The 72,089-nt window shown below is 43.3% G+C and overlaps 1 protein-coding gene and 1 pseudogene across 1 annotated transcript; both read right to left on the reverse strand.

Moving 5' to 3' along the window:
* Positions 1–4,337: 4,337 nt before the first annotated feature.
* On the reverse strand, positions 4,338–29,760 carry LOC139019711 (ankyrin repeat domain-containing protein 7-like). Its single transcript, XM_070428771.1, has 3 exons — positions 29,492–29,760; positions 4,677–4,791; positions 4,338–4,517 (listed from the first exon to the last, which is right to left on the reverse strand). The coding sequence occupies exons 1-3, from the start codon at positions 29,758–29,760 to the stop codon at positions 4,338–4,340; spliced, it is 564 nt and encodes a 187-aa protein (XP_070284872.1).
* Positions 29,761–37,321: 7,561 nt separating this feature from the next.
* Positions 37,322–39,018, reverse strand: LOC139019756 (glutamate dehydrogenase 1, mitochondrial-like; annotated as a pseudogene).
* Positions 39,019–72,089: the final 33,071 nt, after the last annotated feature.

Below are 72,089 nucleotides of genomic sequence, written 5' to 3' on the forward strand. Positions count from 1 at the left end.
AGATTGCAAAATGCAGTGGTGCCACATCTGGGTAGCACATTGGCATCTTTGTCAGTGTGAAACACTTTTGCACTTTATTATAATATATTGAGTCCCGAGTTGGGGTATTTATATACAGTATTTATTATGATTATCTTTTGATCAATGCCAAGAGAGCTTCTTGTTCTAAGGAAATTGCAGTGTCCTGACAATTTCCCAACAAACAGGACGAAACATCTTGTTCTAATGCATCAACATATCTCATTCTGTTCTGACTTCTGAGGAATGAAGTTGATGATAGTGAGGCCTTTTTGGCATAATATGTAAAGTATCCTATGATTCTCAACAGGTATTGCCCTTCTGACTTCTGTGCTACTGGTAGGTGTCTAAAAAAAAACACCTCAAAGGTCCCAGGCAGTGCTGTTCATTGATTGAGGGTAGACCTTTGAATCAGGAGGTCAAGGTTCCATTAGCAATTAAAGCACATGCCCCCTTAATGGGCTAGATCCCTAGTGTGGGGAATGTAGGAAGCAGATCATCAATGATTACCTCTCATCTTTGATGTTTCTCTCTCTCTCTCCCTCGCCCTTTCTCTCTGAAATCAATAAAAGTATTATTTAAAAAAAAATTTCATTGGGATAGTTGCACACCAGGTGTTGTAGTTCTTATTGTTTGCCATTTGTTTGTGGTACCAGGAAAGTATTGTTGAGTTCCCACTTTTAACTACTTTTTTAGTGAGACAAATCACTCTGTAAAAACAGGTTTTCAGCTCTAGCCAGTTTGGCTCAGTGAAAGAGCATCAGCCTGTGAACTGAAGGGTCCTGGGTTCGATTCTGTTCAAGGCCACATGCCTGAGTTGACTGCTTAGTCCAAGGTGGGAGGCATGCAGGAGGCAGCTGATCAATGATTCTCTCTCATCATTGATGTTTCTACCTCTCTCTCCCTATCTCTTCCTCTCTCAAATAAATAAAAATATTTTTTTTAAAAATTAAAATAAACTACAGGTTTTCATTCATTAAATGTAATCCATTGCCTGTAAAAACTAAACAAAATGTCCATTTTGTATAACAAGTCCAATCTTTTACAATGTGAAAATAGAGAAAACATACAACATCCTAACTTAAAATCTTTTTTCTTTTTTACATAAAGATATCATATAGGATTTGAGGGATCAATACTAAATAAATGAACTTCTTTTCAAACAATATTGACCCAGATTTTAAAATTGCCTACAATTAATTTTTTAAATAATACTGAATACAATAAACATTCACATGCAACTTACACATTGTTTGTTTTTATTGCACCTTCGTTATCAAAATTTCCTTACTCTTAATTCATCTATGGTAGGAGCACCAAGAGTAATTCACTATCAGAAGTCTTACCAAGATTGTCACTGTCAGAAGATTTCATAGGTCTTATTTCTTCTTTTTTTTCAGGAGTTGATTGTTGGTTGCTGTGAATAAAAAAATGGTGCTAAATGATATTCCCATTGAAATACAAATATAAAAATATTTCCCAAATATTGTAAATTCTTAGCCTATTTCAGAGAATATCAGAGTTAATAGTAAAACATTAATTATACAACACACTTCAAATTTGTAAGTTCTACAAACTTCTTATGAACATGTAATTTTTAAAGAAATGTAGCATAAAAGAGTCCTGATGTAAAGGCAATCTAGTTCAGTGAACTAATTAGAGTTAGCTTGCAATAATGGCAAGTCTCTTTAACACAGACTTCCCAGCTCTATAAACATGGCTATTTGTTCTCAAACAAGTCACTTTTCTGTGACTCAAGGTCCTCCTCTACAAAATAAAAATCTAACTGCCTTACTTTAGAAGGTTGCTAGGAGATTGAAATGAAAAAACACGTTAAAAGGAGATGCTCAGGAAACAGTAAGGCAAAGGAAAAATCTGTTATTGAACTTGAGTTGTTGAAACTGTTGGAATCCCAAAGAAACACTAACATGGGTTTTTCATAGCTTCTACAATTCAAATGTCACCGTTTTCAGAAAATGCTATTAATTTTGGTTGTTACCTGTCCTTTCTTTGTGGTTTGTAATTCGGGATGTCTCAGTTACTGTATAACTTGCAACTAAACCTATGTACAAATATATTATCTCATGAACTCAGATAGCAAAATGCTCCCTAAGTTTTGTTTTGAGTCATGTGAATTGTAGAAAACTAATTGAAGTTAGGACTTGGCCTGGACTACTAGTATCAATTCTCTTCCTCCTCAAAGTGTGAATCAGCATATCTTTATGATATGAAAATGATGCTTTTCTCCCTGTCCACTCCCAATTGGCTTGGAAGGTAGAATCCTACTTGTCACACATGGACACTGATGGGTGATGCACCCATAGCATTGGTAAGGACCAATAACCTACTTTTGAATCAGAGCTTTCTGCTGATTGGATTCCATGTGAGACACAATTTAAAATATTTTGAGACCTGAGGAAATTCAACTCACTTGGGAATGTCTCATAGTTATGGCAAAGAGATCACTTGAGGGGCCAACCCCAATTTTGGAGTCTCAGGCAAGCTGGTGCCTACTACACTGGGAAAGGCAATATGGGACCTTCCACTTTCTAAACAAAAATGCTCTATAGGATTTAAAGGGAACCGGGGAACAGAACTGGTAACAAAGGAGGAAGGAATGTCTGGTCTTTTCCTGCAGCATTATTTGAACCTCTCTAACAGCTTCGAATGGTTCCAACTAACACTTGTTTCTTCTATCCTAAGGCCTTCCTTGTTTCACTGTCCCCAGCTTTAACAAATGCGCTCTCTGAATAAAAAACAAAAGAATGAACAATTGTACCCTTCCATTGGATGATCTTTCGAACCTCTAGTTAGTAAAAATTCCACCATTTTCTCCTTGTTTTCAGATTTGGCAAGTGAAAGTGGTGTGAAGTCATCCTGTAGAGCAGAAGAAACTATTTATAATTCATAGAATGACATGTATCCAAACTGAATATTCGAATTTAAATAGATCCTCTGAACTTAAACATATACAATAGAAAGCAAATAAACAGCATCCATCCCCTTTTGCCCTGACTCATGTTCTCACTGGTTACCAGGGGTGGGAAAACTTTTTGACTCGAGGGCCACAATTGGTTCTTAAACTGGACCGGAGGGCCAGAACAAAAGCATGGATGGAGTGTTTGTGTGAACTAATATAAATTCAAAGTAAACAGCATTACATAAAATGGTACCATCTTTTTTTTGTTTGTTTGTTTTATTCATTTCTAATGGGCCGGATCCGGCCCGCTGGCCGTAGTTTGCCCACGGCTGGGTTAGACCATTGGACAGCACATTTAAGGGTCTAGGTTTAATTCCCATTCAAGAGCACATACCCAGATAGCAGGTTTGATCCCAGACCGTGGCCTGGGCCTATGGGGAGGCACCCACACATAGGTGTTCCTCTCTGTCTCTCTCTCTTTCTCTCTCTCTCTTTGTCTCTCTCTTTCTCTCCTTCTCTCCCTTCAATTTTCTCAAAAAACAATGGGAAAAAATATGCGTTGATGTCGATGAAAAAAAAATAGTAGCAGCCCTTTTCTTCTCACCTCTGAACAGTCACTGACTGCTTCTTCCCTTTAAAATGTCCTCCACTCCCTCTTCAGCAGATTAACTGTAACATCATTCCCCAAAACTCACCTCAAAGATTTACAGTGTGAGTTCCAAGATTCTATGTTCCTGTCTTACTATCTATCCTGGTACACTGTCGTCATTATGTTGCCTGTGCACTGGGACCTCTCCTCACTTGCACTCACCCAGCTCCCCTTGCTGGGTATTAGGTCTCCTCTCCCCACCCATCCCCAGCAGCTGCCATTTCCTTAGCCCCAGTCAGCATGGCAACCAGTCCCCACCATCACGTCACTCCCCCGGCCTTCAGTCCTTAGTGGGATCTGAGCCTATCTCCCACTCCCAGGCACTAACAGGAAGTTCTTCCTTCTGGGTGGAAGGGTAGCTGGGAGGGAGAGCTTCGCCCCTTCCATGGACACTACATTTCTCCAGCCCTCCCTGCATGGGCTTTCGAGTTGTTTCCATGGTGACAGGGCCTGATCTATTGTATTCAGTGTATGTATGTGAGAAAGAAAATGCTTGTTCCCAGCTGGGGTGGCTCAGCAGTTGAGTGTTGACTCTTGAACCAGGAGGCACATGTGGGGCTTGTGAGCTGGATCCCCCAATGGGGGTGTGCAGGAGGCAGCCAATGGATGACTCTCTGTCATCATTGATATTTCTATCTAACCCTCCCTTGCTTTCTCCTTAAAGTCAGTAAAACACAGTTTTTTTAAAAAAGGCTTGCAACTGAAATAAAAACATGTATTTCAAACATTTTGTAAATAAAGTTACTTGATCTATACCTTGTTTCTCACTTCCAGATTTGCCATACAGGAAACTAGCTTTTCCGCTATAGTTGTGTTTTGACTAAGGACAGCATAGTGAAGAGCAGTGTTGCCGTGGATGTCCACTACATTTGGATCGGCACCGTGCTCTAGTAGAATAGCAGCACATTCTTCTTGCTCATATTCAATAGCCTGTCAGTATTATGGCAAAAAATAGATAAGTGTTAGGAATGCAAAGTAACATTCCACAACTTTCACCAATGGCTTCTAGTTAAATGAGATAAACACATTGTTATTCTAAGTAATTAAATTCAAACCCATCTCATGTTGACCTGGTTGGCTAATACATACGTGAATTAGAGCTGTTTTATTGTCAGTATCACAGAGATTCAATAGACGACGTCTGCTTGCTAGCTGACTCACCACTCGTTTATGGCCCTTGTAACAGGCCACCTTCAGAGCATGCCTATGAAAGGGAGAGGATCCTTAGGAACTTAGAGTGCACTAGATGAAAGCATACACTTGTCCATGTTCTTGTAAACATTCTCCCTATGCCTTCAAAACAAATATTTAATTTTCTTCAGGAGGCAGTACAGTGTTTATTAGTTCTTGTTACTCACCACATTAGTGAAGGAGAAGCCTATTTGAATGGAGAGAGGATGACCTGGGGACTCAGCTCAACTTGGTTCTGATCCTATTTTAACTGTCACATATCAGATATCACTTGGCCTCTCTGTGCCTCAATTTTCTCATCAACAGAATGGGGATAAAAATAATAGGTATCTCACGGGACACCAGAATCTATGCAAAGTGTTTAGTACAGTTCTTAGCCCAGAAAAAAATAACTCAATAATTGTTAGATAATATCAGTATCTTCATTATTATTATTACTCCCAATTTACAAAAACAACATTTCAATGAAGTAAAATGATATCATCATACCTACTTTGAGAACTTATAAGCATCAGAAAGAACATAGTATTTCAATGCTTCTAAAATGCTTATTTACAAAGAATTTAACATCTCTGACATTGGAGTCCAATTTTTAATTCAGAATGCCTTACAACCATTATGGGCAGCATTTAAAAAATTAATTAATACAAAAAATACTGACAATCTGACATCCATGGTACGCTACATTAAGTTAAATATTGCTAACTATAACATTCCTCTTGCAGTTTTGTCAAATGTTTGGCATTGAAATACATATTAATTATTTATAGCTTTATGGGGGTAAAGAGGGCACAAAAGGAAATCAAGAAAATTTTAAAGGTAATTCTTACTTTGATTTTCAAGAAAATTTAAATCAAAGGAAGGTCAGAATTCAAATATTTAAGATGGCTCAATTTGTTCAATATTTAGATTTTTAGATTGTAGGGAAAACGGACGTTCCCAATGAGCAATATTAGTATTCATTACTATTATACGTCATCAAAAGGCCAGTTAAAGGTTATCTTTTACAGTTTCCTACTTTCAGAAATACTTTGGTTTGGAAGCAGATAGAAAAAAGCTTCAACATGATGATGCCCTAATATTTCAATTATGAAATTCTCCTTTTGCTCATATTGGGCAACATGAAATTGTAAGGATGAAAGGGCCTGAGATTTGGAGGGAAAAGGCCCAGAGAAGAATATGTCTGCTACATAATAATAGGTATTCAGGTTATATTTCATGTAAACAGGGATTGAGAGAATGCATACACATAGTGGAAGAGTTCAATATTTTTAAATAAATCTTTATAGATTAAAAAAACACTTCAGCATTAATAATAATCTTTTACATCTTCTCTCTTTATTAAAAAAGTTCATGGTTGAGAGTATTACAGATGTCCTACATTTTTCCCTCATCGTCACCCTCCACCTGGTTCCTGCCCTAACCCTGGCCTTCAACACCCTATTGTCTGTGTCCATAGGTAAAATCTTAGGTTAATCTCTTCCTGCCCCTCTGTTCCCCTTGCCTCTGTGATACAAAAGTCTATTCCATGTTTCCATGACTCTGGTACTATTTTATTCATTGTTTTGTTGTTGCTGTTGTTGTTCATTAGATTTCTTCTTCATTTATTTTGATTTTTGGATTCAATTGTCGACTTATAATAATAAAAGCATAATATGCTAATTAGGCAAAATGTCCTTCTGGACATCCTTCTGGAAAACCTTCCAGATGAAGACGGGCTGTAGCCACAGGATCCAGGCAGACTCCAAGGCTGCAAGGGAGGGATCCAGGAAGCTGCCATGGCTGAGAAGGCCTACTCTTGCACAAATTTCGTGCATTGGACCTCTAGTAGATATATATTTATAGACATATTATATTTTATATTTTTCAACTTTTCTTCTTCTTCTTCTTCTTCTTACCCACTCCCCATATTTGTATTATGAAACTCAGACGCAGAAAAATAAAGAAGGAAGACTATTACACTCATCAACCTGAATTTATAAATGAATTCCACCATTTACTATAACCCAATAGGTCATATTAAACTCTTTGAATTTCTAACACTCCATGCAATCAACCACTTAGCCAGAACATTAAACACTGGTTGAAGAGCTCAAGGGAATTGTGTTTAATTAATTTCTAGGCTTTCTTAAATTCCTGAACTTCTATGTGCCCTTGATTCTGTATAGAAAAAAGGAGAACACCATAGCTGGCAGAATTGGAAAAAAAATTACACAAAGAAAGAAACACCGAAAAAAGTAGAGAATAAAAATTTTTAAAGTCAATAAGTCATGAAAGAGGAAAGAAAGAGTATAGCAACAAAGAAAAAAAACCCTCACACAAGTAGGCAAAGGTAGTAGCCTGAAAAGAAAACCAGACTGGGAAGACAATAAATAGAGAAATTAATTAGAGATATCCTCTAAGTACCTGCTGAATTTAATTAAGATAACAGGGTAAATACATAGACATTCTTTACTTTCAGATAAATAATTCATTCCAAGAAGAATAAATATCATTTTAACATAACCAGGCCTTGATTAGGTAAATGCTTTGGTTGTCTGACCATAGCTAACTGATATGGGCCTTAAAACTTCAGTGGGAAGAAGAAGATTCTATTGACTGCTACCACTACAATTGTCAAGAATAATAAGTTAAGAGCTTGGACTAACTAGGACTCTTAGAAAAACTCTAAATCAGAATTAACACACAATCAGGTTTACTTTCTGAGTTGATCTGATTCGCATCTGTATCTCACGCCAATGCTACAAAGGAATTCATCAGAGATGTTGAGGGACAATGGAATAGATTTGGAAGTTAAACAGGTGGCCACTCGCTAACTATAGAATCAGGTGTCAATTTCTCCACCTCCCTGAACCACAGTTGTCTCATTACTAAAAAGTTGCCTAATGAATACAATAGCACAGCTACTTTGAAAGTTATTGTGATGAATATTTAACACACGATAGTTACATAAAATAGGGTCTCTAGCGGATAGTAGACTACTCTAGAACATTTAGTTTCCTTTCTCTGCATTCCTGTAGGTTATATATTGTTTTTAAAAATCCACAAAATCCTACCTGAATAAAGCCTCTTGTTCAGCTAACTCACGTGCTATTAAGGAAAAAAGTAAAATACATTGTAAAACAATAATATATAAATATAGGACATTAAAAGTACCTGAGTAATGCTTTGTTAGAAAGTATTCCTTTGGGACCACACACCACATACAGAGGATAAATGTTAATCATATTATTGGTAGGCCATTAATACATTAAGAACACTTAATTTCTCTCTTTAAAAATATCAAATGCAAGATAGAAAGAAAAGGATCTGATATTTACAATGAACATAATCCCAAACAAACCGCATTCGGCTGACAGAAAATGGTATGGATAGTAGAAGCGGAATCATAAACTAAAAGTATCAAACTTATATAGCATGAATTTTCTGGACTCCTTTCACTAAGAAGGTTTAGAAGAGAGTGTACTTATTTTTTCCAAAACACAATTTAACTTCTCCAGTTCTTCAGTGAAGACTCACTAGTTTAGGATGAAACACACTATCACAAAAAAGCTTGGTCTTTGCTAGGCACTACACTATCCAGCCTAGCAAAACATAGGAAACGGATACTTTATGGCAAATTTGTAATTGCAAAAATAAGTAGAAAAGACTTTGTGATTCCAGTTGTATAAAGTAGAATCCCTTGAGACTGTCTCCTTCCAATGCTAGCTTGTATCTGTTCCTACCTCATAGAGCAGGGGGGTCCAGACAGGGAGGGCGCTAGTAGTGCATAAGGTCATTTTTCTCAACCCTGCCCAGCAGGTGGCAAAAGCCTGTAGAAATCAAGCTTGTTCTGCTTGTATGGCTTATGTCATCAGAGCCTATGCTGATGAACAACAACAAGACACAAAGGAGAAAGAACGTCTTGGAAAGCTACAGCCAATTTCCTTGACATTTTAATGTTTTAAACATGCAAAAAGATACCCACTGTATGATTCCAACTATACAACACTCAGGAAAGGCAAAACTACGGAGACAGTAAGAAGATCGGTGGGTTCCAGGCCAAGAGAGACGGGAGAGGATAAATAAGCAGAGCACAGAGGCTCTTTAGGCGATGAAATGATTCTATATGATAATCTTAATGGTGGATTCATGCCATCATACATTTGTCAAAATCCCTAGAATGTACACCAAGAGTGAATCTTTATGTAAAATATGGACTTTGGTTGATAATGAGGGGTCAAAGCAGGTTCATCCAAAGTACCTCTATTGCAGGATGACAAAAATGAGCAGGGCTGTGTGTAGGGGATGTGGGGCTTGTGAGAAGTCTCCACACTTTCCCCTCCTTTATGCTGTGCACCTAAACCCGCTCTAAAACTGTCTTATTAAATTTTTACAGCATCTGAGGAACATGCTATTAACATTTGTCAACATATTTATGCTACCTTCAAGACACAGTCAACTTGTAAATTAATATAAAGATCCAAGTATCTGAATACGGCGATTATCCTCAGATTTGATTTAGCCATTTGAAAAGACATAAATAAAGCCAATAATTTTAACCGTATAGTAGAGAAAGAAAATAACTGATAAATATGATTGAATATCTTGCTTTAAAATTACAACCAGGGATTAAGTGCAACATAAACCAAAACTGAATCATCCATGTAATTGAAAGACACGTTTTATTATAATTTAAAATCAGAAATCATTATGATAATTTTATCTAAAAATTATTTTGAAACATTAATTGGTTAAAAAAAGCATATAATTGCCTAATATTGCCCTAGTAATTTATGTACAAATACCTGTTAAATACTCAAAAAGAGTCAGAAAAATAACCAGAAATGCAAGCAATTATGGATGATGCAACAGAAACCAGTACCATGTTATATTATTATATTACCGGCTCTAAAAAAAAAAAAAGTACGTCAATGCCAAAAATTCAGTGAGGGCCATACATTGTGCTGAAACATGTCATGCAGCAGGCCTAGGACTGTTATCCTTTGAAAGTCCTGCTGAAATGGCTGCCCTTTATTTGGTGTCTGAAAACTTGAATCTGGGGAGGGGGTTCCCATCTTTCCCTATCTGATAACAGTGGCCCCCAGTGCCCAAAGAGTGGCACAAGCAATGAGGTTCATGCAGAACACTTGCTTTCCTTCTGGGAATCTAGAATTTTGGTACATGCTATAGGGAAGATGGTTATGTGAGTAGCGTGCCATGAAAACCTTGCCACTGAGTCTAAGAAGACTTGTAGATAACATATCTCATGTGTGTGGTCAAAATTTGACGCTGGAATAATTCAGCACATCCTGGTAACTCTACAGAGAGAGGACCCTTGGAAACTTGTTCCTGGTCTCCCTCACACTTTGTCACACAAACCTTTCACTTGGCTGATTTTGCTTTTGTCCTTTCACTGCAATAAATCTCAGGTAGGAGCATAACTATATGCTGAGTCCCGTGAATCATTCTAGTGCAAAGCAAACTTAGGTGAGGGTTTAGGAACTTCTATCTCAATTTCATTATGTGAATTTTTTATAATTTGGTTGATACATGATTACAGTCAGAACTTGATTTCATAGAATACCTTTCTTTGATTTTCTTTTGCTCCAAGCTTGTTTTAGAGATTTCTGTAGATCAGTAACTATTGAAATAAAGGCATGAAAGGGATAAATAAAACATAAATGTCAGAAAACAATGTTAAACAAGCAGCAATCCTATTTACTCAGAATAGAAGATACAGAATCCAAATGATTGACAACATATTCCGTAACATAGAAGTTCCTCTAAAAAAAATTGCCCCCATACTGACAATTTTCTCCAAAGAAGCAGGCTTTAATCCTTTTTGCAATAGTAGTTATGAGTCAATCAAATAACTGGGATAGCTACAGAAAAACAATAATTATCACATGTCGTGTAATAGTGTTTTAGTGCTTGCAGAGTTCTTTCTATTTCCTCCTAATCCTTTTCTTGATTTCCTATAAAACTGAAAGCATGGCTTGCCCACTAAAGGCAGTTGTTGGGAGGACAAGTCAAAAAGTCAAAGAAATATTACTAAGAACTTAGGGATATCCATGGATATTCCACCAAACTCAACATGTATGGGTACATACTGTTTTTTCCAGTTGAACTGTTGCTCTTTCCTGCTCATCTCACAAAGTCCTATTCTTCATGTCCAATCTAAATGCCAGTGCACTGCCTGGAAACCTACAAATCACCTTGTATTTCTCTCTCCCGACCAACATTTTACATTGATCCATCATAAAATTATATGAACTCGACCTCTTCTCTGTCTCTGCTTTACTTTGCTACTGTCAACTGCCCTAGTCAAACAAAGGCTCTTAACAGAGATGGCTCTCACAGGGGAAAATTCCCACCAGCTATTCTTGTTTCCTCTTGAATTAATAAGATTTTTGGAGCAGAAAAATGAGAAAGGCATACACCTAGAAAACAATATTTTTAGACACAATAAATTGAGCTTTCTGACTTATGGATAGATGATACTTCATAATAGACTAATGCTAGCCCAAGGAGGCAAAATCTTCCTTTGTTTCCCAGTCTCTTTATGTGCTTTCCTATCATCTGTCACTTATATGGTGGGGGGGCGGGTAGGCCTCAGCAAATGAAGGACCACAGGCCAAATGCAAGCTGCCATTAGGTTTAGTAAATAAATGGCTCACTGGAACACAGTCCTGCCTGTTCAATTAAAGATTGTCTAGGATGGCTCTCATAGTACAATGGCAGACTTGAGTAGATATGACAGACCACCTGGCCTAAAATCAAGCCCTGTACAGGCAAATCTTGCTGATACCTACTTCATATCACAACCAGAGGGCCTTAATCAAATCCAATCTTGTTACACTTCTGCTCAAAACTCCAGTGAATCCCTGCAGTGAATATGCTGGCTCCCTACCTCAGTCTCCACACTTGCTGGAGAACCACAACTCTATTTGGACAGTCACTGTCGTGATACATAACGATTGTGGTATCTCCCTAGCTCCAAAAAGAGAAAAAATTATACTGAGCTCATCACAGTAACTGGTTTAGGAACAATCGTGTGATGTAACCCAATCTTATAATATGTTAGATAGGGGAGGTCAATTGCAAGGCAATCTGTTTTCTTCCGATTTAAAAGAAACATATAGGCCAAGCCAGTGTGATTCAGTGGATTGAGAGTCGTCCCATGCACCAGGAGATGGCTGGCAGGATTCCCATTTAGGGAACATGCCCAGGTTTTAGGCTGGATGCCCAGTATGGGTGGTCTGGAGGCAGCCGAGCAATATGATTGTTTCCTTGCTATTTCCATCTCTCTCTCTCTTTCCCCTCTTCTCTCACTAAATATCAATAAAAACAAATTTTTTTAAAAAATTAAAGGAAGCACATATCTCAACATCACTAATCAGGAAATGCAAGTGAAAGCCATAATGAAGTGCCAGCTCACTCCTCTCAGAACGGCTGTCATTAAAATATAAATAAATAACGAGTGTTGGCGAGGATATAAAGAAAAAGGAAACCTTTCTGTACTATTCATATGATTGTAAAGCGGTACAGTCATTGTAGAATGCAGCATGGAAATTCCTCAAAAAAGTTGGAAATGGAACTGGGTAGTCCACTGGCATCTTTGTCACTGTAAGACACTTTTGTACTTTTATTATAATTTATTGAGTCCCGAGTTGGGGTATTTGTATATTTATTATGATTATCTTTTGATCAATGGCAATATTGCTTCCTGTTCTAAAAAATTGCACTGTCCTGACTATTCCACAACAAACAGGAGGAAACATCTTGTGCTAATGCATCAACATATCTCTTTCTGTTCTGACTTCTGAGGAATGAAGTTGATTGTAGTGAGGCCTTTTTGGCATAATATGTAAAGTATACTATGATTCTCAACAGGTATTGCCTTTATGACTTCTGTGCTATTGGTAGGTATCTTAAAAAACAGCCTCAGTATTCACAGACTGTGGGGCTCATTGGTTGAGACTTGACCTATGAAGCAGGAGGTCAAGGTTCCATTAGTGATCAAGGCACATGCCCCCTTTGTGGACTAGATCTCCAGTGTGGGGCATGCAGGAGGCAGATAGTCAATGATTATCTCTCATCTTTGATGTTTCTCTGTCTTTCTCACTGTTCCTCTCTGAAATCAATATAAATGTATTTAAGAAAAACAGCAACACAATTTCACTGGGATAATTGCACACTAAGTGGTGTAGTTCTTATTGTTTGCCATTTGTTTGTGGTACCAGGAAAGTATTGGTGAGTTCTCACTTTTAGCTACTTTTTTAGTGAGACAAATCACTCTGTAAAACAGGTTTTCAGCCCTAGCAAGTTTGGCTCAGTGGATAGAGTGTCAGCCTGCTGACTGAAGGTTCCTGGGTTTGATTCTGGCCAAGGGCACATTCCTGGGTCCAGGCTCAATCCCTGGAGGTGGGCATGCAGGAGGCAGCTAATCAATGATTCTCTCTCATCGTTGATTTTTCTATCTCTTTCTCCTTCTCCCTTCCTCTCTCAAATAAGTTAAAATATGTTTAAAAAAAGATTTTTATAATAACCAAGTTCTCATTTACAAAATGTAATCCATGGCCTGTAAACACTAAACAAAAGGTCCATTTTGTATAACAAGTCCTATAGTTTACATGTGAAAATAGAGAAAACATACAACCGCCTAACTTAAAATCTTTATTTACATAAAGATATCATATAGAATTTTAGGGATCAATAATAAATAAATGAACTTCTTTTCAACCAATATTGATCCAGATTTTAAAATTATCTACAATTAATTTTTTAAATAATACTGAATACTAATCTATTAACAAAGAGATTAAGAAAACATTCACGTGCAACTTACACATTGTTTGTTTTTTCTTGCTCCTTAATTATCAAAATTTCCTTACTCTTAATTCATCTATGGTAGGAGCACCAAGAGTAATTCACTATCAGAAGTCTTACCAAGATTGTTACTTCCAAAAGATTTCAAAAGTCTTCTTTTTTCTTTTTTTTCAGAAGTTGCTTGTTGGTTGCTGTGAATAAAAAATGGTGATAAATGATATTACCATCTTAATACACATACAAAAAATATTTTCCAACTATTATAAATTCTCAGCATATGTCAGATAATATCAGAGTTAATATTAAAACATTAGTTGTATTACACACTTCAAATTTGTAAGTTCCACAAACTTCTGATAAAGCATGTAATCTTTGAGGAAAAGTAGCATAAAAGAGTCATGATTTGCAGGCAATCTAGCTCCGTGAATTAGACTTAGCTTCACTTAATGGCAAGTCTTCTGAACTCAGACTTCCTAGTTTTATAAACAGGGCTATTTGTTCTCAAACAAGTCTCTTTTTCTGTGGCTTGAGGTCCTCCTCTACAAAATAAGAATCTATCGGCCTTACTTTAGAAGGTTGCTAGGAGATTGGAATGAAAGAACACATCAAAAAGAGATGCTCAGAGAAACAGTACGGCAAAGGAAAAATCTTTTATTCAACTTTATTTGTTGAAACTGTGTTGGAATCCCAAAGAAAGCCTCATGTGGGTTTTTGATAGTTTCTAACATTGAAATGTCACAGTTTTCTGAAAATGCTATTAATTTTGGTAATTACCTGTCCTTTCTTTGTGGTTTGTAATTCAGAGGATGTCAGTTACTTTAGAACTTGCAACTAAATTTATATGCAAATATATTATCTCATGAAGTCAGATAGCACAATGTTACCTTAGTTTTGTTTTGAATAATGTGAATTATAGAAAACTAATAGAAGTTAGGACCTGGCCTAGACTACTACTGTCCCTTCTCTACCTCCTCAAACTGTGAACCAGCAGATCTTCATGAGAATGATGCTTATTCTCCCTGTCCACTCCCAATTGGCTTGGAAGATAGAATTCAACTTGTCACACATGGACACTGATGGGTCATGCACCCATAGTAATTGTTAGGGCCGATAATTTATTTTTCAATCAGAGCTTTCTGTTGATTGGCTTTCATGTGAGACACAATTTAAATATTTTCAGACCTGAGGAAATTCAACCCTCTTGGGAATGTCTCATAGTTATGGCAAAGAGATCACTTGAGGGGCCAACCTCAATTTTGGTATCTCAGGCAAGCTGGTGCCTACTACACTGGGAAAGGCAATATGGGACCTTCCACTATCTAAACAAAGATGCTCTATAGGGTTTAAGGCAAACCGGGGGAACAGAAATGGAAACAAAGGAGGAAGGAATGTCTGGTCTTTTCCTGCAGCATTATTTGAACCTCTCTGACAGCTTCGAATGGTTCCAAGTAACACTTGTTTCTTCTATCCTAAGGCCTTCCTTGTTTCCCTGTCCCCAGCTTTAACAAATGTACTCTCTGAATAAAAAACAAAAGAATGAACAATTGTACCCTTCAATTGGATGATCTTTTGAACCTCTAGTTAGTAAAATTTCCACCATTTTCTCCTTGTTTTCAGATTTGGCAAGTGAAAGTGGTGTGAAGTCATCCTGTAGAGCAGAAGAAACTATTTATAATTCATAGAATTACATGAATCCAAACTGAATATTTGAATTTAAATAGATCCTCTGAACTTAAACATATACAATAGAAAGTAAATAAACAGCATCCCCTTTTGCCCTGGCTCATGTTCTCACTGGTTAGACCATTGGACTGCACATTGAAGGGTCTAGGTTTAATTCCCATTCAAGAGCACATACCCAGATAGCAGGTTTGATTCCCAACCCTGGCCTGAGCCTATGGGGAGGCACCCACACATAGGTTTTCCTCTCTCTCTCTCTCTTTCTCTCTCTCTTTCTCTCTCTCATTCTCTCCTTCTCTCCCTTTAATTCTCTCAAAAAGCAATGGAAAAAAATGTGTTGATGTCGATGAAAAAAAAAAAAAAATAGTAGCAGCCCTGTTCTTCTCACCTCTGAACAGTCACTGAATGCTTCTTCCCTTTAAAATGTCCTCCACTCCCTCTTCAACAGATTAACTCTGACATCATTCCCCAAAACTCACCTCAATGATTTACAGTGTGGGTTCCAAGATTCTATGTTCCTGTCTTACTATCTATCCTGGTACACTGTCGTCATTATGTTGCCTGTGGACTGGGACCTCTTCTTCTCACTTGCAATCACCCAGCTCCCCTTGCTGGGTATTAGGTCTCCTCTCCCCACCCATCCCCAGCAGCAGCCATTTCCTTGGCCCCTGTCAGCATGGCAACCAGTCCCCACCATCACTTCACTCCTCCCTGCCTTCAGTCCTTTGTGGGATCTGAGCCTATCAACCACTCCCAGATACTAACAGTCAGTTCTTCCTTCTGGGGTGGAAGGGTAGCTGGGAGGCAGAGCTTTGCCCCTTCCATGGACCCCACATTTCTCCAGCCCTCCCTGCCTGGGCATTGGAGTTGTTTTCATAGTGACAGGGCCTGATTTATTTTATTCAGTGTATGTAAGTGAGAAAGAAAATGCTTGTTCCCAGCTGGGGTGGCTCAGCAGTTGAATGTTGACTCTTGAATCAGGAGGCAAATGTAGGGCTTGTGAGCTGGATCCCCCAATGGGGGTGTGCAGGAGGCAGCCAATGGATGACTCTCTGTCATCATTGATATTTCTATCTAACACTCCCTTCCTTTATCTTTAATATCAACAAAACATACAGTTTTTTTAAAAAGGCTTAAAACTGAAGTAAAAACATGTATTTTAAACATTTTGTAAATAAAGTTACTTGATCTATACCTTGTTTTTCGCTTCCATATTTGCCATACAGGAAAGTAGCTTTTCTACTATTGCTGTGTTTTGACCAAGGACAGCATAGTGAAGAGGAGTGTTTCCATGGATATCCATTTTGTTTGGATCGGCACCGTGGTCTACTAGAATTGCGGCACATTCTTCTTGCTCATTTTGGATGGCCTGTCAGTATTATGGCAAAAAATAGATGATAAATTCTAGTAATGCAAAGTAAACATTCCACAAGTTATTCTAAGTAATTAAATTAAAAGCAATCTCAAGTTCACATAGTTGGCTAATACATACGTAAATTAGAGCTGTTTTGTTGTCAATATCACAAAGGTTCAATAGGCAATGTCTCTGAGCTAGCAGTCTCACCACTCTTGGATGGCCCTTGCCACAGGCCATGTGCAGAGCAGTCCTATGAAAGTGAGAGGACTTATTAGGGACTTAGAGTACACTACATTAAAGCATACAGTTGTCTATGTAATTGTAAACATTTCCCACTATACCTTCAAATTAAATCTGTAGTTTTCTTCTGGAGACAGTACAATATTTATTAGGTCTTGTTACTTACCCTATTTGAAGAGAGGGAGGATGACCTGAGGATGAAGCTCTACTTGGTTCTGTTCCTATATTAACTGTCACTTATTAGATAACACTGGGCCTTTCTGTTCCTCAATTTTCTCATCAACAAAACAAGGATAAAAAAAATAGGTATCTCACAGGATACCATTGTTGGCTTTCATGAGAATTTATGCAAAGTATTTACTACAGTTCTTAACCCAGGGAAAAAGAACTCAATAATTGTTAGAAAATATCAGTATCATTATTATTATTACTAGAGGCCCGGTGCACAAAAATTTGTGCACTCGGGGGGTGGGGAGACGGGGGTCCCCCAGCCCAGCCTGTGCCCTCTCGCAGTCTGGGACCCCTTGGGAGATAACGACCAGCTGGCTTAGGCCTGCTCCCGGGTGGCAGAGGGCAGGCCCAATCCCTAGGTGCAGCCCCTGGTCGGGCTAAGAGCAGGGCCGATTGGGGAGTTGGGGCACCGCCCCATCATGCACACAGCAGGGCGGATTGGGAGGTTGTGATGCTACCCTCAGTCACGCTCAGGGTAGGGCCAATTGGGGGGTTGGGGCACCGCCCCCTGTCACACTCAAGGCAGGGTCGATGGGGAGGTTGCGGCGCCACCCCCTGTCACTCACAGAGCAGGGCCCATCAGGGGGTTGGGGCGCTGCCCCCTATCACTCACAGAGCAGGGCCCATCAGGGGGGTTGGGGCTCCATACCCTGTCACACATAGAGCAGGGTCAATCAGGGGGTTGAGGAGCTCCCCACTATCATGCACAGAGTAGGGCCGATAGGGGAGTTAGGGCTCCACCCCCTGTCACACACAGAGCAGGGCAGATCAGGGGGTTGGGACACTGCACCCTGTCACACTCAGGGCAGGGCCAATGGGGAGGTTATGGCACTATCCCATTACACACAGAGAAAGGCCTGTGGAGGGGGGTTGGGGCACCGCCCTCTATCACCCACAGAGCAGGGCCGATCAGGGGGTTGAGCGCCGCCACTGTCACTCGCAGGGCAGGGCCAATGGAGAGGTTATGGCTCTACCCTGTCACACACAGAGCAGGGCCCGGGGGCGAGGGGAGCGGTTGGGGCGCCACACCCTGTTACACACAGAGTTCAGGGTGACCAGGGGATTGGGGAGCTCCCCCCTATCAGGCACAGAGCAGGGCTGATCAGGGGGTTGGGGTGCCTTCCCCTGTCATGAACAGAGCAGGGCAGATACAGAGGTTGTGTCCCCGCCCCCTGTCACACACAGAGCTGCAGGGTGATCAGGGGGTTTGGGCACTGCCCCCTGTCACACTGATCCTGGTGCCGGGAGGCCTCGCTGCTCTGCTGATCCCGGTGCCGGGAGGCATATTACCCTTTTACTATATAGAACAGAGGCCTGGTGCATGGGTGGGGGTCGGCTGGTTTGCCCTGAAGGGTGTCCTGGATCAGGGTGGGGGTCCCCACTGGGGTGCCTGGCCAGTCTGGCTGAGGGGCTGAGGGCTGTTTTCAGGCTGGTGGGTTGACTGAAGCTCCCAACCTCTCCTTTTTTTTCTTTTTTCTTTTTTTATTCTGGGCCAGCTTTAGCTCTGAGGCCTCGCTTTCGGTTTCTGGCCTTTACCTTCTGTATTTGATACAATGTTGCGGTCTGGCTGGCTGAAGCCTGGGGTCTTGTTTAGCTTCTATATTTGCAACATAGTTCCTTAGAGTTGCAGCTGAGAGGCCAGCAAGTGAGGCGGGGAACGTTGGAGTCCGCCTTCACTGGAGCAAGCAAGCCTCCCTGTTCGCTTCAGTGCATGGCTGCCGGCCGCCATCTTGGCTGACATTTAATTTGCATAAGCATATGCTGATTAGCCATTGGGAAGGGTAGCGGTTGTACGCTAATTACCATGTTTCTCTTTTATTAGTGTAGATTACTACCAATTTACAGGAACCACATTTCAATTAAATAAAATGATATCATCATACCTACTTTGCAGATCTATTATAAGCATCAGAATGTACATAGTATTTCAATGCTTCTAAAATGCTTATTTTCTCACAATTTAAAATCGCTGATATTAGAATCCAGTTTTTAAATCAGAAAGACTTACAAACATTATTGGCAGCATTTAAAAAATTAATTAATACAAAATATACTGACAATTGGACATCCATGGTACCTTACATTAAGGAAAATATTGCTAACTATAACATTGATCTTGCAGTTTTGTCAAATGATTGGCATTTAAATTCATATTAATTCTTAATATCTTTATGGTGGTAAAGAGGACACAAAAAGAAATCAAGAAAATTTTTAAAGGTAATTCTGACTTTGATTTTCAAGAAAATTTAAGTCAAAGGTAGGTCAGGATTCAAATATTTAGGTTGACTCATTTTGTTCAATATTTAGATTTATAGATTGTAGGGAAAACGGATGTTTTCAATGAACAATATTAGTATTTCTTACTATTATACATCGTCAGAAGGCCAGTTTAAGGTTATTTTTTACAATTTCCTACTTTCAGAAATACTTTTTTGGAAACAGGTAGAAAAAGTTTCAACCTGATGATGTCCTAATATTTCAATTATGAACTTCTCATTTTGCTCATGTTGGGCAACATGAAATCATAAAGATGAAAGGGCCTGATTTGGAGGGAAAGGGTCCTGAGTAGAATATGTCTGCTACATAATAGGTATTCAGGTTATATTTCATGTAAAAATGGATTGAGAGAATGCATACACATAGTGGAAGAGTTCAATATTTTTAAATAAATCTTTATAGATTAAAAACACACCTCAGCATTAATAGTAATCTTTTACATTTTCTCTCTTTATTAAAAAAGTTTATGGTTAAGAGTACTATAGATCTCTTACATTTTTCCCTCATCGTCACCCTCCACCTGGTTCCTGCCCCACCCCAGGCCTTCAACATCCTACTGTCTGTGTCCATAGGTAAAATCTTAGGTTAATCTCTTCCTGCTCCTCTGTTCCCCCTTGCCTCTGAGATACAGAAGTCTGTTACAGGTTTCCATGCCTCTGGTACTATTCTATTCATTGGTTGTTGTTGTTGTTGTTCATTAGATTAATTACTTGTTTTGATTTTTACATTCAATTGATGATCTATAATAATGAAAGCATAGTATGCTAATTAGACCAGAGGTCCTTCTGGATATCCTTCGGGACGACTTCCAGATGAAGGCAGGGCTGCAGCCACAGAATCAAGGAAGCCCCTGTAGCTGCAAGGGAGAGATCCAGGTAGAGGCCATGGCTGTGAAGGCCTATCCTTGCACAAATTTCGTGCATTGGGTGTCTAGTAAATACATATGTATTGACATATTATTGTTTCTATTTTTAAACTCTTCTTCTTCTTCTTCTTCTTCTTCTTCTTCTTCTTCATCTCCACCTCCTTCTTCTTCTTCTTCTCCTTCTCCTCCTCCTCCTCCTCCTCCTCCTCCTCCTCCTCCTCCTCCTCCTTCTTCTTCTTCTTCTTCTTCTTCTTCTTCTTCTTCTTCTTCTTCTTTATTTTTCTTTCTCAAGAATACCCATCAACATTTCATTCAACACTGGTTTAGTAATTGTGAACACTTTTAGTTTTTTTTTGTCTGTGAAGCTCTTTATCTGACCTTCAATTCTAAATGATAGCTTTGTTGGATAGAGTAATCTGGATTGTAGGTCCTTGCCATTCATCACTTTGTATAATCCCTGTCACTCGCTACTGGGCTGCAAAGTTTTTCTTGAGAAATCAACTGACAGTCTTACAGGTATTCCTTTGTAGGTAACTAACTGATTTTCTCTAGCTGCTTTTAAATTCTCTTTGTCTTTAGCCATTGGCATTTTAATGATGATATGTCTTGGTGTGGGCCTCTTTGCATTCCTCTTGTTTGGGACTCTCTGTGTTTTCTCCACTTGTAATTCTATTTCCTTTAGCAGGTAGGAAAATTTTTCTGTCATTATTTCTTCAGATACGTTTTCATTATCTTGCTCTCTCCCTTCACCTGCTGGCAGGAACATAATGTAATTGTTGGTATGCTTGAAGTTATCCCAGAAGCTCTTTACACTGTCTTCATATTTTTTTGGATTCATTTTTCTTTTTGCTCTGCTGACTGGGCATTTTCTGTTTCCTTATATTCCAAGTCTTAATTTGATTCTCAGGATCTTCAACTGTACTGCTGAATCCCCAAAATTATTCTTGACTTCAGTTAGTGTGTGCCTAATTTCTGACGGATCCAGGTCCGTTTTTATGTCTTTGGTGTAGTCATTAAATCCTTGTAAGTCTCACTAAGTTCCTTGAAGCTCTCATTAAAGCAACCTCATAACCATTGCTTTGAATGCTGTATCTAGTAATTCGCTTGCTTCCATTTCATTTAGTTCTTTTTCTGATGATTTCTCCTGTTCTTTCATTTGTGATATGTATTTTTGTCACCACATTTTTGGCTGCTTCCCTGTGTTTGTTTCTATGTACTAGGTAGAACCTCTATGTCTCCTGGAATTAGTAGAGTGGCCTTGTATAAGAGGTATCCTGTGGCTCAGTCTCTTTAGGAACCTGAGCTGGGCACTCTAGGTGAACCCCTGTGTGGGCTATGTGCAGAATCATTTATCTGTGCCTTGACTGCTGTTGGTGTCACTAGGTGCAGTTGATCTCCAGGCCAATTGGCTGTGAGGATCAGCTGGGACTACATTGGAAGAGATGTTGTGAAGGAGATACATTTTTTTTGTTTGAGATATTTTAGCAAAGTGTGAAGCCTGACCAAGGACATGTCATTCATATGTTAACGGTCGTACAAAGCGCTTGAGTGGTGTTCAAATTGCATGTGGTTGGGTCTCAGAGAATCACCAGGGTGGAGCGAACAGTTTGAGACAAGCTGATGAAAACTCAGATATGGGTGCCTGTCAGTTCTGGGATGGGGGAAGTCTCAGCACAGGAACAATGACCTCTGTGAGCACCTCTGTCTCTGAGAAAGCTGCCTCTGAGTACTTGCCCTGATGCCAGACAATCCAGTTACTCCCCGATTGTCACAAGTTCCTTTCAAGCTGCCACCACCAGGATGGAGTACAAAGTGTTTCAGTCCTAGTAGGTTCTTGTGGTGGCCCTTTAAAAGGAACTACCTGGGTCTCCCACAGTGTGTGTTCTTGTCAATCAGCCACAATGATTGCTCATTTTCACAGCTTGAAGTTAAAGGGAATTCTCTTCCCCTGCTCTGGAACCCTGGGTTGTGGGTCTCGTGTAAGACTGGGACACCCTTGCTTCTCACAGGAAGCCTCCATAACCACAACATATATCAAGATTAGAAAAAGACGCCACATGTTGTTGTGGGACCAGCCCATTCAGTGCCTCTGCCCTTCCTACCCACCAAAATGTGCTTCTTCTTTACTTCTCTAGCTGTAGGAATTCCATTCAGCAGGATATCAGGTGATTCTGAATGATGGTTATTCTGTATCTGTATTTTAGTTGTAATTTTGATGTGGTTATTGGAGATGGCAAGTACCAGGGTATACTTATGTAGCCATTTTAGTTCTTCTGTACTTTCTATTTTTTAATTATATTTTTTTAAAGAAATAACTCAGTTAGAGAAAGAAAAATTTCAAGTGACCTCACTTAATTGTGGAATCTAAAGATCAAAATGTACTGATGAACAAAATATGTCCAGAGGTAATGGTGCCTAGAATAGAACAACAGATCTAGGGATGGTGGTGGTAGGACAGGAAGAGATTAAACAAAGAGCATATATGCATAACCCATGGACACAGACAATATTATGAGAAAGTTCTGTGGTGGAATGGGGTGTGGTTTAGGTGGAAGGAGGACAAAAAAGGGACAAAATGGGAGAGTTCTGTAATACTGACAAAAACAACAACAAAAATAAAAAATTTTTTAAAAAGTACTTTTAATTGATTTTAAGAGAAAGGAGGGTTAGAGAGAAAAACATTGATGTGAGGGAGATGCATCAATAGGTTTGCTCCCATAGGCACCCCAACCATGGATCAAATCTGAAACCTGGATAGGTCTCTATTACCAGGAACAAACCCCAAGACCTTTCAGAGTACAATAAGGTTAATGGATGGTGCTCCTACCACCTGAGCCATACTGATCAGGGTGCTATTTTGAAATTTTTAGGTTCATAAGCACACTAAGATGTGACTAATCTATAATAACTTACATATTACATGTAATAAAGCTATATAACATAAAACACATATGTGTATAATTATATATATATATATATATATATATATATATATATATATATCTACAGTAATAAAATACAAACATGCAAATTGATCAAACCTTCTCTATGCCTTAACTCAGGCCCCCCAGCCAATCAGAGTGAGTATATGCAAATTAACCCAACCAAGAAGGCAGTCGGCAGCCACAGAGCAGAAGCAAGCAGGAACCTCGGTTCCCCAGTGATGGAAGAAGCCAAGCTTCCCACCAGCCATGGCCAACTCTGAGCTTCACTGAAGGCAACTAAATTTCAATTATAGCAGATAAATAAACCCCAGATACCTGCTTTCAGCCGGCTGTGGCCACGGAGCTGAAGCAAGCAGGAGGCTTGGGTTGCCCCTGGTGATGGAGGAAGCCAAGCTTCCCAGCAACCATGACCTGCTCTGAGGTCCAATCAAGGTACATAATTTCAATTATAGAAGGTAAATAAATGCCAGAATAAAAAAAAAAAAAGAAAAAAAGGAGAGGCTGGGAGCTTCCATCGCTGGCGGGGCTTGGCCAGCCTGAAAACAGCCCTCAACCCCTCACCCAGACTGGCCAGGCACCCCATTGGGGACCCCCACACTGAAGGGGTGTGACCAGCTTTTAACAGCCATCAGGTCCTCACCCAGGCTGGCCAGGCACCATAGTGGGAACCCCCACCATGAAGGGCATGTGAGCAGCCTGCAAACACCCATCAGCCCCTCACCCAGGCTGGCCACACACCCCAGCAGGAGCCCTACCCTTATCCAGGACACCCTTCAGGGCAAACCAGCCAGCCCTCACCTGTGCAGCAGGCCTCTACCCTTTATAATAAAAGGATAATATGCAAACTGACCCTAACAGCACGACGACTGGGAATGACTGGTCACTATGACACACACTGACCACTAGGGGTCAAACACTCAATGCAGGAGCTGCCCCTTGGTGCTAAGTGCGCTCCTACAGTGGGTGCTCCACTCAGCCACAAGCCAGGTTGATGGCTGCCAGCACAGTGGTGGTGGCGGGAGCCTCTCCCACCACCTCAGGCAGTACTGAGGATGTCCAATTGCAGCTTAGGTCTGTTCCCTGCTGGTATGTGGACATCCCCTGAGGGCTGCCGGGCTGCCAGAGGGATGTCTGCCTGCCAGCTTTGGCCCAACACCTCATGGAGTGTGCCTAAGCCAGCAGGTGGACATCCTCCAAGGGGCCCCAAATTGCAAGAGGGCATAGGCTGGTCTGAGAGACCCCCCCCGAGTACACAAATATTTGTGCACCGGACCTCTAGTGTGTTTGTGTGTGTGTGTGTGTGTGTGTGTGTGTGTGTGTGTATTAGCGGCCCAGTGCACGAAATTGTGTGCAGGTAGGGTCCCTGCCAGGGTTCTTGTTCCAGTATTATGAAGGGTTCAGGAAATCTGGAGAAGGCTGTGCGTAGATTAAATAACAATCCAGAGATGATGCATAATTTTGAAAGGCATTTGGGGGTCAGAGGAACCTAGGTTAAAGGAAACTAAGATCTCCTTGTCTCAGGACCCCGTGCTTTTGATTAACACAATTGGTCCTGAGGCAAGGCAGAGATATATCCTTCAAAGGGTCAGGGTTTCCTATACAGAGGCATTGTCAGATTTGGGGAATTAGCCTACAGCTATTCAGGTGTTTGGCCAGTAGGAGGCAATTACATGTAGATTAAGATGCCCTGAGCTGTCTGGCAGCAAACTATCAGTCAATCCCTTTTGAGGTTTGGGGAAAGGCCATCAGCCATTCCCAGATTCAGCCCTGCTGTCATGCTGGGATTGGCTTCTGGCAGGGCCCTAGGCCTAGTCTGTGATCAGGTCCATCTTCTGCCTGCTCACCAGTCCCTAGTCCTGCCCCGCCGCCGCCACCAACCCAGTTCCCCTCGCCATTCCCCAGTCCCACCACACTTCTGCCTCCTACCCTGTTCACCTCACCAGTCCCCAGTCCGAAGCACTGAGACCCGCCCTGGTTCTCCATTCACCAGCTGATGATCAGAGCCTGCGAGCTTGCGGGGAGGGTCCAAGAGGTGGTTGATGCACCTCATAGTGACTGGTAGAGCAATCATTCTGGTCTTTACACCATTATGGTCACTGGTCTTTTATTTTACAGGACTAGTGTCCCCGTAAATTAAATTTGTGCATGGTGGGGGCGGGGGGGGGGTGTCCCTCAGCCAGGCCTGCACCCTCTCCAAACTTACACCCCTTGAGGGATGTCTGACTGCTGGTTTAAGGATCAGGCATAAAATGGCAGTCGGATATCTCTCCCGCAATCTGGGACTTCTGGCACCTAACCGCCCACCTCCTGCCTGACTGCCTGATAACCCCTAGCTACCTTGTCTGCTGGCCTATTTGCCTCCAACTTCCCCCTCCCCCGGCCAGCCTTCTTGCCCCCAACAGCTCCCCTGCCAGCCTGATTGCCCCTAAGTACCCTCTACTCCTGGCCTGATCACCCCTAACTGCCTCTGCCTCAGCCCTGACACAATGGCTTTGTCTGGAAGAAAATCCAAAAAAGTCTCCCAAAGGTCTCCCGGCCTAAATAGCACATTACCCTTTTATTAGTATAGATAGAGGCCTGATGCATGGGTGGGGGCCAGCTTGTCTTCCCTGAAGGGGTTTCCTGATCAGGGTGGGGGTCCCCATGGGAGCATTGCTGGCCTGGGTAAGGGGCAGGGGCAGTTTGCAGGCTTGCCATGCCCCCATCTGGGTGGGGGTCCCTGCTGTGGTGCATGCCCAGCCTGGGTGAGAGGCTGGGGGCTCTTTTCAGGCCAGTCACACACCCTTTGGGGTGAGGATCCCTGCTGGGGGTGTGGCCAGCCTGGGTGAGGGCTGATAGCTGCTTGCAGGCTGGCCAAGCCCCCATTGGGATGAGGGTTTCCGCTGGGGGCGGGGTTGGCCTGGGCAAGGGGCTAATGGCCTTTTGGAGGCTGGCCACATCCCCATGGGGTTAGGGTCCCCACTGCAGTTAAGGGGACCTGGGCAAAGGGCTGTAGTTTGGGGGTAGTTTGCAGGCTGGCCAAGCTCCAGGCTTTGTCCAGAAGGACATCTAGAAGGTCTCTGGAAGGACTCCCAATCAAATTACCATATTCCTTTTTTATCAGTATAGATATATATATACTTTACAGGCACAGTCATAAAACAGCTCAAGTGCCCATCAGTAGAAGAGTAGATGAAAAATGTGTAGTACATTTACACAATGATATATTATGCTACTGTAGAAAAGAAGGCACTCTTATACCCTTTGCGACAGCATAGACAGATCTGGAGATTGTTATGCTAAATGAAATCAGCCAGTCAGAGAAAGGCAAATGCCATATAATCTCACTTACACATGGAATATAATGAAGAAAATAAACTGACAAACAAAATAGGACCAGAGGCCTGGATTCCTGGGCCAGACTCACAGATCTCAGAGGAAGGGGTGTGGGGAAAGGGAAGTGACTAGCCAAAGAACATATATGCACATATGCATAGCCCTTGGACACAGACAACAATGTGTGAAGCCTGAAGACTGTGTGGAGAGACACTAAAGTGTTGAGATGGGAGACATCTCTGACAGTGTCAACAATAAAAATAAAACATTTTCAAAAGAAGTCCAAAAGGCAGAAAGTGAGAAATGAATTTTAGTGAGCACGATTCATATGATTGCTCTTCCTGAGGATGCTTTTATTCATAATAATATTTACTAGAATTTCCGTACATGTTCAAACATGAAATCAGATTTTTTAAAAAGGAAATGTTCATTTTTAATACAAATGCTCAGAAATAAATTTTATCACATTTTGCATCTATTTTTCACTAATTAAGATCATAGTCTGTTTGTGTGTATGTATAATCAAAATGAGTTTTTCTTATTAAGACATTGTTATTTTCAGAAGTACTGAGTGAAACAAACTATAAAAATTAGATTTTAGTATAAATAGAATTGATGGGTACTGGGAATATATCTATACTAGAGGCCCAATGTAAGAAATTTGTCCGGGGGTGGGTATGTCCCTCAGCCTGGATTGCACCCTCTTGCAATCCAGAATCCCTCGAGGGATGTCTGACTGCTGGTTTAGGCCCGGTCCCTCAGTGGATATCCCTCTCACATTCTAAGACCACTGGCTCCTAACCATTTGCCTGCCACCCTGCCTGCTCTGACTGCCTGCCTGATCGCCTCAAACTGCATCTGCCTCGTCTCCCACACCCGGGACCTCCGCTTTTCTCCTCCAGCTGGCTGCAGGCACCTGGTACCCAGGCTTTCCTCCCTCTAGCCAGCTGCAGGCACCTGGGCCCCTGCTCTGTCAGAAAGGTCATACAGAAGGATGTCTGGAAGATGTCTGGTCTATCCAGTATATTTAGTATATTACCCCTTTATTAGTCTACTAGCAGATTTTTAAATGTGGTGCTCAGGGCCAAATTGCCTACTGCAAATGTCAAAAACAATGTAAAATTTAAACAGCAGTATAAGGACAATCTTCAAAAACTGGATGGATGGAAAATATTATATTATTCTTTTACCTTATTCCCTTTTTTCCAGGGACACTAAATATTTTCTCAGTTGTCCATTGGTCACTTATACTTATGCAAAAAAATACTGTGTTCATTTTCAAGTTATAGTTTTTTGTTGTTGATCTCAAAGACTTCTCTGTAAAAGGAAGACATACCTTTCCTCTGATACACATATACTGCAAATATTTTGCAAGAACGTTTTCTTTCTTTTGCTAAAATTATTTTCTGATAGACAGAGTGTTTGAAACATTTTAAATATATTTTCATTGATGAATAAAATATATTTTATTCAATGTTGAGAGAGAATCATTGATTGGCTGCCCCCTGCACACTCCTACAAAGGATAGAACCTGCAACACAGATGTATACCCAGACCAGGAATCGAGCCATGACCTCCTGTTTCTTAGGTCAACACTCAAACACTAAGTCATGCAGCCGGACTTGAACTTTTTATATTGCTCAATCAACCTCCAGAAATCTGGTGCTTCAAGTCTTTGTCAACATTAAAAAACAACAACAAAGTATAAACAGACATTTGTGTATTCTCCTGGTACTTTTCTCATTTTGCATATTTAAAACTTTTCATCTGAGATTTATTTGGAGTAATCAAAATATAGCTAGTTTTATACAAACACTTAACATAGAATCCTCCACCATTTTTCATTGACCTTTTCCTACAAATATGAAACGTCACCAGTATCTACTTCTAAAGTGTTACATATATTTGGAGGTTTGGGCACTTTCCATTCTGTTCTTATCATTTATCTGTCTTTTCAGCTAATAGTAAACTAATACTTTGTGGAAATGTATAGCACACATTAATAGCTAGAAGGGTAAACTTGTGTCTACTATGCAAAATTTGTCTTAATTTCATTCCAATGATGGGAGATAACATGTAACTCAAAAATTTTAAAGTATATTGAATTGGTTGGTAAAACTAATAAACAGGACAAGCACACATTTTGAGAAACTCAGTCGTCATAATCAGGACCACAGCCACCTTCCCGTTTCAAAGTTGCTTCTGAGTTCCCTCCATAAAGAACATAGGTTATTAGATTTTATCCAAGGAATTTTTAGCCCAGAAGTGGATCTATTATGGGAATTATCTCTCTCATTGTGCACTTTTCTATAGTATGTAACATCATGGTATAAAAATGTGTATGGTATAAAATCCTATATAAGAAAAACCTAATATGCTAAGTGTCGGTTATCAGTTACCTGTTCAACCAATCAAAGAGTAATATGTTTATGATAAGCTAAGGCCACTTACCCACTCGCTATGAAGTGCACTGACCACCAGGGAGCAGACACTCGGACCAGTAGGTTTGCTTACTGCTGAGGTCAAGCTGATCAGCACTGAGCGAGATGGGCCAGACATGCCCTGGAGCCCTCCCATGGTCCCTCTGCAGCTGGCCAACCTCTCCTGTCACTCCCTGGCCCCGAATGTGCATCAGTAGGGGCCCTTGGCCTGGCCTGCACCCTCTCACCATCCAGGACCCCTCAGGAGATGTTGGAAAGCCGGTTTTGGCCCAGTCCTGCAGGCCAGGCCAAGGAACTCCACTGGTGCATGGCTTCATTATTGATATGTAGTTAAATCACTTAAAAATTGTTAGTAAAGTGTTCTGTAAGAAGAATTCTGTGTGAGTCCATGTGTTTTTATTTTTTGCTGCTCATAAATTTGGTCTGAGCACTTGCCCCAGGTCCGGTGTCCACCAAGGAGTTGCTGCTGGGCCTTGCAAGGGTGCGCCTCTCCCCGTCCACCCACCTCCTCCCAGTGGACCCCAGGCTGCCAGCCTCCCAGACCCTATTACCTGCTCATCCTGTCCCTATCATTCAGGCTACTTTTCCTGAACAATAGGATTTGCCTCACTCTCCACAGGTTTCCCACGCTGGCAGCTTTGTGGATGGCGCCCATATCTTCATCTCCATAGTGGGGCATTCTGGCTCCCAGGCCACTGCTCCCAGGACTGGTGGGGGAATCCATGACTCCCACTCTGGAACTTCTCAGAAAAGGAAAACGGTTTCCCACGCTGGCAGCTTTGTGGATGGCGCCCATATCTTCATCACCATAGTGGGGCATTCTGGCTCCCAGGCCACTGCTCCCAGGACTGGTGGGGGAATCCATGACTCCCACTCTGGAACTTCTCAGAAAAGGAAAACGGTTCTGCATGGCAGAGAGTCTAGGGCTTCAGAGAAGCCCCAACTTCTCTCTGCTTTTTGAACCTCCTGAGCCGAACACGAGCTCTCTAGCCAACCACCTTATGCCACAGCATTCAAGCAGGGCAGTTTGGCAGTTAACCATCTCCTCTCGGAATCATAGTAACCAAGCAACGGCCTCTGACATCACTACCCCTGCACATAGAGCCTTGAGGTCAAAGGTAGCCAGAGCACATGTGCAAAGCCCAAATATCTGAAATCTCAGAGACTACCCTGGTGGGTGTGTCTCCCTGGTACAAGCTCCCACACCAGCACCAGAGGGTGGCGGTCCCATAAGTGGTCAAGAGCATGAACTAAAATTGCAGATTAGATCCCTGGTCCCAAGTTAGGGGCATGCATGCTAGTGGCAGTCAATTCAAGTCTCTCTCATGTGTATGTTTCTCTCTCTCTCTCTCTCTCTCTCTCTCTCTCTCTCTCTCTCTTTCCTCCCTCTCTCCTAAACCTGCTCCCTCCAGTACTTTCCTTCCACAAAGTAATGAATAAATATTTAAAAATTTAAAAAATGGGGAAAATATCCTCAGTGAGGATTAAGAAAAATAAAAATTAAAAGAAATATATCAGTGATTTCCTGTGGGAAGGTCTGGGTTCTGCTCAAACATCCCTGGGAGTTGGCCAAGTATTTCCAGAGGCTTGTAACAGTTACTCACCCAGTGAAAAAGCAGTCTTTGCCTAAGAACAGAGCTAGGGTGGTGTGAAACTCCAGGATACACAAGGAATTATGTCCTAGGAAACTTCCCTTAAAAAAAAAACTCTGCAACCAAAGCACTTGTATGCATGCATAGAAGCATTACAAATATACACAGCCATTGGGACGGGGGGGTGAGAGCATGTGCTGGGGGGTGGGAGTGGCCAGGGAGAAGCTAATGGGGGAAAAATAATATTGTAATAGCTATGTACAGTCCAGGGGGGGTGGGTACTTAAAATATCAGGGGAACCACTCTGTAAAGTACAAGATTGTCTAACCACTATGTTGTACACATGAAACTAATGCTATATAATAAAATGTTAATATGCAGATAGACTGACTGACAGAACAACCGCACAACCAGTCACTATGACATGCAGTCACCACCAGGGGGCATGGCCGCAGGCAGCAAAATTCAGAACATGGGTGTGTCAGCCACGGTGGGATGGTGGAACAGGTTAGTGGGGCACCAGACCAAGGCAGGGTGCTGGTCACTGTCATCAGGGTGAGCCTCTGGTACTTATTGAAAATTCTTTGCTCCCACACATTGTGGTCCTACCCAGCACTCACACCTGCTGTTGGCACTGGCCCCACTCACACCTGCTGCTGGCACCCGGCACTGGCCCAATTGCTTGGCGCCGTCAGCGGGTGTGTGTGGCAGCTGCTGGCCCCAATTGCCCCTGAGGGGTTCACACCTCCCCCTGCCCCTGAGGGGCAATCCGGGCAGCAGCTGCCACTCACACCCACTAATAGTGCCGGCCCTGATCGCACCCACTGCTGGAATGAGCTCCAATCACTCCGTGCCATCAGCGGGTGCAAGTGGGGCTGGCGCTGTCAGCACATGGGAGTGGTGGTGGCAGAAGCAGGGCTTCTGGCAGACAGGGGACGGTGGGGCCATGGCAGTAGGGGTTGGGCAGTGACTCAGAGGATGGGCCAAGACCTGCTCCTGTGCCCACCTCAGCCTCGAGGTCCACAGTTTCTTTCAAGGTTCACAAATTCATGCACTGGGCCACTAGTACAGAATAATATTGAAAAAAAAAAAGATGGAGAATACCTCCTCTCTAGTCTCAGGTGTGTCACCCAAGACCCACAGCTGCCAAGTCACTGCAGCTTGGCATCTCCTGCATTGAGCGTCTGCTCCCTGGTTGTCAGTGCCTGTCATAGCTACCAGTTGGAAAGTTGGACATTCAGCCATTTACTTAGGTTTTTATATAGAGAGATTTATGTATTTATTTATTTTTTTATTTAGAGAGAAAGAAACATCGATTTCTTGTTCCACTTATGTATGCTTTCCTTGGATGCTTCTTCTATGAGCCCTGACTTGGGGATCAACCCACAACCTTAGCGTTTCCTGACAATGCTCTAACCAACTGAGCTTCCCAGCCAGAATGGTATTTTTATTTTTGCTTTTGAAATTATTTTTGTTGTTGTTGACATTATTATGGATGTGGTATTTCTTTTTCTTATGTAAATTTTGCCCACTTCTAGACATATCAGGGATTTTTCATTTTTTATTGTGACAGACTATTTTGCCATTATCATTATGTTTATTGCATTAATATCTGTACATTTGATAATCAGACTGAAGAAAGCTGTAATTTCATAACTGGTGAAGGAGTTGAGAGTTTATGGCAGTTTTTCAGGAAAGGCAAACTGCATGGTAAAGATTTCACCAGAAAGATATTGAGGAATGTTATGATGCAGATGGAAAAACAAATAAAGTAAAATGCAAGCAAGAGGGGTCGTTTTTATTGAAGAATAAGATAATCGCTAAAAATAAAATTATATAAAATGGCTATTTTTCCCACAAATCACATTAGCCAAATTTTTCAGTAACTCGTTTACTGACCTTATCTTCACCATCATGAAGCCTCTTGTACTCCATAAGTGTTCTATATTCTTTAAGATTAACAAACTTAAAGTCTAAATACTCATTTCCCCTTGCTTCCTTCTTTCTCTACCAGCAACTTCTGTCTTTCCATCTTTATACCATGTCTTAGGAAGGTAAAATAGGTTGACTCCATATTCCATAGAAACTGGTATAAACATGTGAGTACATACAGAGACTCCTTTTAGTGTAGTTCTTGATCCAGCAACTCCAAATGGACTACACCTGCTACGGTGGGTGAACCACACAGGAGCAGGAGCTGCCCCACAGCAACAGCTAATACAAACCCAGCTAACTCAGAACTCACCACATTCCCACTGCATTTGTTAATGATTTCAAGTGCTAACCAAAATGAAAAGTAACAGAAACCAACACTGCACAAAATGCACCAGAAAAATGTGAAAGTTTGGCAAACACATCTTACAGCAAGACAAATACATAGGTTTTAACTTATTCTTCTGAGACCATTTACTGCCATTTTGTTCTTTGTTGCTTGAGTAGTTCACAAAATTGCTTGGAAATGGAAGCTCAGAAGTTGAGTGCCTGGGCCTTCAGCAGACATTGCTGCTGGTGACAGATTCCCCACTGAGGGATGAGTGCCTTCATTGGGAAAGGAACAACTATCAAAACCAACAACAAATTCTGAGGCCAAACATGTGTCAGTCAGCAGAGCTAGACCAACTGGTTTTGGTGTGTGTGAATGGTGTAAACGATGATCACCAAGCAGTTGCCTCCTACATCAGCTCAACTAGAAGTTATCTATTGTCCCTTATTTGCTCCTCAAATTTACAGGAGAGGCTCTCTGTAGTGACATGTGGCAAGAAGGGTCTGATATTTCCTGTGCAGCCTACAATGAGGATCAAAGACATGACCCGGCTACAGAGAGGTCGGAAACACACACCAGGACTCCAGGTCAGTTGACCCTAGTGTTTTTCCATGGATCAGGGATACTCAGAGTATAGGTTATGCCAGCTCTGAGTTTCTGTGTTTCCTTGGTCAAAGAGCAACTGGAATTTAAAATTTCCCATTCCCACATCTCTGTGGAAACTAATTGTAGACCCAGAGCAGATGCCCTGTAGAAAGGTATTTCTTGGAACTCTTGTGCTTATCTAAGACTCAAATAATGCCCTGGTTCAGCTTTCCTGCACACTCATTTAAGTTATGCTACTGGAATTCATAATGTGTTGACAAATATTTCTTTTGTGATGAAAAACAACTGAGAGATGGTTGCCTTACCAAATCTCTTAGCAAAGGTTTTCCAAATCCGGTTGAAATGCTGTCATTAATGTTTTTCCTAGTAAGAGTAACCAAGAAACATGTGGAACACTTTTCCACAACTGATTCATTTGTTCTCTGTGATGTGCAAAACCAGGGAAGACTTGAAAATATTCTGAACATTGAATGTACTTGTGAGTCAACCCACAGATCCATCAGCAGAGTGGAAGTCCTGACTGATGTGGTGTGTAGAGAACCTTGGTCCAATCACTGGCTAAATGGTAAGCAATCCAAACACAGCAATAACCCTTAGGAAGCAAGATTCAAATTCTTTTAAATGAACAGAGACATGAATGGCTGCACACTCCAGTAGAGACAAACTTCACAAATTGCACAACATCTGGAGGCAACTTACTAAACAAAACAAGAACAACCTCTACAAAGAATATCGATTCTTTCTCATCATTGATGTTTCTATCTCTCTCTTCCTCTCCTTTCCTCTCTGAAATCAATAAAAATATATTTTTATTTTTGCAACACTAGCTGAAATTCAATGAGAATAGAAAGAAAATAAGTAAGAAAATGTGACCTGTACTAAGAAAGAAAATAGAAATTGCTTATCTCCTCCAGATGCTGGATTTCGTATAGACTTTAAAACAGCTATTATGAACATGTTCTAAGAACTGGTGGAAGCCATGTTGAAAGAATTAATGAAAATTATGATGAAAATAATGCAATGCATGGAGAATCTCAATTAAGATAGAGAGTATATGATAGACCAAATAGAATTCCAAATAGGATTTGGAGCTGAAAAATACAATGATCTAAAATGAAAAATTCATTGGGATGAATGATTTGAGATGGTAGAAGAAAGAATTCAGTGACCTTGAAAAATCAAATGAAATTATTCAGTCTAAAGAGGAGAGAGAAGGCAATGAAGAACAGTAACAAAGCTCAAGAGACCGGATCAACATCAAGTATTGACAATCCCAGAAGGAGCAGAGAGACACTAAAGGATGGATAAGTATATTTGAAGAAATAATTGTTAAAAACTTCTCAAATGTGTTGTGGCCGGGTGGCTCAAAATGTTGTAGGTTGTATTCCTGGTAAGGACACATACCTAGGTTGGAGGCTTGACTCATGGTTGGGGTGCACCGGAATCAACCCATCGATGATTCCCTCTCACATTGATGTTAATCTCTCTCCCTCTCTCTCTCTCTCTCTCTCTCTCTCTCTCTCTCTCTCTCTCTTTCTCTCATCAATAGATACATATCCTCAGATGAAGATTTAAAAAAAGAAAACTTCTCATCTTTAATGAAAAACATTAATGTACAGATCCAAGAAACTCAACAAATCCAAGCATGAAACACACAAGGACATACACACCTAAAGGTCAAAACTGAGAAAAGCATCTTGAAAATGAGAAATAAACAACCTATCACCAAAGGAGAGAAACATTTTGATGAATTGCTGGCTTCTCACCAAAATACTGGAAGTCAAGGATCTGTGGGATAACATATTCAAAGTTATTAAAGAAAAAAAACGGCCTGGATGGTGTTGCTCAATGGTTGAGCATCAACTTATGAACCAGGAGGTTATGGTTCCATTCACGGTCAGAACACATGTCCAGTGTATAGGCTCAATCCTCAGTAGTGGGTGTGCAGGAGGCAGGTGGTCAATTATTCTCTCTCATCATTGATGTTTCTATCTCCCTCTTCCTCCCCTTTCCTCTCTCTGAAATCAATAAAAATATATTTTTTAAACAACAAGGAAAACTTTAAAAAAGAAAAAAGCTGTCTGACCATGTATTATTCTATATCCAGCTAAAATATTCTTTAAAAAAATGCATATTAAAGACATTCCCAACAAAGACTGAAAATGATTATATAAAGTGCAGTTATAGCACTGTATTTTTGAGTTGTAACATATACGCATACTACATATGACAGTAATAGCAGAAACAGAAGAACAGAAGTTACTAGAATAAAGGTAATGTATTTTACCAGAATTAAATTTGTAGTATTTTGAAGTATACTAGGATAAGTTGATGTGTATTATCTTCACTAAAATGTAACTTAAATTTAAAAAATGAACATAGGGACATTTTTATCTATGGGAAAAACAGAAAACACAAAGAGAAATAGCAGATATTAAAAACAACTTTATGAATATTAAATATGAAGGAACCATACCCAGAACTCAAATAACATAACAGATTGCCAGACTGGGTTTTAAAAGGCAAGATTCAGCTGATAAAGGACTTGTATTCATAATATGTGATTTCTTAAAATGAATAAGACAAACAACCCCCAAAAGGGTTGGGAGTCATATATTTGAATATATATCTCTCCAAAGATACACAAATGGTAAACAGCATAGGAGAGAACACTCATTATCACTTGTGCTAGGGAAATGTAAATTAAATCCACGATGTGATACTGCTTCATATCCACTAGACGGGGCCTCAGCAAAAAGACAGACTAAAAGGGGTGAGGTGAAGTAGATGAATGATGATGGAAGGCAACCTGACTTGGGGTGGTGAACACACAGTACGATATACAGATGATGATCTGCTGTGGAACTGTATACCAGAAACCTATATAATTTCACTGGTCAATGTCACTGCAATACATTCAAATTTAAAAAAAAAAAAAGACAGACTATAAGAAGCACTACTGTACAAGATGCAGAGACACTGGAACCCTCAAACACAGATGGTTGGAGTACAGTATTATATAGTTAGTTTGGAAATAATTCCTCAGGTTCATAAAAATTACCACATGACTCGTCAACTTTTACCCTAGAAGTCTACTAAGAGAAATGAAACACAAATCCACACAAAGACGTGTACACACACATTAATATACACACACAAAGAGGGAGAGGGGGGAAAGGGACCTTCATACCTATTGGCACATGAATGATGAATAGATCTACACGGTCCAGCTGAAGTTTCTTCAGTGATGTTTCCAGGGCATGTCGAACCAATTATGGTCAAAATGAAGTAGACCAATGCTGCAATAACCAAAACATTATTTTAAAAGATGGTTTGTGATGTCACACATTTGGGAACTGAAATTCAACATCATGGTTAAGAGACTGAGAAGCGAGTAACCAACCACTGTGATGGTCTCAAAATAGGAAGTCCCAAGGCTAAATTCATGTTACTTACTGTAAATGAGGCTTTCAATGGGATACTGAGATTTATTTCAGTGACTGTAAGAAAACTGTCAATAAAATGTAGGTGGGCCAGGAAAAGCAACCTAAATGTTTCAAGCATTAGCAAACTCATTTCTGAAAGGAGAGTCAGAAATTTCAGGCCAGGGGAAATGGAATCTACTGCCCTACATAGGAAATGCCTGGAAGCAGGACTGCTCAGAGGTCCACATTCGGAAAACAAATCATCATTGATGTGGACACACATAGGACCATTCTGTAGAGACCTCAGCTCTCTTTGTGTTGGAAGCAGGCTTTTCCACTTAAGAAAAATTTTACAAATTTCAGTAAATTCAATGCTGACTTGAAAACAGTCTTTCCTAGTAGGGCTCCCCTCTGGGAATAATATGTCACCCTCACTTGGATATGTGCTGAGAGAATTTGCTGAAGAATGAAAGGAGTGGATCCATTTGCAGTGGCTCAGTCAATCCACAAGCAGATGGAGAAGCTAATGAGCAAGTGGTAGTTAGAATCCCTTTCATATATGAAGGTCAAACAGCCATAACTGATATACTGATATGATTTAGGTTCTTCGGCCACTCAAAGTAAGATATTGTAACGCCGTCCCCCCACCCTCCGCCCCGCCCCAGCATTCAGGTAGAGATATGGAATAACCATGATGTTTCTCTCCAGGAAAATCTTATCTGCTTCTAGAGTTGTTGGCCCATGGGCACCTTCAGCAATGATCTTGGCTTTGAATCTGGGTGTACTGGACTTGGTCAGCTGCTTTTCACTGGCAGCAGGGATCAGTATGTCACAGTCGGCCTCTAAGATGCCCCCTTCATAAAGCTCTGCCTCAGAGAAATCTGGGATTGATCCATGCTGCAATTTGAAGTCTTCCAGTTCCTTTGGGTCAATACCATCTGGATTCCATAGACTCCCATCAGATGCACCAACACCAACACATTTAGCACCAAAGCGATGCAAATATCTCATAGAGTGAAGGCCCACATTACCAAATCCCTGAACAACAAATGTTTTATCTCCAAACCCTGGTGTCATTTCTAAAATGCTCATATAAGAAGCTTCATTGATGAAGTTTTTGATTCCAAGGAAAACTCTCCAGCCAGTAGCAGAGATCCATCTCTGGACTGATGGGCTTGCCAGTGCCACAGGCATGGGCATTAATAGCATAGTGCCCAATGGTGCTAGCACAGGTGTCCGAAATCCAGGACACCTCTCGCTCCCCGTGCTCATGTCTGGGGCAGGCACAATGCCCAGACCAATGAAGCCCTTCTTTGCCAGTTCCATGGTAAACCTCCTTGTGATCTTTCCCAACTCATTATCGGTATAGTTCTTGGGGTTGATCATAACACCAGCTTTGGCACCCCCAAATGGCACATGAACATGTCCTCAGAGAAGCCAAAGCTTTCACTTCATCTACACTCACCTCAGTGCTGTCAGGAATAGCTACCTCCCTGGCATGGCGTGCGGTGCTGGCGGTGCTGGACCTGGTAGCCCTGGATGACCTCCCAGGAACTGTCCTGGCGCCAGATGGGGAAGGACAGGCTCAGCACATGGTTGCAGGGCTTGATGATCCGCATGATGCCGCGCACCCGCTTCGGCTACTCCCTCGCTCTTCCTCCAGGGTCTTGAGGTCCTCTACCAGCTTGTCCTCCATGATGCTGGCGCATAGTGGAAGAAGCCCTCCACCCTCCTGAAGAAGTCAGGTCGTCCTGGCAGTCAGCCGCTGCCTGGCTGTAGTGTCACCAGGAAGGTGGAGGGAGCTCCGGCTGCAGGGTGGCGGCTGCGGGCTGCCTGCAGGCCAGGTCGGCCCAGCCGCGCAGCCAAATCAGCTGCAGCGGAGCCCAGGGCTGCAGCCCGATGCCTTGCCCAGGCAGTGGGACATGGTGGGGGCGGACGAGAAGTTCTCTGAGAGGCTCGGGACCATGGGAGGGAGGGATGGCCCTGCAAGGGCTGCCCTTTTAAGCCGCAGCTTCCTGTCCTCAGGAGCGGTCCCTCCCCTTGGCGCACACTGCCTACCTGGGAGGAAGGACTTTGGGCTCCGGGCCAAGGTGGCCTGTGAATGGCAGGGGGTGGGGCGGGGGGCCCTGGCCTCCCTGGAGCCTTACCTCCTCCTTCTCCTCCTGCTCCTCCTCCTCCTCCTCCTCCTCCATGGTCTCCCAGGCCTCCCTGGCGATGGCGCATGCAGGTCAGGCTGCAGGACCCCAGATTTTTATTTTGTTTCCTCTTCAACATTTTTGACACTGTTCTAATAGTTTTATTCAGTATTGAAAGCTTTTTAGGAAATTTTGACAGTATTTTTGTACAAAACATTTTTTTGAAAAAAACACTTGTTAACTTATTCTATTTTAACTTGCCAAATTCTATAAAAAGTTAAGAAATAAAAAAAAAAGAAAGAAAATGACAAGCCTCACTGCATGGCCCACGTGACTGTGCAAGCCCCATGCGGACCCAAGCACATTGCCGGGCATGCGCACTTGAGCCTCCTCAGTTGCTGCGCATGCGCCTTGCTGCCAGCATCCTGGGAGGAGAAGGAAGGGAGGCGGCCTTCTGCCTGCATTGCATCCTTTCTCCCATTAAGACTGAACTGGTGGATGCAGAGAGCAGCGCCCCCAGGACTCTAGTGAGCATGGGAGAGTGGGAGGAGGAGCCCGGGCTTGGTAGGGGCGGGTGCGGGTTCTGTGGCCTCCTAGGGGGAGGGCCCGAGGTCAGCGCCTTTCTCCTCTCAGGCATCATGGCCGCCGGGGCCCTGGGAGTGCCCGCGTGACCTGGACAAGGAGGGTGGTGCGCCCACGTGGACAGGGATCAGCAAGAGTCTGGGGTATTATTTCAGGTGCCTGGGTCCTGTGGGCACCAGGAAAGGGAGCATAGGATCCAGAGTCGTCCTTGGAGCCCTGGGCAGGGGGTGGGGCGGCGGTAAAGGAAAGGCCTAGAAAGGGGAAGGCCCAGGGACCTCAGCAGCGCCCTGGGGTTTGCAGTGCGCCAAGCAGAGGCCAAGGGAGAGGCGGGCACCCCCGCTGCACCCCCACTGGCCAGCTCTCCCTCCCTGCCCACAGCACAGGCAGCCTGCAGAGCCTCGGGCCTGTCTGTGGTCCAGCTGAGCTCTATTTAAGGGGAAATGGGCCTCTTCACCCGGAGGGCGGCAAGAGCAACCATCTCGCAAGTGTCTCTCAAGCAGCATTTTCCTAAATGTCTTCATACCGGGGATCCAGTCCTCGCCTTTGTCACCCGCTTGAGGGGATGACCCTGCCAGAGGGTCATGACATGATGTCTTCGCAAGCCCATGTGCTTGGTATAACCAGAAAGCCTGCGCACATATATTTAAATTACTTTCAAAGTTAAAATAAAAAAAAGAAATCATTTAACCAAGAAAGTAGTATAGCTATTCTTTTAAGTACATTATCCTAAACCAAAATGTTCTACTTCCAGTGTGAAATATGAGTTGGCGTGTAAGTGCAAGATCCTTGTGGAAAAGAATACTAGGAGAAGATGAAGAGTCTCCCCAGTCTCCCCAGCCAGTTGAACCCGTGCTTGTGAGTCCTCCAGTGTCTATTACCAAACATTTATTTTTCTGAAAGTTCTGTTTAAAGAAAGTAGATAAAGTGGGAAAAGCTTCAGTTCTGGTAAGGAGAAGGAAGCATTGATCCAGGATAATTCCATAGGAAGGTTTCATTGTTTTAGGAAGATTCCATTCTGTAGTTGCCTATAGAAATATGCCCTATGACTCCTTTCTCCTGCCCTTTTTCTTAAATTTAAATTCTTTATTGTTGAAATTATTACATATGTCTCCTTTCTCCCCTATTGTCCCCTCTCTGGCTATTCCTGCCCTGCGCCCTCCCCCCCACATGTCCTGCCCCCTACTGTCTGTGTCCATTGGTTATGCTTATATGCATGCATTCAAGTCCTTTGATTGACTTCTTACCCATCCCCACTTCCCCCCTCCCCTGCCTTCCCTCCATGGCTAGTGTGTCTGTTCATGCTTCTGTGTCTCTGGGCCTATTTTTGTTCATTAGTTTACACTGTTCATTACATTCCACAAATGAATGAGATCATGTGATATTTATCTTTCACTGACTGGCTTGTTTCACTTAGGATAATGCTTTCCAGTTCCATCCGTGCTGGTGTAAAAGTTCCTTCTTTTTTACAACAGCATAATATTCCATTGTGTAGATGTGCCACAGTTTTCTAATCCTCTCATCTGCTGATGGACACTTAGGCTGCTACCAAATCTTAGCTATGGTGAATTGTGCTGCTATGAACATAGGGATGCATATATTCTTTCTGATTGGTGTTTCTGGCTTCTTGGGATAGTGTCCTAGAAGTGGGATCACTGAGTCAAATAGGAGTTCCATTTTTAGTTTTTTGAGGAAACTTCATACTGTTTTCCACAGTGGCTGCACCAGTCTGCATTCCCACCAGCAGTGTATAAGGGTTCTTTTTTCTCCGCATCCTCACCAGCACTGGTCATTTGTTGATTTGTTGATGATAGTCATCCTGACAGGGGTGAGATGGTACCTCATTGTTGTTTTGGTTTGCATCCCTCGGATGATTAGTGACTTTGAGCATGCTTTCATATGCCTCTTGGCCTTCTGTATGTCCACTCTCGGTAAGTGTCTATTAGGTCCTTTGCCCATTTTTTGAATGGATTGTTTATCTTCCTTTTGTTAAGTTGTAGGAGTTCCCTGTAACTTTTGGAGATTAAAACCTTATCAGATATAAAATTGGCAAATAACGTTCTCCCAGACAGTGGGCTCTCTTGTTATTTTGTTGATGGTTTCTTTTGCTGTGCAGAAGCTTTTTATTTTGATGTATTCCTATTTGTTTATGTTATTCTCAATTTCCATTGACTTAGTAAACATATTGCGATGAGATATGTCTGATATTTTGTGCCTATGGATTCTTGTTAGATTTTTATGACTTCCTGTCTTACATTTAAGTCTTTGATCCATTTTTGAGTTTATTTTTATGTATGGTGTAAATTGGTGGTCTAGTTTCATTTTTTGCATGTATCTGTCCAATTTTCCCAATACCATTTACTGTAGAGACTGTCTTGACTCCATTGTATACTCTTGCTTCCTTTGTCAAATATTAATTGAGCATAGTGGCTTAGGTCGATTTCTGGGTCCTCTGTTCTATTCTATTGATCTATATATCTGTTCTTGTGCCAGTACCAGGCAGTTTTGAGAACAGTGGCTTTGTAATATAACTTGGTATCTGGTCCTGTGATCCCTCTAACTTTGTTTGTTCTCAGGATTGCTGCAGCTATTTCAGGGTCCTTTTTTATTCCATATAAATTTTTGGAGTGTTTGTTCTAGGTCTGTGAAATATGCTGTTGGTATTTTAAAAAATATTTTTATTGATTTTAGAGAGGGGGAGAGGGAGGGAGAGATAGAAACATCAATGATGAGAGAGAATAGTTGCTTGGCTGCGTCCTGCACGCCCCCTACTGAGGATTGAGCCCACAACCCGAGCATTTGCCCTTGACCAGAATCGAACCCAGGGTCCTTCAGTCTGCATGCTGATGCTCTATCTACTGAGCCAAACCAGCTAGGGCTGCCGTTGATATTTTAATGGGGATTGCGTTGAATCTATAGATTGCTTTAGGTAGTATTGACATTTTAATGATGTTGATTCTACCAATCCATGAACAGGGTATATTCTGTCACTTGTTTATATCTTCCTCTGTCTCTCTTTTTCAATGTCCTGTAGTTTTCTGAATACAGGTCTTTTATCTCCTTAGTTAAGTTTATTCCTACGTATTTTAATTTCTTTTGTTGCCATGGTAAAAGGAATTCTTTGTTGTTTTGTTTGTTTGTTTGTTTGTTTTTAGTATCTCTTCCTGTGAGTTCATTATTGGTGTATAAAAATGCCATAGGTTTCTGGGTGTTAATTTTGAATCCTGCTATGTTGCCAAATTTATTTATTAAATCTAGTATTTTTTTGATGGAGTCTTTAGGGTTTTATATACAATATCATGTCATCTGTGAAAGACAGTTTTACTTTTTCCTTTTTGATTAGGATGCCATTTATTTATTCTTCTTGTCTGATTTGGCTAGCACTTTCCAGTACTGTGTTGAACAGGAGTGGTGAAAGTGGGCATCCCTGTCTTGTTCCTGTTCTTAGAGGTAATGACACAGTCTTTTAAATGAATAAGGTAATAACAATATCCTTCATATAAAACTTTCATCAAAGGTTGAAGGAAAGAAGGAACAGAAATGTAGTAAAAGGGAAGTGTCAGGAAACATGTATGATGGTGCTCATGATGACACTGACAGTGATGGATTGAGTCAGTAAAGTAACAGTGAACAAACTGATAACCAGCGACCAAATGATAAAATTAATGAAAAAAAAACACAATCTTTTTAATGAAAAAGGTAATAATATCCTTAATTTCAAACTTTCATCAAAGGTTGAAGAAAGAAAGGAGCAGAAAAGTAGTAAAAGGGAAGTCTCAGAAAACGTGTATGATTGTGCTAATGATGATAGTGATAGTGATGGATTGAGGCAGCAAAGCAACAGTGAACAAACTGATAAGCAGCAGCTTCCTGTTATGGAGAATGCAGATTCTGATAGGTAAGCCTATAGTAGTATATTACAACTTTAGCTGATATTCATGATTAACAAATTTAATATTTTTTTTTAAATATTTTAATAATTTTTATTTCTTAAAGTATTACAAAGAGTATTACATATGTCTCCTTTTTTCCCTCCCTTGACATTCCCCAGGCCCCTACCCCCCGCCCCCCCCCCCGCCCCGTGTCTTGTGTCCATTGGTTAATCTTATATGCATGCATATAAGTCCTTCAGTTGGTCTCTTAATCCCCCCCCCAACCCTCCCCAGGCTTCCCACTGTAGTTTAACATTCTGTTCAATGTTGCTCTGCTTCTGTATCTACCCCTGTTCATCAGTCCATACTGGTCCCCTTTATTTGTCCCAACTTCACTGGAGTAATCTCAACCTCACCAGGGCCGTCTGAGCCTCACCAGGGCCGTTTCAACCTCACCGGGGCTGTCCCTACCTCACCGGGGCCATTTCAACCTCACCGGGGTCGTCCCTACCTCACGGGGGCCGTTTCAACCTCACCGGGGTCGTCCCTACCACACCGGGGCCGTTTCAACCTGACCGGGGTTGTCCCTACCACACCGGGGCCGTTTCGACCTGACCAAGGTTGTCCCTACCAGACTGGGGTCGTCCCTACCTCACGGGGGCCGTTTCAACCTCACCGGGGTTGTCCCTACCACACCGGGGCCGTTTCAACCTCACCGGGGTTGTCCCTACCACACCGGGGCCGTTTCAACCTGACCAGGGTCGTCCCTACCTCACAGGGGCCGTTTCAACCTCACCGGGGTCGTCCCTACCTCACGGGGGCCGTTTCAACCTGACCGGGGTTGTCCCTACCACACCGGGGCCGTTTCGACCTGACCAGGGTCGTCCCTACCTCACGGGGGCCGTTTCAACCTCACCAGGGTCGTCCCTACCACACCGGGGCCGTTTCAACCTGACCGGGGTTGTCCCTACCACACCGGGGCCGTGTCGACCTGACCAGGGTTGTCCCTACCAGACTGGGGTCGTCCCTACCTCTCGGGGGCCGTTTCAACCTGACCGGGGTTGTCCCTACCACACCGTGGCCGTTTCGACCTGACCAGTGTCGTCCCTACCTTACGGGGGCCGTTTCAACCTCACCGGGGTCGTCCCTACCTCACGGGGGCCGTTTCAACCTGACCGGGGTTGTCCCTACCACACCGGGGCTGTTTCGACCTGACTTGGGTCGTCCCTACCTCACGGGGGCTGTTTCAACCTCACCGGGGTCGTCCCTACCTCACGGGGGCCGTTTCAACCTCACCGGGGTTGTCCCTACCACACCGGGGCTGTTTCAACCTGACCGGGGTTGTCCCTACCACACCGGGGCCGTTTCGACCTGACCGGGGTCGTCCCTACCTCACGGGGGCCGTTTCAACCTCACTGGGGTCGTCCCTACCTCACGGGGGCCGTTTCAACCTCACCGGGGTTGTCCCTACCACACTGGGGCTGTTTCAACCTGACTGGGGTTGTCCCTACCACACCGGGGCCGTTTCGACCTGACCGGGGCCATCCCTACCTCACGGGGGCCGTTTCAACCTCTCCGGGGTCGTCCCTACCACACCGGGGCCGTTTCAACCTGACCGGGGTTGTCCCTACCACACCGGGGCCGTTTCGACCTGACCGGGGTCGTCCCTACCTCACGGGGGCCGTTTCAACCTCACTGGGGTCGTCCCTACCTCACGGGGGCCGTTTCAACCTCACCGGGGTTGTCCCTACCACACCGGGGCCGTTTCGACCTGACCAGGGTCGTCCCTACCTCACAGGGGCCGTTTCAACCTCACCGGGGTCGTCCCTACCTCACGGGGGCCGTTTCAACCTGACCGGGGTTGTCCCTACCACACCGGGGCCGTTTCGACCTGACCAGGGTCGTCCCTACCTCACGGGGGCCGTTTCAACCTCACCAGGGTCGTCCCTACCACACCGGGGCCGTTTCAACCTGACCGGGGTTGTCCCTACCACACCGGGGCCGTGTCGACCTGACCCGGGTTGTCCCTACCAGACTGGGGTCGTCCCTACCTCACGGGGGCCGTTTCAACCTGACCGGGGTTGTCCCTACCACACCGGGGCCGTTTCGACCTGACCAGGGTCGTCCCTACCTTACGGGGGCCGTTTCAACCTCACCGGGGTTGTCCCTACCACACTGGGGCTGTTTCGACCTGACTGGGGTCGTCCCTACCTCACGGGGGCCGTTTCAACCTCACCGGGGTCGTCCCTACCTCACGGGGGCCGTTTCAACCTCATCGGGGTTGTCCCAACCACACCGGGGCTGTTTCAACCTGACCGGGGTTGTCCCTACCACACCGGGGCCGTTTCGACCTGACCAGGGTCGTCCCTACCTCACAGGGGCCGTTTCAACCTCACCGGGGTCGTCCCTACCTCACGGGGGCCGTTTCAACCTCACCGGGGTTGTCCCTACCACACCGGGGCTGTTTCAACCTGACTGGGGTTGTCCCTACCACACCGGGGCCGTTTCGACCTGACCGGGGTTGTTCCTACCACACCGGGGCCGTTTCGACCTGACTGGGGTCGTCCCTACCTCACGGGGGCCGTTTCAACCTGACCGGGGTTGTCCCTACCACACCGGGGCTGTTTCAACCTGACTGGGGTTGTTCCTACCACACCGGGGCCGTTTCGACCTGACTGGGGTCGTCCCTACCTCACGGGGGCCGTTTCAACCTCACCGGGGTTGTCCCTACCACACCGGGGCTGTTTCAACCTGACTGGGGTTGTCCATACCACACCGGGGCCGTTTCAACCTCACCGGGGCCATCCCGACCTCACCTGGGCCATCCCAGCCTTACCGGGGAAACAGGAAGTTTGGCCCTCTGTCCCCTGCCGGCGGCTCCCCACCAGACAAAATCTCCAGGCGTTCCTGGTGGTTGAACATCCAGCACTCCTGCCCTCCACCAAGTTCACAGACTGCCTGTCTCCTGTCCCCCAGCGCCCCACAAGAGACTGGGACCAGTGGGCATGTTTGTGCGCTTGCTGGTACAGCAGTTCCACAGTGCTGGCCGAGTCAGGCCCAGCCCTGGCCGGCCCCGGACCCGACTCTGCCCCCCGATTGCGTCCCTCCCAGATGCAAGGAGCTGAAATCTGCAGCCTGCTGGGATGGGCTCTGTACTTGGTGCCTCTGCACATCCTACTCAGTCTTAATGCGCTTCTTTCTATGCGAGGAGTTGAAATCTGCAGTTTGTTGGGTTGGGCTCTGTACTTGGTGTCACATCCTACTCAGTCTCAATGTTCTTTCTCTCCTTCCAGTTGTGGAGCTTCCACTGGGCCAACTTTCCCATGGTTCTGTATGATAGGTGTTTGTCTGATATTTGGTAGTTTCAATGTTGTTGTGTGAGGTAGCACGCACAGGTCTCTTCCTTATGCCGCCATCCTGGTTCTCCTGGGTCTGCTTCTTGAGTGTGTCTCCCATGGCTGCGAGCAGTTGAAGTCTGCAATTTGTTGGGATAGGCTGCAAAAGCGCAGGTGGGTCTTTTTGTGCACCTGGCACAGCTTGGATGGGGATGTAAATTGATTAGGGCTGAGACTCAGGGAGTCGCCATGGCGGAGCAAATAGCACTGGCTGAGTCTCCGCGGCCCCTTGAATCTCTGCCAGGGCTTTGTGTCCCCCAGTGCCGGCGAGCAGCTGTGCAACAGAGTCTCCCTCGCTTTCTGATGGCTGCAAGGCCGTGCTGCCTCTCCCCGTAGGGTCTGGTGCCTCATGATCCCGTCTGAACTCGCTCAGTGGATTTGAAAGTTTGCAGAAGCAAAGGCGTTTCTACTTGTGAGTCTGGCACAGCCCAGATGGGAATGTAAATTGCATAGGGCGGGGTCACAGGGAGTCGCTGGGGCGGAGACTCAGCGGCCCCTTGCCTATCCAGGACACCAGGACTTTGCGTCCCCCAGTGCTGGCGAGCAGCCGAGCGCCAGATCCTCCCTCGCTTTCTGACCGCTGGAAGGCCGTGCAGTCTCTCGCCTTGGGGCTTGGGGCCTGGGGCCTCAGAGACCCGCCTGAACCAGCTCAGTGGATTTGAGAGTTTGTAAAAGCACAGTCATTCCCTCTTGTGCCTCTGGCACAGCCCTGAGGGTAGGGCGGGGTCACAGGGAGTCGCCAGCGTGGAGGAAATAGCGATGGCGGGGTCTCCGCGCCCCTCGCCTCCCCGGGACACCAGGACTTCTTGTCCCTCAGTGCCTGCGAGCAGCCGCGTGTCAGAGCTTCCCTCGCTCTCCAACCACTGCAAGGCCGTGGCCGCCTCTCCCTGTGGGATCTGGGGCCTCAGAGACCCGCCCGAGCAAGCCCAGAGGATTCGAGGGTTCGTAAAAAACCGAGAATCCATTTGCAGCCCGCGTGGCGTGTGACTGCGTACCTCTGGTTTTGGTGCCTCCGTAGCTCCCACTCAGTCTCACTGCGCTTCTTTCTTTTCCTCCAGTTGTAGATCTCCCACTGGGCCAACTTCCCCATGGTTCTGAGTGGCGGTTGTTTACTTCATAGATGATAGTTTCAATGATGCTGTGAGAGAGCAGCACACACAGGTCCGCTCCCTACGCCGCCATCTTGGTTTTCCCAACAAATTTAATATTTTTACTAGCAAGATTTAACCTTGCTTGGTAATCAGAAAAATGCAAATCAACAAACAATGACATACCATTTTTTTGAACTTATAATGATAAATATTGCATTTAAAAAAAATTGGCATTCTCATGTGCTCTTTGTTGATGACATTGGCAAAACTTTTTTGAAAGGAAATTGAGCTGGTTTCAAGATTTCAAGTATGTTATTCTTTTATCCCAATAGCTTCACTTCCAGAACGAGATCCTACATGAAAACATGACTTGTATAAACACACATACACAGTCTAAGGACATTAATTATATATTATTATGTGTATACAACATAAAGTAGAGCATTATGTGTATTATGTATATACCAGAGGCCTGATGAAGGAGTTTGTACTTGGGTGGGGTCTGGCCAGCCGGCCCCGATTGGGGCCAATAGGGCCTGGCCAGCTGGGGGGAGGGGCCATGGGGGGTTGGCCGGCTGGCTGGCTGGCTGGCTGGCTGGCTCCCGCCCCCTGGTCCAACTCCTGGTTGAACTCCCTGTCAAACATATGTATGTTAAGGATATTTATTACAACATTGCATACCAAAATGTTGGAAGTAATGTAAATACCTATCTATAGGAAATACTTTATTAAGCCCATAAAATAATGGAGTATGCAACCACTGAAACTGTAGGCCTAGTCTACAGTATACTGATTGTCTCACGATTGACGTGTATTTAAAGCATTGGATTTAATCTCATGTCTTAAGCAAATTTTGTACGAATACTTTTAATATCTGCTCATTTATAAAAGGAGCATAATGCTACACTGGCACTTTACTTTGTTTCCACTGAAATTGATAGTTATTAGCTTTTTGTGTTTTGTTCCTAATACCTGAGTACTCAAATATTGGACCCTCAATTTAACCTGAAAGCTGAGGGATTTCACAAGGCAATTTGTCCTATATTTTATATACAGATTTCAGTATATTGAGTAAAACCTATTAAAACCCATCAGGGGATTAATCTATTAGATCAGGGGCTGACAGGCCTTTTCTGTAAAGGGCAGATAGTATTGTAGGCTTTGTGAACCATCGAGTCTCTGAAATCTGTCATAGACACTAGGTAAAGGAATGGGTGTAACTGTGTTCCAATAAAACTATTGACAAAAACAGGCTCTGGGCTGGATTTAGCCTGTAGGCATTCATTTGCTGACCCTTGCATTGTAAACCAAGGTGTTCCTAATATAGGGACTTTTCTTTTTGAAAGGTACCTTGCATGCATGCCTTTATCCTTCCTTTTTAAGGAGAATACATTTCAGTATGCACCACCCAATTTTTCAGAAGGGACTTCATATTACACAACCTACAAAAATTCAGTTTATAAAGTAAGAATACTACCTACATGGTTGCCCCTTTATTTCTGTTACACAATTTTAATATTACTAATTACAGTGTACTTTGTATACTTGAGTCATGTAAAATATTCTAGAGTTGGATGATATTCATCTAGCAAGAAATCCTCCCGTTGTCTTTGTAAGCACATGAAACGAGGTAATCAGGTTACATAATATTATATATCTAGAAAAATTTCATGGAGGTCTTTTAGTTGTATAATAGTGTGAATTTATTATTTACTACCAAGTATGGCAGGTTTAAAACCACATAGTGCCACAGATAGGTAATTAAAAACATTTAAGTATTACAAAAATACTTCATAGTCATTATGAAAGGATTGAAAGTTACAACTAAACATGAAACACATGAGATGATCCAAGGTCATGCCATTGAGCTACAGAGTCCTTAAAGGAACGATCTGTTCCCCATGATTCTACTTTCCCTTCCATGCACGCTTGAACCCACTCAAGTAATGTTCAGTCCCATCTTTTCTCCAAAATTGTTTTTTCTTAAGGTTAGTAATTGTTTTCCCTTTAATAAATCTAAACATAATTTTAACTTCGCTTTACATGCCTTATCAGCAATATTTGACCTGATGGAAAACTTTTTTTTTCCATTTTTTGGCTTTCAGGACTGAATTTTCAGAGAGGAAACATGTTTACTGGGTTTCCTCCTTGCCTGCTTAGTCTGTCCTTCTCAGTCTGTTTTGTTTTTCCTCATCTCCCACCTTTTCTACATCCAAGTGTTCTGTTTCTCCTCATTTCCGACCTTTTACACATTCAAGTGTCCTGGCATTCATTTTTTTTATCATCACTTTAATAACTTGTATAGTCTAATGATCTTCAAATTTATATCGCCAGCCCAGATTTCTCTCCTTAATTCCATACTTTACATGAAACTGCCTGCATGATATATTTTTTAAATAGTTATTGGGTGTTGCCGACTTCAGATGTCCAAAATTGAACTACTGTTAGTCTTTCTCATACCTGCCTTTAAGTGGTCTTTCCTGTTTGAGTTAATGACAGCTCTTCAATTGCTCTGCCAAAATGTTGGTATCATCCTGTCTCTTTGTCTTAAACCTCACATCTAATCAGTCAGCAAATCTTGTCAGGTTACCTTCAAAATACAATAAAACCTTGAAGTAATGGACTAGTTCGAGAGAGTGGTTGTCCCTTAAAGTGCAATGTCCATTATACTTAATGAGGTAGGTTTTCCAAATGTGTATGTTTAAAATTGACACGTTAGTTTACCTGTTTTTACATATGTAGACACATTCGTGTAAGTATATATGAAGTATATATGAAAAGTTTAACTTCACAGAAAAGTTTTCTACATGTATGATTGCTTATGTACTAACCATAATTTTGAGACTGTAATAAACAAATATGCAATCTAAATCTAAGTAAACATTTTTCTGAAAATCCACTTTAATTATATTTAACTAAATGAATAAACAATATTCTTAAAAACAAAACAAAATTAAAATTTTTAAGAACACAAAATATTTTTCCTATTTAATGGTGTTTGGATGATGATATATCCAGACACTCCCATTGTAGTGTGATATTAATGTCCCATGTCAAGGTGTTTGCTTTAGGTAATCCTGCTTTGAATACTATAAAATGTCAAGTTTTGTTTGAACTTTTATAGTGTGCAATTTTTTTTGGAATTCATAAAATTTTAAAAATGGGTGTAATAAAGCTGCTTTTCATTATCTGATGAATTGTCAATAAGTGTTATGAGATAATCCAGATGGGACTAATCACTAATAACTTTATTTTTAGGGTGCATTGTTTCTTCTTCCTCCTCATCTTCACTCCCATCCTCATCTTCCAAGGTCATCACCTCATCTGCTATTTTACTTTCAGTCATAATGAGATACCAAGGGTCACCTTCATCTTCGTCTAACGACTCTAAAGTACCTTCCTCAGCTACTACTTCTCCATCAATATTCTGCGTTGTCCTACAGTAATCAGTAACCTCCAGCCCTTCGAATTCCAAGTCTGCCTTCATGGTCCAGCAAATTCTTCCAAACTTTTTGGACTTTTACTTCTTTTCACGCTCCAGCAAAATTTAAAAGTTGCTGATTTTAATCTATAACTATTTAAGTTTTGTATGGTACATGGTCCTCTTGTATCTTAATCATTATCTTCATCCTGCAATACAACCATTACTTCTAAAAACTTTTTGAGGTATATTCATTTGGTTGCTAGGATTATCTCCAGGTCCATGGTCTGGATGAGTGATACTGTATTTTTTTGGCAAAAACATACATCTACATTTGCCATCTTCTTGCAATTCTGGTACAATTTTTGCAAATCAATAAACATACATTACATAAACAAATTGAAAGACAAAAATCACACGATCATATCAATAGACATAGAAAAATCATTTGAGAAAATCCAACATCCATTTGTTTATAAACACTCTCAGCAAATTGGAATAGTGGGAATAGAGAGATAAAGGGAGGGAAGGAGGGAGGGAGGAAGGACGGAGGGAGGGAGGGAGAGAGACAGGGAGACAGACATGGATGTGAGAGGGAAACATTAATCAGTTGCCTCCCACAGGCACACCAATAGGTCAGACAGGAAACCTGGGTGCCCTGACTTGGAATCAAACTCACATTTTGGTGTCTGGAACGATGCTCCAACCAACTGAGGTACCCAGCCCAGGCTAACCAGATGTTTGCTGTTTAACAGTTGCCTCCCAGCCCTGCCAGTTTGACTCAGTGGTTGATTGTCAACATATGAACCAGATGGTCATGGTTCATTGCCATGGGGGGCCATGCAGGAGGCAGCTGATCAATGATTCTCTCTCTTCACTGATGTTTCTATTTTTCTCTCCCTCTCCCTTCTTCTCTGAAATTAATAAAAAGTATTTTTAAAACTTTGCTTTCCATCAGCTATGTTCAAAAATAAAAACTATTTCCTATTCTATAATTAGAGACTTACTTTTGAAGTTTGGGTCAAGAGGAATTCTTTAATAATTGCTCTTAGGAAGAGTTCTCCTCCCCTCTTCAGTATGGTTTCATTGTGTTTGGAAAGAGAAGAAGGGAGTGGGGAAAAGAGATAGAAACATCAATAATGAGAGAGAATCATCATTAGGCCACCTCATGCACTCCCCCTACTGAGGATTGAGCCAGCAACCAGGGCATGTGCCCTGACTGGGAATTGTTCAGATGACCTCTTGGTTCATGGATTGAAGCTCAACCACTGTGTGACCCCAGCCAGGCAATCTCCACACCCCCCACCCCTTTTTTTAGATGTTTAATGTTAACCAGGAGAGTTACTTGCATTGATAGTTAGAAAATGAAAAGAAACCTATTTATTTACTTAATTATATATATATATATATATATATATATATATATATATATATATATATATATATTAGAGCCCTGATGTGTGAAATTCGTGCAAGGGGCTCGGTGCTCGCAGCAGGGGTGGCTTGCCTCGGCCCAAGGCAACTGTGGTGGCTGCCTCAGCACTCGCAGCCCCAGCTTCACCGGGAAGGTCGTCTGGGAGGACATTCAGAAGGGCATCTGGTCTAATTAGCATATTATGCTTTTATTATTATAGACTAGGGGCCCAGTGCATGAATTAGTGCACCTTGAAAGGAACTGTGGGCTGCAAGGCTGTGGAAGGCACAGAGGTGGGTCTTGGCCCATCTTCCACATCCTTGCCTGGCCCTTCCCACTGTAGCCCCTGGTCCCCTGTCTGCTAGGAGCCCCACTCCTGCTGCCATTGCTCCCATGTGCTGACAGTGGCCCGCCCTGCTCGCACCACCTGAAGGTGTGGAGCAATTGGGGCTGGCGCCAGCAGTGGGTGTGAGCAGGGCTGGCACTGTCAGCATGTGCAAGCAGCAGCTGCTTCCCCAGTCCCCCCTTAGGAGCAAGGGGAGGTGGAGAAGCCCTCTGGTGATCAGGGCCAGCAGCCACCACTCTCACCTGCTAATGGTGCCAAGCAATCTTGACCAGTGCCGGGCCCTGGCAGCAGGTGTGAGAGGCGGCTCTGGCGCTGGCTGCAGGTGCGAGTGGGGCCGTCACTAACAGTGGACATGAGCAGCAGCTCCAGCTCTGGCAGCGGGTGCAAGTGGGGTGCTCACCGGCAGTGGATGCAAGAGGCAGTTACTGGCCCCGATCTCTCCTCAGGAGCCAGGGAGGTGGAGAAGATCTGAGGAATGATCAGGGTTGGCAGCCACCACTTGCACCCGCTGACAGCGCCAAGCGGTCAGGGCCAGTGCCAGGCACTGGTAGTGGATGTGAGTGGTGCCGGCGCTGGCAGCAGGTGTGACTGCCGGGTAGGACTGCGTTGCACGGGAGCAAAGAATTTTCAGTAACCACCAGAGGCTTACCCAGATGATAGCAACTGGCGTCCCGCCTTGGTCTGGGGCCCCCCCTCATCTGCTACACTATCGTGCTGCAGCCAATGCCGGCCATGTTCCATTCAGGCCCCCTGGTGGTCAGCACACATCATAGCAACCAGTTGTTTAGATGTTACAGTTGTTATACCATTCAGTCTATTTGCATATTAGCCTTTTATTATATAGTATGGAGATATATATATATATATATATATATATATACACATTCTCACCGAGGATATGTTCTTATTGATTTTAGAGAGAGAGAGTAACATTGATGTGAGAGGGAAATATCTATTGGTTGCCTCCTGCTATTTGCCCCATCCAGGAATTTAACCAGAAACCCAAGTATGTGCCTTGATGGGGAATCAAACTGTCAACCTATTGGTATACAGGATGATGCTGCAATCTACTGAGCTACCCTCACAGGTTATTTTTCTACATTTTTGAAGATATATATAATTGTGATATTCTTATGCATGCACTTACTCCATGAAAATGTAATTATACTTTTCTTTTGGTACATCTAGATTTTTATATTAAGAGTAGAAGCCAGGTGCATGGAATATATGTATGGGTAGGATCCCTAGGCTTGGCCAGTGATCAGAGCAGATTGGGTCCTTCTGGCTGCCAGCTGGGGCCTTTCTTTATTCTGTGCCGCCCAATGGTGATCAGCGCATTTCATAGCAAGTGATTGAACTCGTAGTCTCCCAGTCAAACTCCAGAGTGGACAATTTGCATATTCAGCTTTTATATATATAGATTAGATACTAGGCTAAACGTATATAAAAGTTACCAAATACCTTGATTTTCAAAGAAAATCAGAACTAATTGGTTTCTTGTCATTTTCTAACTATATATAGAGTGACATGTGGGTATTTTATTTTTTCAAATTTCTAATTTTTCCTGGCTTTATTGAGATATATTTGACATGTAACATTGCATATGTTGAAGGTATACAGTGTATTCATTTGGCACACTTTTTTGTTGTTAAATGATCAGCAAGGGAGTGTTTGTTCACATTCCCATTAGATCACATAATTACAAAAATCTTTTCTGTGGTGAGAATACTCCCTTAGCAACTTTCAAGTATACAGTACAGTACTGTTAACTATAATTACCATGCTGTACATCAGATCCCCAGAAATTATCATCTTATAACTTAAAGCTTATACCTTTGATTAACAGCTCCCCAATTTCTCCATAACCTCAGCCCCTGTCTACCACCACTGTATTCTCTAACTTTATGAGTTCAGATACTTTAGATTCCACATGTAAGTTAGATCATGCAGTATTTGTCTTTCTCTGTCTGACTTAATTTTACTCAGTCTGGTATGTATGTATACTCTACAGTCAAGGTTCACCCATGTGGGCACGAAAGGCAGTGAAACCTAACAACAAATGGGTCCAGGCTGCCTGTCACTACTTAAGCCAATTGAGCAGAGACAGGGTTGAATCATATATAATAAAGAGGAAATATGCAAGTTGACCATCACACCCTTGCACAAAATGGCCACCCCCATGTGGGCACAAGATGGCTGCCACATATTGGCTGGCAGAGGAGGGCAGTTGTGGGTGATCAGGCCAGCAGGGGAGGGCAGTTGGAGACAACCAGGCTTACAGGGGAGGGAGGGCAGTTGCGGGGGACCAGGCCTGAGGGGAGGGCAGTTAGGGGAGACCAGGCCTGAAGGGGAGGGAAGTTAGGGGCAACCAGGCCTGCAGGGGAGGGCAGTTAGGGGCAACCAGGCCAGCAGGGGAGGGCAGTTGGGAGCAACCAGGCTGGCAGGGGAGGGCAGTTGGGGGTGATCAGGCCTGCAGGGGAGGGCAGTTGAGGGCAATTGGGCCAGCAGGGGAGCAGTAAGACATTGATCAGGCGGGCAGGGGAGTGGTTAGGGGGAGATCAGGCTGGCAGGCAGAAGAAGTTAGGGGCAATCAGGCAGGCAGGTGAGCGGTTGGGAGCCAGCAGTCCCAGATTGTGAGAGGGATGTCTGACTGCCGGTTCAGGCCCGATCCCTGTGGGACCTAAATGGCCAGTTGGACATCTGCCAAGGGGTCCCAGATTGGAGAGGGTGCAGGCTGGGCTAAGGGACACCTCCACCCTCAGCATTCAAGCACCAAGCATCTAGTCATATATGAGCATTTATTCCATTAATGCTGGCAGTATGGAAGAGCAGCAGGTCATCCAAGAATATTTGCTCCATACAACCCCACCCCAATAAACCACCTGCTTGTATGGGGTAGAAGGTCAAAAGATTACATGGGGAAGTAGGCAAAATGAATAAGAATGTGTATGCAAAAGGAATAAAAATGGGTATTACAGGCATAGAGAAGTAGGCAAAAGGAATAAAGATGGGTATAATGTTTACAGATTACAGATAATGCAAGCTGGGGGATTGCAAAGGCTGGGCACCTCTGTGACTCCATTGTTGCACCAAGAAGGTTGTTAACCTTTCGATGATAATAGGCAGCCAAGGAGGATGGCCACATTTTCAGGTTAACTCCAAGGTCTGAAGGAGGTGGGGGTGCTCCCAGCCAGATCAGATTATACTTTCTTTAATCAGAAAAAAACAATCACAGTTAAGAGAACATGATTAATATTTCTCATAACTGTAGCCAGTCTCTATTATTCTATTTCTTTCTCATGCCTGAGGAAATACCATTGTATATGTATGTGCTTGTGTGTGTGTATGTATGTATGTATGTATATATATATGTGTGTGTGTTTGTATACATACATGGTATCTACACTAATAAAAGAGAAACATAGTAATTAGCGTACGACCGCTACCCTTTTCATTGGCTAATCAGTGAGTATATGCAAATTAACTGTCAGCCAAGAAGGCGGCCAGCAGCCAGGGACTGAAGCGAGCATGAGGCTTGCTTGCTGCAGACTCCAATGTTCCCCACCTCACTTGCCAGCCTCTCAACTGCAACTCTAAGCAACTATGTACTATGTTGCAAATAAGAAGGTAAACAAAAACCCAGAAACCTGCGGAATGAAACCCAGCCGGACCGAAAAATTATATCCATGTTTTCAGCAGCGAGGCCTCAGAGCTAAAGCTGGCCAGAATAAAAAGAAAAAAGAAAAGAAAACAAGGAGCAGTTGGGAGCTTTAGTCACTCACCACCCGGAAAACAGCCCTCAACCCCTCACCCAGACTGGCCAGGCACCCCAGTGGGGACCCCCACCCTGATCCAGGATACCCTTCAGGGCAAACCAGCCAGCCCCCACCCATGCACCAGGCCTCTGTCCTATATAGTAAAAGGGTAATATGCCTCCCGGCACCGGGATCAGCGGAGCAGCGAGGCTCCCGGCACCAGGATCAGCGTGACAGGAGGCAGCACCCAAAACCCCTGATCGCCCTGCGGCTCTGTGTGTGACAGGGGGCGGGGCCACAACCTCCCTATCTGCCCTGCTCTGTTCGTGACAGGGGAAGGCACCCCAACCCCCTGATCAGGCCTGCTTTGTGCCTGATAGGGGGAGCTACCCAATCCCCTGATTGCCCTGGGGCTCTGTGCTTGACAGGGTGCAGCGCCCCAACCCACCCCCCCCCCCCCCACAGGCCCTGCTCTGTGCCTGATAGGGGGGAGCTCCCCAACCCCCTGATCGGCCCTGCTCTGTGTGTGACAGGGTGCGGCGCCCCCGCCCCCCACGCCCCCATGGGCCCTGCTCTGTGTGTGACAGGGTAGAGCCATAACCTCCCCATTGGCCCTGCCCTAAGTGTGACAGGGTGCAGCGCCCCAACCTCCTGATCCGCCCTGCTCTGTGTGTGACGGGGCGGTGCCCCAACTCCCCTATCAGCCCTACTCTGTGAGTGACAGGGGGGAGCTCCTCAACCCCCTGATCGGCCCTGCTCTGTGTGTGACACGGGGGAGCTCCCCAACCCCTTGATGGGCCCTGCTCTGTGAGTGACAGGGGGCAGCGCCCCAACCCCCTGATTGGCCCTGCTCTGTGAGTGACAGGGGACAGCACCCCAACCCCTTGATCGGCCCTGCTCTGTGCATCACAGGGGGTGGCGCCGCAACCTCCCCATTGACCCTGCCTTGAGTGTGATAGGGGGTGGTGCCCCAACCCCCCAATCAGCCCTACCCTGAGTGTGACTGAAGGTGGCATCGCAACCTCCCAATCCACCCTGCTCTGTGCATGACAGGGGGCGGCGCCCCAATTGCCCAATCAGCCCTGCTCTGAGCCCGACCAGGGGCTGCACCTATGGATTGGGCCTGCCCTCTGCTACCCAGGAACAGGCCTAAGCCAGCAGGTCGTTATCTCCTGAGGGGTCCCAGACTGTGAGAGGGCACAGGTCAGGCTGAGGGACCCCCCCTGCCCCCCCGAGTGCACAAATTTTTGTGCACCGGGCCTCTAGTATATATATATACATATACATACACATGCACATTCATATAGGTAATAAATACATATAAACATGCATGCAAACATACATACCACATCCTCTCTATCCATCTATTGGTGAACACTTTGTTTATATATCTTGGCTATTGTGAATAATGCTGCAGTGAATATGGGAATGCAGCTATCTCTTTGAGGTGGTGACAAAAAATGTATGACTGCTCTCTAAATGTTGTTATGTCCATTTGGTCTAATGTTTGGTTCAAGTTTAATATTTCCTTATTGATATTTTGTCTAGATGATCTATTCATTGCTGAAAGTAGGGGTATTGATGCCCCCTGCTATTATAGTATTGTTGTCTATTTCTACTTCTGTTAGTATTTGTTCAATATTTTTAGGGGAACCAATGCTGGGTTCATACCTATTTACAATTGTTATATCTTCTCTATGAAGTGATCTCCTTATATCTCTAATAAAAGAGTGATATATAAATTAACTGTCACTCTGTGAAAAAGATGGTGGCGCCCATAGTGGCTGGGGCAGGATGCTGGTGGCGTCAACCCAGCAATGCGAGCCCAGCATCCACGCCCCGGGCGCACAGAGGGAGGGGAGGGCAGGGGCCCTGGCTAAATGGAGGGTAGGGAGGGAAGGGGCCTTGGGCTGGAGGCCCTGGCAGCGGGGAGGGAGGGGAGTGGAGGGTACTCGGGCTGGAAGTGGGAGCCCTAGAGCAGGGGCAGCACCAGGAATGCTGGGAATTGTAGTTCTGGTGCAGGCCCTTGGACTGGAAGTGGAAGCCAAGAGCATGGGGAGCACCAGGAATGTTGGGAATCCTGGTTCTGGTGGCAGACACTTTGTGAGATCTCCTAGAACAGTGATGGCAAACCTTCTGAGCTCGGTGTGTCAGCATTTTGAAAAACCGTAACTTAACTCTGGTGCCGTGTCACATATAGAAATTTTTGGATATTTGCAACCATAGTAAGAAAAAGATTTATATTTTTGATATTTATTTTATATACTTAAGTGCCATTTAACAAAGAAAAATCAACCAAAAAAATGAGTTCGCGTGTCACCTCTGACACGAGTGTCATAGGTTCGCCATCACTGTCCTAGACACTCGAGCGAAGTGAACCTGGAGCAAGTTACTGTTGCGGGTCAGGGATGGAGGGAAAGCAAAGGTGAGAGACATAAGTCGTAGTGTCGAGGAAAAATTAAAAGGAAGATATCCTGCAACTTCTAGGAAATCTCCATTAAAACTGAATCATTACGGAAACTAGGGAGAGGTTTAGAATGGTTTTTTAAAAAAAACAAAAACAAAAAACAGAAACATAAAAACACTTTTACACCGGCGCGCACCACATTTATACCACAAAATACCACCAAATCAGTTTCAATTGTGCAGAGATACAGAACAAGTTCCTGAACAGAGGCAGTAGAAAACTGCCTAGGAACTCTTCTACCGTTTTAAAAGACAGGCCAGCCTCAAACCCTTTGCCAGTCTGAGTTTTGGCTCCCCTCCCGGAAGTCCCAGAGACAGTGAATACCGTCTAGAAACCATTCCTCCAGATACAGGACAAGTCCCTAATATACAAACATAGACAGAAATCCTCACTAATTGGGCTAATTCCTCCCATGACAGACAGCAAATGTCTCCGAGAAAACCAACTCAGCAGCGCTGCCCAAGGCCTTCGCAGACCATCACAGGTTCAGCTTCCAGCAAATCAAACATTTTAATCAGATGAGCAAACAAAATCAAAGTAGCTTTCACTTTCACACAGATCAGTTAATCACAGGTAATACATCCGCACTCACACTCTTTCAGTAGACTAGCCCAGACTGGAGCTGAGCAGAAAATACCCAACTCCCCAGATGGGCATGGGGGCACTCTCCCAGCACCCAACCCGCAGACCAGAATTCTCGACCAAGGTCTCGGTGAGAACCTACCGGAGGAGTTAAGGCTGCGTCCAGCCCCTACCCGCTTCTCGGTAGCAAATTGGCTAGTCCCCCACAAGCAAACAGAAGTGTGAACCCATAATTCCTTAATAGAATCTGAATTCCCTCACCTCCGAGTCCTGATTCCTGAATACCTGACGAAGTCCTATGACTTCTGGGGAGGTGATCAAGCTCCCCCTTCCACTAACTTGTAGTTGGCCTGACTGACTGGGACCCCTACCTTACAGATTCTATCGACTGGTTCAGAGGTGTCTGTCTACTTTCTCCAGATGCCGGACAGGTCCTGGGCTGAGGTCCAGAAGCGCCTGGAGTTCCCCCAGATTCAATTCTGCTAAAATCAGCAGCAGGCACCTTCCGGAGGCCTGTCCCGCACCCCCAGACCTCAAACCCCGTCCACTCACCAGAGGCAAGAGCCAAACTCTGTTAGCTTCCTGGTTCTGGGAACCAAATGTTACAGAAGAGCAAAGAAAAACCGAGCACGCTTCCTAGAGAAAGGGAGGGACCCATTTATTAACACTAGTGACTACTGGACTCCTGGAAGTAATTTCCAAATCAGAGTGTGAAGTAACATACAGAGGCTTTGCTTTTTATAATCTTACTAGAGGCCGGGTGCAAAAAATATGTGCACTCCAGAGGGGGGCGTCCCCCAGCCGGGCCTGTGCCCTCTCGCAGTCTAGGACCCCGCGGGAGATAACGACCTGCTGGCTTAGGCGTGCTTCCGGGTGGCAGAGGGCAGGCCCAATTCCTAAGTGCAGCCCCTGGTCAGGCTCAGAGCAGGGCCAGTTGGGGAGTTGGGACGCAGCCCCTTCATGCACAGAGCAGGGCGGATCGGGAGGTTGCAATGCCACCCTCAGTCACGCTCAGGGTAGGGCCGATAGGGGAGTTGGGGCACCGCCCCCTGTCACACTCAAGGCAGGATCGATGGGGAGGTTGCTGCGCCTGTCATACACAGAGCAGGGCCGATCAGGGGGTTGGGGCGCTGCCTCCTGTCACGCACAGAGCAGGGCTCATCAGGGGTGTTGGGGCTCCGTACCCTGTCACACACACAGCAGGGCGGATCAGGGGGTTGGGGCACCGCCACTGTCACACTCGGGGCAGGGCCGATGGAGAGGTTATGGCTCTACCCTCTCACACACAGAGCAAGGCCTGTGGGGGCAGGGGGGCGTTGGGGCGCCGCACCCTGTCACACACAGAGCTGTGGGGCAATCAGAGGATTGGGGAGCTCCGCCCTATAGGCACAGAGCAGGGCAGATAGGGAGGTTGTGACCCCGCCCTCTGTCACACACAGAGGGCGATCAGGGGGTTTGGGCGCTGCCCCCTGTCACGCTGATCCCGGTGCCGGGAGCTTCACTGCTCCACTGATCCCGGTGCCAGGAGGCATATTACCCTTTTACTATATAGGATAGAGGCCTGGTGCATGGGTGGGGGCCGGCTGGTTTGCCCTGAAGGGTGTCCTGGATCAGGGTGGGGGTCCCCACTGGGGTGCCTGGCCAGTCTGGGTGAGGAGCTGAGGGCTGTTTTCCGGAAGCAAGTGACTGAAGCTTCCAACCGCTCCTTGTTTCCTTTTTTTTTTCTTTTTTTTTATTCTGGGCCAGCTTTAGCTCTGAGGCCTCACTGCTGAAAACATCGATACAATGTTGCTAAACCCCGGCTGAATGAAAGCCCGTTTCTGGTGTTTTGTTTAGCTTATTTGCAACATAGTACATAGTTGCTTAGAGTTGCAGTTGAGAGGCCGGCAAGTGAGGCAGGGAACGTTGGAGTCCGTAGCAAGCAAGCCTCATGCTCACTTCAGTGCCTGGCTGCTGGCCGCCATCTTGGCTGAAAGTTAATTTGCATATACTCACTGATTAGCCAATGAAAAGGGTAGCGGTCGTACGCTAATTACCATGTTTCTCTTTTATTAGTGTAGATGGTTTTAGTGGGGAGCTCCCTATTCATTTATCTAAAAGGGGGACTTCAGGATGTTTGCAGCTGGATCAGGGTGGGGGTCCCCAATGGGGTGCCTGGCCAGCCTGGGTGAGGGTCTGAGGGCTGTTTTCCGGAAGCGAGTGACTGAAGCTTCCAACCGCTCCTTGTTTTCTTTTTTTTCTTTTTATTCTGGGCCAGCTTTAGCTCTGAGGCCTCGCCTCTGAAAACATCGTTACAGTGTTGCTAAAGCCCAGCTGACTGAAAGCCGGTTTCTGGGGTTTTGTTTATCTTCTATGTTTGCAACATAGTACATAGTTGCTTAGAATTGTAGCTCAGAGGCCAGCAGTGCAGGCGGGGAACGTTGGAGTCCTCCTTCACTGCAGTAAGCAAGCCCCATGTTCGCTTCCAGCTGCCTGGCTGCCAGCCACCATCTTGGCTGACAGTTAATTTGCATATACTCACTGATTAGCCAATGAAAAGGGTAGCAGTCATACGCTAATTACCATGTTTCTCTTTTATTAGTGTAGATGGGGGTCTTTGTCTTGCAGATATGGTTCCGCCCCCTGTGGGCTTACAGGAAGGCCCCCAGGTGTTGGGGTTCCCAGGTCGTATCAGATGATCTTCCTGGGGTCAGTGATAAAGACCTGGCCCCCCTCCCCCCCAGGGCAGTGCATTGTTCAGTTTTTATGACCTGACATGCCTTGCAAGACCAGTTTCCTCCTCAGTTGGAAACCCTCACAGGCCATGCCAGCACTAACTTTTTTCAAGAGCTGGTTCCACCACCAGGAAATCTGGACCCTTACATCAACTTAAGGTCTTTTGAAAGTTGCATAAAATCTCAAATCCTTGTGAAAGGAAAAAACTCCTTTCCTCCTCACTCTGGATAAAGTCACAGAAGAACTTAGGACTCATTTTTCTTTTTCTGGATATTAAATGGTAAGATTTTTTGAAGTGATGATTAGATGAGAAAAGTAATATATTTATTTCCATCTTCAATTATGTATTGAGAGGTAGAAAAATTACATTATATAAATCTTAAATGAGTCAAATTAAATATTTTTAAATTGAAAATATATTTGGTATTAAAATGTTTAAAAAATAGTAGAAATCCTTATTTATACTTTCTGATAAGTGTCAGTCTTCAGTCTCAATATTTTTTCCAGATGTTATAGAAGTAGAATAAAATATCTTAGGCCTGACACACAATTAAATACACATGCATAGAACATGAGAAGTCACAGATATCTACAAAATCTACATGAATCTTTGACCTAAGGAAAAATCACAGTGAATTATGTGGGTTTTTGTGGGGATGGGAAGGGTTGAGAATGGAGTGAAAGGTCAGGCCTGGTGTGTCCAATGTTCACTATTTTTTGCAATGCTAAAGAGTAGTGTTGCCACTAGATGGCAGGATTGGATTAGAAATTAAAGAGCAGTAACCATACAATTCCTTGCAAACAAAAATAGATATTTTCCCAATAATATACATCCAGTTATATCATTAATACACAAATTGAGCTTCACCTCTGATCTTAATTTGGTCTTTGTCTTTATAAGTTTTGGTTGATGTCCATAACATCTAGTAATCCAAAGATCTGGTCCCATCAACCACCTGTGACTTTATGAAGCAGGTGCAATTTCTTTAGGCAGCCTATTCCTCTTTTCTGTCTGATACTATCTCTTACTTGGCCCTCTTGCCTTTTCTATTCAGTGATAGTCACATTCAATCAAGAAATGATTCTTTGAGCTGTTACCATGAGCCCTACACTTTAGGGTACCGTCCTTCTCGGGCTTAATCAACAGTGTTCCTCCACAACACACCCAGGGCCTCCTGTGTTAGTCCTGAAAATCCCTACCTGCTTCCTATTATTATCCATTTCTTCCACCTGAAACCTATACTCTCTAAATTTATTCTATCCTAGAGGCCTAGTGCACAAAATTTGTGCTCAGGTAGGGTCCCTAGGCCTGGCCAGTGATCAGGGCCGATCCGGGCCTTCCTTACCTTGCCTGCCAGCTGCTGGCCAGGGCCTTCCTTTGTTCTTCACCACCCCCTGGTGGTCAGCGCATGTCACAGCAAGCGGTCGAACTCCCAAAGGGGCAATTTGCATATTAGCCTTTTATTATATAGGTTGGATTGCTAGGAAATTGATATGCTTATATATAACTTTAACAATAAGGGCTAAAATGAAAATACAGTGCTATCTAATCCTTCTTAAAATAAATTTCAAGTTAGAATTTATTCTGATGATGACTAATAATAATATTTATTTAGTATTTGTATTTTATATGACCATTTTTCATTAACCTGATATTTATGTATGTTTTTCATTTGGCTTGTACTATAAGTTCAAAGTAATCCTGAATGTAATCATACAATATAGATATTACAGTTATTACAATTGAGATTTGGGCTAAAGATGTATTTTTAACCATTTAGATGGTTAAGAAATGTGAGGATCTAGACCAGGGGTGGGCAAACTTTTTGACTCGAGGGCCACAATGGGTTCTTAAACTGGACCGGAGGGCCGGAACAAAAGTATGGATGGAGTGTTCGTGTGAACTAATATAAATTCAAAGTAAACATCTTTACATAAAAGGGTATGGTCTTTTTTTTTTTTTTAGTTTTATTCATTTCAAACGGGCCGGATCTGGCCCGCGGGCCGTAGTTTGCCCACGGCTGATCTAGACTGTGGCTTATTTGAGATCACCAGCATGTACGTGACAAAAGTAGTTTTTCTGACACTAGCTAATACCTGCCTCTCAGGTGTGTGTGTGTGCGGTTTTTTATAAACACCAATTTGTCATCCAAATTAAACTTCAAATTAAAATTGAGGTGCTAAGCAGATGTTATTAGATTTACTAAAATTTAAATGTAAAGCCCTATATTTATATTCTTATGTTCACTAGAATAATTAACCCACCAAATATGGAACGTGCTGATAGGACCTAAATTCACAATAATGATTAAACTTGACTCATCAAGGAATGTTAATGACCCATGGAAAGTAAATGTAGAGACTGTCTTTTTTGTGATGATCTTAAATAGAGATACAACAAAGTAACAGTCACACACATCAAATATCTGTTTACACAAGGTCTGATTTAGAAGGCAGAAGCTGTACTAACCCCAGACATGTTACTTTCGTCAAAAGCTCATGCAGGACAGTCCCAGGCGCAGACATGAGCAGTGGCTATAGTGGGGACGCATCTTGTAGTCTAGGGCGTGTTTGAAACCAGACTTAGTTCTCTGATGTTTCCCACAATAAGCATCACATTGAGGACACAACCCAGCCTGTCCATGTTTCCTAGCTTACAGAGGGTACAGTGAGAAGATGACCTAAGAGAGAAAGTGGAGTTCATTGCGCCACATCCCTACAGGTTGGGAGACTTTGAATTAGTACCTGTGTGGGATCTAAACTAATGTATGAGCCATCCAGAAAGACCTGATAGTTTCTGGGCCTCATAGCAGGTGCTCACAGAAGTTTCTTTGGATTGCAGTCTGGTCTGGAAACAAAGTTTCTGAGAAGCTAAAGGTCAGTCTTCTAGACTGCCAGTGAGTGAGGTTCCACACACTTGCCTTTCTGCCTACTCCTGAATTTTTCTTCAAAACCAAGAAAAGCCCTGACCGGTTTGGCTCAGTGGATAGAGCGTCAGCCTGCGGACTCAAGGGTCCCGGGTTCGATTCCGGTCAAGGGCATGTGCCTTGGTTGCGGGCACATCCCCAGTGGGGAGTGTGCAGGAGGCAGCTGATCGATGTTTCTCTCTCACTGATGTTTCTAGCTCTCTATCCCTCTCCCTTCCTCCCTGTAAAAAAAAAACAAACAAACAAAAAAACAAAACAAAAAAAAAAAAAAACAAGAAAAGTATTTTAATATTCACTAATGAAAACAAATCTGGAAGTATTAATAAACTTTTACTACCCAGGGAACAACTGTCAACTTCAAATATAGTTTAGAGTTATTTTTAGATGCACTTTTTTTGCTTGTTTGCTTATTTGAGACCTACCTTTTATAGTGCATAAATATGAAATGAAATAAGCAGATGTCTAATAAATGTCTGGTGAACTGAAAATAACACTTTTCAAAAATATTTATGTTTGGAAGTTGAGTCAGAAAAACTCAAGATTCAGTTTTAATTTAAATTATAATTCATTTATCTCAAGCTAAGAAGAAAGTAGATTGTGGTCATTAACACTTGGCATTTCATTTAAGGTAAATTTGTATACTTGGCATCAGCAATGAAAATTACACTATTTCACAATTTTTTAATTTTTTAATTTTTCTCACAATAATACTTAGGATCTTTTCCAGCCTTACTGAGTTATAATTTGTTTACAAAAAAAATTGTACATAAGTTATGTAGGAATTTGGTGAGTTTTGATATATGAATGCCCCCATGTTAGCACCACCACTAAGGTAATAAAGATATCCGTAACCTCCAAAAAACTTAGAACTTAGACTTAAATATATTGTCTCAATGTTTAGACAATGTTTGTTGTTGTTGTTTGTTTACTTTTATTTCAGCAAATTGCCTCAGCTCACCACAGGAGGGAAACCAGGCATCTAGCAGATGGTGTCTTTCAGCCTCTGCCATGAAGTGCTACCAGAAGACCACCAGGGGGAGCCTGGATCCCACACTGGAAAATTCACTCAGAAGGGATGGACTCCTCAGAGGACAACCTGCATGTTGGCCAGATGAACTGTCCCTCCATTCCTGACAGGCTTATTTCAAAGCGTTCAAATATGCACTTAGTGTTGAGTGTAGAGTTTAATCTCTGAATGGTAAAATCCATATCCTTTTCAGTCTGAAATAGTATCTCTTATGTCTCCTAATGAGAGGACTTTTTTTCCCCCATTTTAATTTTTTCTTTATTGGTTAAGGTATTACATATGTGTCCTTATCCCCCCATTACCACCCCACTCCCCACCCCAACTGGTGTCTGTGTATAATGGTTAGGCTTATATGCATGCATACCAGTCCTTTGGTTGATCTCGCCTCCTTGCCCCCACCCTCCCCTATCTTCCCTCTGAGTTTTGACAGTCTGATCGATGCTTCTCTGAGAGGACTTTTGTTGCAAATATGTATAGAAGAAAGCCAAAAATTTTTTTACAAATTTCTTATACAGAATGTAAAATGATTTTTAAATAACTGCATTCCAGAACAACTCTGGACCTTAAAATTTACAAAGTCTGGTATTCAATCAAATATCACCAAGTATTCAAAGAAGAAAATAATTTCATAAGGAGGAAAATCAATCAATAGGAAAGGGCCCAGAAATGACAAAGTCTTATAAATAATGATATTTAAAAGTTATAATAACTCCACTTCCATATGTTTAAGAGCCAGGGAAAAGATTGAGCATGTTAGGTAGTGATATGGCGAATACAAAAGGACTCAACTATGAGATAAAAATTACTTAAAGCAGATATAATGCTGCAGTGTAACAGATTAGTAAAATAGAAAACAGAGCATTAGGAACTGTCCAAAATGAAAAGCAGGAAAGAGGACTAAAACAATAAAAATTTGATCATAGCATTAATAAACTGAGGACAAATTCAAGTGGCCTAATAAATGTGTAATGGGTTGTTGGGTTAGGAGGGAGAACATAATAGAAAATGATTTGAATAAATAATGGTTGAAAAAAATACTCAAACTTGGTAAATGCTACAAACCCACAGATCTAAACAGATTCATGAACCCCAAGACAGAAGAAATTATAAAGACAAACCAAAGCAAATGATAGTCAAAGGGCTAAAAAAAAAAAAAAAAAAAAAAAAAAAACAGAGATAAATTTAAAAGCATCCAGTGGAAAATAACACAGCATATAGATAAGAACGCAATAACCATGACAGCAGCCTTTTTGGTGGAAACAATGCACACCAGAAGATATTCTTACCAGAAAAAAAAAAAAAAATCCTATAATGCTGTAATTTAAAAACAAGACAAACAAAAATACAGTTAGCATGGATTTCTAAACTAAATAACAAAGTTTTTCAAAAATGAAAGTGAAGTAAAGCTTTTTTAAGCCTAGTATAAAAATCTGTCATTTACAGCTTTAAAAATTCATAATGCCAATAAATTCTTGACCAAAGAATTAAGCAGTAGAGTTGCAAAATAAATTTCAAATTATCTTAAGACTAGAGGCCTGGTGCACAGATTCACCCTTTTGCAATCCAGGACCCCTCAGGGGATGTCAAAGAGCCAGTTTTGGCCTGATACCCATAGGCCAGGCCGAGGGACCCCACTGGTGCATGAATCTATGCACCAGGCCTCTAGTATGCATATAAGATCTTTGGTTAATCTCTTCCCACCTTCCCCCTCCTTCCCTCTGAGATTCATCAGTTTGTTCCATGCTTCCATGTCTGTGGTGTCTGCTCCTGCATCGAGCGTCTGCCTCCTGGTGGTCAGTTCATGTTATAGCTACTGGCTGGCCAGTGAGTCACTTAGATATATATATTGTTATGTCTGACAAATCTTGTCTTAGATATAGTTAACAAATCTGTATCATTTCATTCTATTACCATATTTTTTAAATAAAAAGTTTGCTGACTATTTTCAAGAACATTCTGAACTGGCAAGATGGCCTTAAAAAATGTTTCTCATAATTTCCTTCAGTGGCTATTCCCTGAGGACACAAAGCAGGGTATTGTGAGTAGGTGGAGCCCTAGTGGAGGAAAGGTGGGAGGGATAAGGCATATTTTCCTGGAACAAATTTTTTGTTTTTGGTGGTATATTTTCTTGGCATAGAGTTACATTCCTCGGGTTCCAATGTCTCATTTCCCACAGCCAGTCCTGAAAGAGGGGCAGCTGGGAGTTCAGCAGAGCCAGAAAGAGGACCAGTGTCCAGGGTTTCCGTTCCACATTGCAGCCGGGCGTGGTTCAGAATCCAGGCCAGATTCAAGTCCTTCAGTCCACGTGTGGGCCCAACACGGCCATGCACCATGCGGCCACAGTGCAGTCCCCTGCAGCCGGAGCCCCAAGAGGTCACGCGTGAGGCCCAGAGAGGGAACTTCGTTTGTTTGGAAGTTTGTTTATTTATTTATTTATTTATTATTTATTTATTTATTTTCTCAAGATAATACATATAATTAATTTTAAAGGGCCAGAAAGTACCAAAAAAGGTCTGTAATACAAAGGAGAAACCCTTTCTCCAGTCCTACTAAACCCTAAGTTCCCTCTCCAGCACCACAAGCTACCACTATCAAGACTTTTAATTGTTTTTGCTATTCCTAGATTTTTAGCATATGGAATGTTCTTTATCTGTGGATTCTGTACCAGTAGAAACGATGATTTAGTTGGCTTTCTTACAATATGAGCTTGCACATGTGCTCACGCACACACCTCTCTCCCTCACCCTATTTTTCCATTATGTCTGTGTCTCCACTTTTTTTTTATTGCCTAAAGTTTTACATTTGTCTTCTTTTTCCCCAATTGACCCTCTCCCCCATCCCTTCCCAGCCAGGGCAAGCCCCCACTGCCCCAGTGTCTATGTCCATTGGTAATGCTAGTATGCATGCATATAAGTCCTTTGGTTGCTCTCTAACTCCCCTCCCCTACCATTTGTCTCTAGATCAGTGGTTCTCAACCTGTGGGTCTCGACCCCTTTGGGGGTCAAACGACCCTTTCACAGGGGTTGCCTAAGACCATTGGAAAACACATATATAATTACATAATGTTTTTGTGATTAATCACTATGCTTTAATTATGTTCAATTTGTAACAATGAATATACATCCTGCACATCAGATATTTACATTACAATTCATAACAGTACTAAAATTACAGTTATGAAGTAGCAACAAGAATAATTTTATGGTTTGGGGTCACCACAACATGAGGAACTCTATTAAAGGGTCTCGGCATTAGGAAGGTTGAGAACCACTGCTCTAGATCAATCTATCTTTGTTCATCAGACTATGATGATCATTATATCTCACATATGAGTGAGAACATGTGATATTTATTTTTCTCCAATTGGCTTATTTCACTTAGTGTAATGTTCTCCAGTTCCATCCATGCTGTTGCAAATGGTAAAAGTAAAGAAATTTTTTTTTAGAAAACTGAGACTAAAATAGAGCAGGCACCCTATTCTATGTATAACAATGTCAGGAAGTAGCTTATAAATTCACATTACTTTTTAAGAATACACAAGATAGATAAGTTTCACTAATGGTGCCTTTCCACCTCTCCTCAACCTTCTCATCAACCCCTCCTCCATCCCCACTAAGAACTCACACTTTGCCTCAGGATGCACCTCAATGAAAAAGTTCATAGAAAATATCTATATTAATGGCATTTTGTACATAATGGTATAATATATCCGCATATCCAGGTATCTATATATATAAAAAGCCAGCGACCAGAACGCTGTAACAACTGGAACAACTGGTCACTATGACACCCTCTGTGGCCAGCAAACTGGCTCGATTGTGGGTGGGGCCAGTGGCCAACCTCCCACAGCCCCTTCCCCGGGCCCGCCCCACCCCCAATCAGCCCCCCACCCCAATAGGGGGCAGAACTGGCCAGCCAACCTCCTGTAGCCCCTCCCCCAGCCAACTCCTCCCTCGATCAGCCCTCCAACCTCTGGTCAGGGGCAGGACTGGCCGGCCACTGCCCGGGCACCTACCCCCAGCCACTGCCCTCCCCACACCAATTGGGGGTGGGGCAAGCCAGCCAACCACCCACAGGCCCGTCCCCCGGCCCCCAGTCGGTCTCCCCCATCCCATCAGGGATAGGGTCAGTTGGCCCACTGCCCACAGCCCCTCCCCACAGCTGAGTCCACCCCCAATCAGCCCCCACCACCCTGATTGACCCAGCTCCACCCCCAATTGGCCCCCCACACTCTGATCAGGGGCAAGTCCAGTGGTTACAGCCCATGGCCCCTCCCCCCAGTTGGTCCCGCCCCCAATAGTCTCCCCTGCAAGCCAATCGCCTATGGCCCTCCCTCCCATCCCAGCTCTAATTGGGCCCTGATCGATGTGGGCTGCTGGCCAAACTCCTGTGGTTTCCTCCTCCCAGTAGGCCCAGCCCTGATCTGCCCCAATCGGGGCTGGGCTGGCTGGACCCCACCCATGCACGAATTCGTGCACTGGGCCTCTGGTGTTAAATAATCCTGCTCAAGTCATTCAGCATTTTTACTTCTCAGCCACCTCATTTCTTAAATGAGAAAATACACAAAATAAGCCACTAAATTGTTATTAAAATGTATCTAAAGACTTGGTAACTCCTCATGTCTTACAAAGAAATAGAAATTAGAAGGAAGATTTAGAGAGAGCATTTCTTAGAGCTCAATAAGCTGAGAATGTTGCAACAATCCAAATGAAAAGGAAAAAAGAACATAACATCTCACCAGTCTTATATCAGGCTTGCATTATGTGTTCACGTACCAAAATAAAAATTAGACCAAATTGGGAACTGAATGAAAATAAAAACACCACACAACAAAAATAGTGGGATGCTAAACCATTAGTTACATAAAATTTTATAGCATTAAATACCAGGATTAGAAATAAAAAAACATATAAAATCAATGAACTCACCATCCTTCTAAAAAAGTGAGGGTGCTAAAGAACAAATAAAGCTATTAAAAGCATTAGAAAGGAAAAAGTGGAAAATCAGTGAAAGAGAAGACAGAAAGAAAATTAGTGAAACCAAGAGCTGCTTCTCTGAGAGAAAACAATAAAATTGGTAAACCTTTGCAATGCTGCTCTGGAAAAAAGATAGAAAAACAAATTACCAGTATCAGTGATCCTATATATACTAGAGATATCAAAATGATAACAAAAATGTTAAATAATTAAAATATTACAAAAAGACATTATGCCAATAAATTTGGTAGTTGAGGAAAAGGAAAAAATCTTCAAAAGATACAAACTGCCAAAGTGCATTAAAGAAGTGGAGAATTTGAATACCTTGTACCTAGTCTTAAAATTTTGAATTTTTAAGTTACAAATATTAAAATATTAAATCATTTGGTAACAGCTGCCTCACTGTATTAGTTTGCTAGGGTGGTTATTACAAAGTAATACAAAAGGGGTGACTTAACAAAAATTTGTTATCTCACAGTTCTGGATGCTAGTAGTACAAAACCAAGGTGTTTGAATAGATAAACAATGCAATAAAAAATGGGCAAAATACAATAACAGACA

Source organism: Myotis yumanensis, unplaced genomic scaffold (genome assembly GCF_028538775.1).
Source record: "Myotis yumanensis isolate MYYU_CA2020_CCGP unplaced genomic scaffold, mMyoYum1.0.hap1 SCAF_1, whole genome shotgun sequence".
Lineage (NCBI taxonomy): Eukaryota > Metazoa > Chordata > Mammalia > Chiroptera > Vespertilionidae > Myotis > Myotis yumanensis.

Excerpts from the sequence above, each read along its gene's own strand:
- LOC139019711 (XM_070428771.1), bottom strand. The coding sequence starts at position 29,760 with ATGCCCCACTATGGTGATGAAGATATGGGCGCCATCCACAAAGCTGCC. Across the intron at positions 4,792-29,491 it reads GATAGGGACAGGATGAGCAG|GCATGCTCTGAAGGTGGCCT; the intron begins GTAATAGGGTCT and ends TCCCTTTCATAG. Across the intron at positions 4,518-4,676 it reads ATAAAACAGCTCTAATTCAC|GCTATTGAATATGAGCAAGA; the intron begins GTATGTATTAGC and ends TAATACTGACAG.